This window comes from Micrasema longulum, unplaced genomic scaffold (genome assembly GCF_059751315.1).
Source record: "Micrasema longulum isolate JH-2025_06_02 unplaced genomic scaffold, ASM5975131v1 h1tg002035l, whole genome shotgun sequence".
In the NCBI taxonomy this organism is placed as follows: domain Eukaryota; kingdom Metazoa; phylum Arthropoda; class Insecta; order Trichoptera; family Brachycentridae; genus Micrasema; species Micrasema longulum.
In genome coordinates this window covers 16181-78139 of record NW_028279203.1, presented here as the reverse complement: position 1 = coordinate 78139, position 61959 = coordinate 16181, and the positions used below count along the sequence as shown (strand labels likewise).

Genomic DNA, 61959 nt, shown 5'->3' with positions numbered 1-61959 from the left:
TGCGCGAGCGGAGTGGATTTTACTCTGCTTCAGTTAGCGCAAAAATGCGCAGGCGGAAGGTTGTATGTTGGTTTGTTGCAATTTTTTAGAAGTTACTAATGAATGAACATTGAACACATCTCGGATCTCTACGATCAACAAATTAATATTCAAAAATATTTTTTGTAGTTACTAAAAATACTAGTTAACTTAAGCAGAGCTGATTTTATTATTTAAAAATACAAGTACCTATGGTTTAGAAATCAAATTTTTAGGGAAGCGTTGATTCCATCCAATCAATGAACGGACCGCTCATTCATTGCGACCAGTGTAGATGTATTGTGACGGTAGACTCATTTATGTACAGATAGAGGCAATGAACTATTCTACGTGTGATGGAGTCTGGAATTTCAATTGTAATCAAAATTACAAGGAATTTCCAGCAGTACCTTAATAAAAATCCAGCTACGGCTATGCCATAGGATGTAATGACTATGAATTTTAACTTCCAAAAGCACTTTAAAATGCTTACACCTGATATTATAGTCTTCACCTTACAGGAAGGAGACATAGTGTGGTACACCGATAGCTCCAAGAAGAATGGACAAGCGGTTGCGAGAATAATACACTACACCGAGCTGATCATAGTGCAGAGCAAAGGTGATGATAATAATATTCAGCGATTTTCCGACAGAGCACAGTTGCCGTAAGTCTGCACAAGAATTTTATTGCGCTTCAGCTGCAGACTTTAAAAAAAAAGTAATGCATTATAATTGCCCACAAATACTCTATTTTTCGCACAAAATTCAACATATTTAACGCTATGAAAAAATATGATGTTTACACTTCGGCGGAATAACATATACTGTCATTTCAAGCCTAATGGTGGAGCTTCACAATGAAGTTGGGTATTATCCTTGGCTCTACCCGACCTTTCTCGTTGACCGTTTCTCCAGGGTATGCTTGGCTACAAGAGTTTAGAGACCAGAAGGAATGTGTATTTGACTACACATTTTTATCGATTGTTACGCAGTGTGATAGATAATTCTGAGATTATGATGAGCTTGGTTTGTATGTTCCTGATAATTATCTAAGAGCGTCAGCATAGATTGTTTCATATTCCGATATACAGGACCAACCTGCCTATGGTTATGCCTGTTGGAAGGGCTACCGCTATGCTGAACAATATCGCTCTGGATATTGATCTGTTCCATGTATCCGAAGGGGTTTTCCGGAGCAGAATTCTCCTACTACTTTGACATGAGTCTCTTTCATGTATCTTTTTCTTTTTTATAGTATGTACGTATTGAATATATGTTTGTAATATGTGTGTTATATTTAAAATAAATTAATTGAAATAAATTGCCCGATGTAAAAAGGCTAAGATAACATAATCTTTTAGAAAACAGCAAGAACTTATTCAAGTCCCTGATATACCCTTATAATACTTAACATTTAACATAAATGTCATAGTTGAAAATTTCCATATCAAATAAAAGCATAGTTGAAATATAGGATTCAAACTGACATAACTCTGAAGCCATCTATAAAAAATCAAATTTAGAGTTTAGAGAATTAATAAAGACAAGATAAATAATTAAATAAAAATTACTTTAATCGTTTGACATCGCTAATGGGCATCCCAAATTGCACATCTACTTGGAATATTTCCCCCAGGTCTCCAGAGAGAACCAGTTTCCGCAGTTCTACATAAGCCGGGAAGAAGCGAGACCAAACTGCTTCCATGAGAAACAGTTTTTTACTCCTTGCCAAGTCCACCAACTGCTTAACTTGTTTGTAGTTCAAGCAAAGCGGTTTCTCACAAAGCACGTGCTTTCCATTCTGCAGCATCAGTTCCGACACTTCCAAATGTTGAGGGTTTAAATTTCCAATATAGACAATATCTAAAAAATATGAAAAAAATAAAATAAAAAAGTGCCTAAATAATCATAATTTTTCTGAATTCGCATCCCGATCATTCAATTCAATTCAATTCATTTATTTATATAAAACATATACATTACAAACATACATTCAATGCGTACGTGTAAAAGAGAAAAAAATATGTGAAAGAGACTTATGTCAAAGTAGTAGGAGAATCCTGCTCCGGAAAACCCCTTTGGATACATGGAACAGATCAATATTCAGATCATGATCCATCATCCCTCTTTCCACACCCAGTAATGCATAAGGCACTGCATCGGTAGACCAAATGTTGTATAATTCCATCGATGATAATCTACAGTATTTATTCACGAAAATTTCAATGTGCTTAAAACAGAAAGATGTAGACCCACCAATGTTGGGATCCTCCGCTAATGCTTGATATCCCGCATAGGCGGCCGGTATCCCGTGGGTGTTGGCAAACTGCCTGGCTCTCTGCAAGTCCTGAGCTGCCACAGCCTCCACTCGGTGCTCGCCAGCTGGGAGTGTTCCCAGGGCCGTGGTGAAGTCATGGGAGATCTTCCCCGCACTCACTATACCCCAGCGGAGGGTCATCTTGGAACTTAAATCACTCCTGATTGAAAAAGAAAATATAAAAAGTAATAACTCTTGTGTGGCTAAGATGTCATATTAGTTTACATAGAATACAAGACTAAATATATCTCTTATTTTTTTAATAATAAAGTCCTATTTTATACTATTATATTTATAAATTATGGAAGTTAGATTATTAAGCACTATATATTAATATGTGTCATTGAGATATGGAGTCATTGAGAGTTAAATATTTAAAAAATATTTTAGCCAATTTATTTTGCATGGAATGTGCATAAGAATCCCATAAAATTTTCTAACAAAAAGCATTTAAAATATTTTTATTTTTGGAATGAAAAATGTTTAATATTACGACGAAAAGAAAAAGAAAAATTCTAATATTTATAAAAACTTGCATGTTGCGTTCTACAATGTAGTGTTATTGTTAATTAGTTTTTTTTATGATATTATGGGAGCTCTCTGTTTACTGACAATAATAATATAAAATTATGATGAAAAATTAATTTTCCAAAATTAATGTGATTTCCGAATGAAGAATACAGCTTGTTGAACTGTGTGTGTATTTGACAATCATCTATGAGATTAACTCCAAACGATATTGAATTAAAATATGTTCAATCTGTATTTTTCATAGATACCCGATTTCCTCCCGCTTTACCAATATTCATAAAAATATAACCTCCGTATGAAAATTAACTTACTTAAATCTAGTCACTTTAACATACAATTCAGAACAAGAGAATGCATTTAGTTATCTGTTGTATATATATATTATTTATGAATATATAGAGTAATAGAGCAAAAAACAAAACACATTATCTGCATATGTTTTGAAAACACGTCACTTGAAATACAAACATAACATATTATCTTATCACCTCCTCGACCTTTAGTGGTATTATTGAGAATTTATCTATAAAAACTACATCCCGGCATACCTGTTAACTATAAACGTGTCAGGTATAATAGACTAAAAATCGCTTCCTGGAAAAAAATAAATTATCTCTCTCGTCACTTACCCACTAATCACTCACACATGTAGATTAGTTTCCTTAGGCAGGGCAAATGACACATAAAAATTAATGACAATAAAATTTTATTCATTTTATGATGCATAACCATCTCAACATATTGTGAAGTGTTAACAATGAGCTAATAACCAACATATACGAGTATAGATTTAAAAAAATAAATTTAAGTAAATTTTAACCAGTACTGCACCAGTAACGATAAATAGCTATGGTGAGTCTGAAGTGGTGTACCTGTATACATAAATATGTTCATTCTTCGCCATGGCAGTACCTTTGCATGTACCTTAAATTTGCAACAAAGCTATGGAGGAGAAAATTAGGTTAAAAATATTGAATCTCGGAAACAGAACACGGTTTATCACCGGTGCAAGATGAGGGAAAAATGGGAATGCCGATTCTCAAACGACAATCGGAATACGGGGAAATTTGGTATTCTCACTAGTTTGTTTGATGAGAACTAGTGATATTGAAAATTTTATATGGCGTCCCAGTTAAAGGATTAACACTGGTAAACAACAAACAAGACTGAAATTGCAATCATGACAATGTCCGTCAACGACAGGGAATACTCTGTTCCTGATACTTTTTACAATGTTACTATCAGTACTGGATAAATTATGAATAGGAATACGAACCAGAAGATAACATTTTTCAGTATATATATTCAAAGATGGCATATATACATCATATGGGAATTCAAAGGAGAGCTGTGGGACTGCCTGGCAGCTAGACCAAACTACGGGTGTAGTGAAAACAAATTAAGATTATATGTACTGGTGTTGTGACTCAACCTACCTATGAAGAAGCGCTAATCATCGATTTAACTGACAAACCTAGGGCTAACATTTCGCATTCTCTCATAATCGGTACAGTGCCACTGATGAACGAAGATAAAACTATAGAGGCAATTTCATAATCTTCAATCTTCATGGTCGTTGATGAATGATCCGCATCCGCAACCTAAAACAATTTTGATAGGACTCTTCGCAAAAGAGACTGATTCAAAGCAGGAGGATTACAGTCGGATTGGCACACGAACCTCAACCTTATGAATTCGATTTTGGGTATACAGATAAAAAGTTATTCAAAGAAATCCCAGAGTCACACTGGAGATATAAGAATCGTCAATTCGTGGATAGAGAAGGATGAGTCACAATGAGAGTTTCTATATTCAAACATAATTTAAGCACCTATTAGAAAACGCTAGATAGAAAACCAAACGAAGTTTAATAGTTGTTTTTTTATTTTTATGTATCGTATTATCAGTGCTGATTATTTAAAAGTTTCATGATTGTGAAATTGCTCCGCTTGAGATGTCACCAGTTCTCTTCGGCGAGTTGTCCCGATTGATGAGTAGGCTTCCCCGGTAACCGGAAATCTATCACAACACTCTTTTCATTGGTTGATTTCGGAGAATTAGTGATATCGTTCGAAATAGTTAATTTTTATTCATACATTTTTGAGAAACTTCGCCATATAATTAAATGTTCTAATTTTTACCGCATGTAAGAAAACATTTTTTTATATCTAATTTCTCATAGCACTGAGCTTCCTCATTCGGAAGAATGATTAAGTAACAAAACCAACAGACCCTTTCTGTAAAGACATCGGTCGAGTTGGACAAGGTGGGGAAATAGACCAAGCGCCAGTTCCAGAAATGAGACCTCACATAAAGCAAGAAATTTATGAAAGATAAAATGTGCATAAAATAAAACAAGCAATAAATAAGTATGTATTTTTATTAAAACTATACAAATGACAATAAATTAGTTTCATGAATAATTTATTTCAGGAAAGTAACGCGGGTCTAATTAATCAATATATTACTCTGCTGTGAAAGGATTCTTACATGGATGACTTTGAAAATTTTGCTTCAAAACTTTTGAATTCATCATCGCAACAATCTTCGCAAAACTCATCAGTCTCCATCTATCTTGGATAGACGCAGCAACTGATCTTGGACTGGGAGTTGATTTCTTTGATGGCATCGTGTGCATTGTTCAGCAGCATTCTTTCACATCTCTTTCTGTATGCCGGAGCGAGCATTGATGCATCCAAGTGTCATTCAACAACAAAGTAATAATAAGTGACACTAAAAATAAGGCTAAAAAAATTATCCTAAATGCTATTAAATATTTGTATGTAAAAAAATAGTGCTTAAAAAAATTACCTAATTATTTTTCAAAAAAATTACCTTATTATTAAAAAAAATAAATTAATTGTATTTATTTTGGATAAAGATTTACATGCTTGAACTTTTCTTCGATCTTCCTTCCTTGTGTTCGTTTACCAGCATTAAGTTCATATTGCAATTCTCGACTTGAGTACCTTAGGCTCCTTGTTTTGCTGTAAGTTGTAGCTTACTTCGTGATTAATAATCCAAGAATGATTTTTGTCCGTACAGGCGTCTCTATAAGGGGCTGCGAATTATTTGGGCCTCACACTTTTCCAGAAAGCTTATTATGAAAATTTTAAAGGACAATACTAATAAATATTCATGTTTTTTGTTGATATTTCTTGATAAGACTCCATAGTTAGTGATTTTGATAAAATTATAAATAAAGTTATCAATGAGACTTCTTGGTTTAGTTTGACTTTTTCATTATTTTGACCAAAGAGCGCTTTCGCTTTTGAAGATGATGGTTTTTCGGTCTTGAAGATGCCTACTTAGGCGAAAGCGCTCCCTGGTCAAAATAATAAAAAAGCAAAACTAAACCTAGAAGTTTCATTAATAACTTAATTTATAATTTTATCAAAATCATTAATACTGATAAATATCTCTATACTATAATACATTTCATAAAAAGTGTGTGAAATAGATAATATTACAGAAGTCAAATTGTCTTACCTTTTGTCATTACATAATGTAAATTGTGGAAATTAATGAAAAGGTCTACAAATTAAATGATTTTTATTTTTCAGAATAAATTTGACAGATTGTAGTAAAAGGACAAATTGTGACTATTATATCACACAAATTTCATTCAAGTCCCCACTATAGAGGTAATATATATATATATATATATCATTGGTCCTCACTGATATTATACCTCTCATTGCATGTCTCAGTGTGGTCCCAGTTCACATAATTAAATATGATTTCATATGGTTAAATTTTATTATATTCACGTATTTCAATTATTATACTCACAAATTTTTAAGCCAGACTCGAAGTTTTCAGGTCACGATTTTTTTTATTTAAAATTTAGGTTTTGAACTAAAATTGTAAAAGGTGCGATGCCGATTTAGAATCGTTCAGGAATCGTTTAAGTTTAAAATTTAGAATGTTTTTCAAACTTCAAACAAACTCAAACGGTACAAAAATTCAAATAAACCAGAGATTAATGAATGGGAATGAAAATTGGAAATGGAATAATACGGTCAATATTATGGCGCGAATTTGGAATGACGCAATTCACGTGATAAAATGACCATAGACTAAACATATACTGTAAAAAATAGAATGACAAGACCGATGAGCTTAGATATTTTATGTGTGCGGCTACAACTTACAGCTACGTATTATGTTTCTCACGTTGCATGGACGCACTATCCCCATTACTCGTAGGGGAGGTGATGGTGGACGCCGCGGACAAGACAATTCATCAACTTACGTTTTACTATAACATTATTAATCTCTTACGTCAACTCCAAATCACAAAAAAAAAACATAATACACTAGTATGTTTTTTTAGATATATAATATAGTTACACGTAATATTTTTTTGAACATTCATACATTTATTAATTTGGGAATGGGTGTAGTAATTATTTATTAATTAATAGTCTCTAGCAGTTGCTGTTATTATTTAATGAAAAATATTTTTTATGTCAGCTGATGTTATGTAAGTTTGCGTCATACTGGAACTATTGAATTTTTTATAACTCTAAGCTGGCGTCCTTGCCCCTTTGGATCCATGATAATTTTTGTTTATTCCACAAATCTCTCGTTTTTTGTAGACGTAACCCTACCTCCCCCTCCTTAGTAACTTCCTTTAGTTAGGGTGCAAATGTGCTAGTGAGAGTAAATGTTGATCGGGCCTGTAAAAATAACCTTTTAAACAGGTGAGTGGGTCCAACGGGGCTAGGATGCCATTTACTCAATTTTTTGTTTTGTGATATATCCATGATGGACAAGCAATTTGCCCTTCCAAGCAGTACCAGGGCTCGTACTCTAGACCGAGAAGATGAAATAGAACAGTGGCTTCTTGAAGAACTCGATGATAATTATCCTACATCATCACCAGTGGCTGAACGACAATAAGTCCTGGACCTCAATAATGCAAAAAAATGTTTCGTGTGTCCTTTTGGCTAGCGTGCAAAGACAATTCATTCATGTTTTAAGTGTGAAATTCCTATTTGCAACACACGCACTGTCAGCATATACAAAATCTGCTTAAAATAGTTTTTTTAAAAAAGTGTATTTTACCCATTGTTATTTCTATGTTCTTTTATTGTTTTTTTCTTTTCATTAGAAACATCCTTTCTCGTGTAAAAATATGTGATCAATTTAAGAAAAAGGAATTGTATTAAGTTTCTTCAGTCAAATAAATAAACTTATTTTTACATTTTTTCATTTTGCCAATATTGTTGTTTAAGACTGATATAAGTAAAGATGTACTTTTGTAATTTAAAGATAATTTATTTAAAAATTAACAGAATATAAGCCCTGTAGTTATAAACAAAAACCTAAATTAAAATCGAATTTAAGATATTTGAAATTAAAAAAAAAAAAAAACGGGGCTCGGACGCCAGTAACGTATTTTTTTATCATGACGCCAGTGAAATAAGTATAGATCTGATCTCAAATATTATTAGTACCGTTGAATGTAGTGTACGGTGCCAGCTAATATAAATCTAATCATACTTCTAGTGCACTGTCATTTCATGTAGGTACATAATATAATATATTATGTAAGTACTTCTCCAGGTACCTAGATAGGTACTTAAAAATGTTTTCATATCCCCATATGAGTTGATGGTGTATTTTTTTTTGTGTATAGCATTCAAACAAAAAGAGAAATGCTGGACCTTATTGAAAGAGTTGCAGCGTTCAAATGGTTTTGGATTAGTTATATTGCGCGCTGCTTTGACTACAGATAAATGAAACGCCTCCTGTGCTAACACTCTCGAATCACTACCATAAAATCTTGGACAACCCCAGCTCCACTGGAGAGACAATATTGTGAAGCATGCGGGAACATTTTTTTTTTTTTTTTTTTTTATATAGGAGTTGCTTTATTATTTACCTTGCTTATAATATACAAGGTTTATATTTCAAAAGTGGATTTTTCTGCAATTAAATTTCTTTAAATTGATCTAAACTGTTGGGATCAGGTGGGATATACTAATGTGGGCCAATCAGGAACTTCTCAGCATTTGCTTATGTGGAGAGGAAACCACTCAAAACTCTTCAGGAGAAGCCGGCCTGTTGGCAGTAGTCAACAGGCCTTCCGTTCCACTAGAGGAGTGTTCGGCATTTTCTTCCCTACTTTGGTTTATTTTACCAATAGCCTGCACTATATTGATCATGTATAATACTACCTCTCGTGTGAGTTCTTTATTACCTATCACCGATGGGATGTCGCATAGATCTTCACCCAAGCTTCTGCAGCGCGCCTCCAGCTGTTGTCTTTGAAAGCTGAAAAGGGGCAATGCATCAACAGGTGAGGGACATCTTGAGGAGTTTCATCGTCGCATGGGCAGCTGTCGATTTCGGAGATCTTGAAGCGATGCAGGTAGCTCATAAACCCACCGTGACCCGTAAGCATCTGGGTGAGCTCGTAGCCAGCATTCTGCTTTCTCCTGAAATCAAAGGCATGGAAAATGGTAGGGAAAAACATTTTAGTTATACTTCCGGTAGGTTCACTTAAATAACGATCGTTCCAGACTTGAAGGGTTCTGCTTCTTATTTTCCTTTTGGCAAAACTGAGCGGGAAATCGGCAAAATCGGGGGCTGTCTTCTTGAGTGTAGCTTCCCGAGCCTTTTCGTCAGCCTTTTCGTTGCCAAGGATTCCGCAGTGTCCCCGTATCCAGCCGATGTACACGTCCTGGTGTCTGCATCGAAGCTTCTGGATATCTGTTCTAATGTCCATTACAATAGGGTTGACCGAATTTCGGTCAGTTATTGCATGGACGCCAGATTTGCAATCTGTCAGGATCGTTATTTTCTTCCATCTGTTTGGTGGTTTCTTCAAAACATAGACCAGGGCTTCTCTGATCGCAAAGAGTTCCGCCTGAAACACGGAGCAGAAATCGCCGAGTTTCAACTTTCTCGACGGCAGCTCTCTGACGCCATCGTAAGGTACAAACGCTGCACCCACTTTGCCGTCCAAGAGACTGCCATCTGTGTAGATCCTCAACTCTTCCTGCGCCGTCCCAGGCAGAACCTGATCATCATAGCCGTGATCTATCGGATAGCGCTCCGCCGGATGAGGAAGTGAGAAATAGTCTCCCACTCCCTGGTAAAATCTGTCCTGTGGCAAGTCTTGCAAAGTGAGGCTCTTCTTCACCTCATATGCTTCTGCAAGCTCACTGATTCTCAAATCGAGTGGCATGAATCCACTTAAAACCTGTGCTGATACCAAGGAGATTGTTCTGTATCCCTTGCATGACCTGATGGCTATTTGTCGTTGGATGGAGTTCAATTTCTTCCGATTGACTTTCCTGTTGACCGCGTCCACCCACACGCTTGAGGCGTACGTAATCAGAGGCTCTACAGCGCCTACGTATATTTGCTGCATAACCTCCGGCGATGCACCCCATGTGGGTTTGGCGGCTCTCACGAGTTTGTTTGTAATACCTGCGGCTTTTTTACAAACACCGTCAACGTGTTTGGACCAATTTAGGTTGCGATCTATGGTAAGACCCAAAACCTTAAAGTGGTCCACATAGTTCAACTGGACTCCGTTCATATGAATGGTTGGCTGGCGGTCCTTTCTTCTGGTTATAAACATCACGTTGGTTTTGTCTTCAGCGAATTGGAGTTTAGCTTTTGAGCCCCATGTTGTGATAATCTTCAGCGCATTGTCTGTCATCCTCTCAAGTTCTGTTGTATTGTCTGCCACGGCTGTCAAGAGAAGGTCGTCCGCAAATGCCTTCAGTTCGACTCCCGCACCCAAGTCTTTCTGGAGTACATCATCTAAGATGTAATTCCAGAAGCTCGGTCCACAGGAGGATCCCTGAACGCATCCTTTGGTCGTTACCTTTTCGAGAGTGGCATCGAAGTGTGACAATACAACTTTCCTTTGTTGATGATAGCTCTTCACCAACATGAACAAGTTTCGAGGGCACTTCTTATTGCTCAGTTGGCACATTAAAAATGGCCACCAAGCGTTATCAAAGGCTCCTCTTATGTCGAGCGAGATCGCTATGATCATTTTCTTGTCATGCAGTGCAGTCCTGATTACCTTAACTGATGCGTTAAGAGCGTCTTCTGTTGATTTCTGGGGTGTAAATCCGTATTGTTTCTGACTCAACTTACCTTTGCGATGAAAATGCCAGTTGATCCGATTGATCATCAGCTTTTCTAGTACTTTGCCAAATACCGAGATAAGTCCGATCGGTCTGTAGGACTTGATGTCTTGAAGGTCATCCTTTCCCGGTTTGGGTATGACAATGACCTTCGCTATTTTCCATTGAGATGGAAAGTGGCTCACTCTGAGACATGCATTATACATACCCAGTACCAGAGACCTGTTCACATTGAAGAAGTGAAGGCAGATGTCCGCGGTGAAATGGTCTTCACCGGGCGCCTTTTCTGGATTAATATTTGATATTATATCCTCAATCTCCTCTGCCGTAAATATCGGGTCGCTTTCTGTATAAGGTATGATTTCTGCTATCCGCCTGATGTCGATTTGCTCACTAGTCTCTTGTTGTGTATTGTCGTCCGGAAAGAACCTCTCCAATAGACGTCTAGCGCTTTCCTCAGCCGAAGCCAAGTATTCGCTGCCATCCTTAAGCGTCGCTAATGGAGTAGTCTTTTTCCGGTTGACCAGCACTCTGTGAATTGCAGACCAGGCGGTTTCTCTGTTTTGAGAGCCGCAGTAATTCTTCCAGGATTCCGTTTTTGCTTTTTCAATGGCGATTTTGTAGGCTTGTTTAGCCTCGAGGTACTCAGGAAGTGTCTTGGTCTCTCTACGGAGAGAACTTGAGTTCTGAAGCCTGTGCCTGCATTTCCTAGCATCTTTCTTTAGTTTATCGAGCTCAGTGTTCCACCAAGGACAGGGTTGCCTTTTGAAGGGTTTCCTGATTGGTATACTTGCTTTGCACGATTCGTCTAAAATTTCCATCAACAAAATGATTTTCTTCTCCAAATCCAGCGAGTTACTTACTTCGGAGAAAGAAATCTGTGATATTTTACGTTCCTTTAATTTACGTCGAACTTCTTTCGAAAATTTCTCCCAGTTGGCCTTTTTGTTGTTATAAATGGCCGTTTTGGTTTCCGTAGGGTTCCATATTCTGGCTGAAATTTCGAAGTATATAGGATTGTGATCACTAAGATGGTTATTGTTAGACTCCACTCTCCATCTGTCGACGGTGTCTATCAGACTTGAAGAGCAGAATGTTATGTCAATAACGCTCTTGAGGTGGAGGTGACCGCGAAAGGCCTCGAAAGTGGGCCGATTACCTTCATTCAAGGTGTGCAAATTAAGTTCAGACAAGAAATCTGCAACTTTTTCGCCCTTTCGGTCCGTTCTTGCGCTTCCCCACCACACATTTTTGGCGTTAAGATCACCTCCTATGAGAATGGGAACATCTCCCAGGAGCCTGAGTTTGTCTAGTGCGGGAGCAACATCCGAGGTTGGTTCCACGTACATGGATCCGATTACCATGGGTCCGGCGTCAGTTGTTATTTGAACCAGCGTTGTATTAGAGTCACTGTATTTACTCAACAGAATTCCATTTAAATTGGGTTTGCAGATTATAACCGCTGCTTTACAGACATGCTGCGATGATGTTACCGATTGATAGACGGTAATTCCCGATGCATTAATTTTGCCTGTGTTGCCCGTGTAAGGCTCCTGAAGCAGCAGTATATCCGCCCCCCGTCTGTTGGCCAGTGCTTCTTCTTGTGCCGCTTTGCAGCGGCCCAGGTTCCATTGTATAACTTTAGTCGCGCCGGCGATGTGTGAATGGATCCCGGTTGTGGTTGTCAGAATGGAGCTAGCCATAATTGACTCTCTCCATAGTTCTCATCATCATTTTGATTCGATAGGGACATTCCCTATCGTTGGCCCTGTGCTTAGATGCCTCGGTTTTACCCTTAGCCATCTTGATGCAGTTCCAGCATCGATAATCGGTTTCTTTGTCCTTCTTGGTGCAGGTTATAGATTTGTGGTCTCCTGCACAATGCAAGCAACGGTCTTTATTTTCCAGGCATCTTGCCACAGAATGACCAAAGCCCATGCATTTGTAGCATTGCATTAAGGGGCAGCTGTCTTCGACCTGCACCCTCTGATAACCGATGCTGATTCGGCCTTGGCTGATCATGGCTTCTCTCACCTCCTTGCTCACAAGTAGGACGGCATTTCTCAAACGCCTACTGTTCTTGTTGCGGAATGACCTTTGCAACTTTAAAGCGTCTTTGTTTTCCCCCGCGGCCTCGAAGATCGAGTCATTCTGCTGGAGAATGTATTCGATCAGGTCTTCATCGTGGGTTTCTTTTTCAATGCCTTTCAGCAGGACTGTCGGCATTAACCTTTTGCCCTCCTTGGCGACCAGGTTTCCCTTGGTCAACCTTGGGAGAGCAGCCCTTATAGTTTCGGCATCATTGGACGTTGGGAGCTTAATGATAACCTTGTTATCCTTAGCTGGAATCATGGCACTTACTCCGACCTTCAAGACGGATGGTCTGACATCCTGTCTCAATGAAGCCATGATGTCAGAGCTCGTCTTGGATTTGTCCGAAGAACTGATGATGACAGCATGGGAGGATCCTGATGCTGCCATGGAAGCATAGCTTTTCGGACTGGCTGAAGATGGAGCATTGGCGAAGACACTTCTCTGCATCAGAGCGATTTTTTCTTTCAAATAAGTCGTCTCTTGCTGCTGGGATTTTCTGGACATCGCGGAGGCCAAATCGATGATGTCTGTAAACAGATTCATCAGGCCTTCGCGGGTCTCTTTTGTAATATTCCCTTTCAAAGGGTCCACCATGCGCAAGCCTTTGGTCGAAAGGGTTATCATGTTCAAAGACATGGCGTCGAGAGGCATGTCTTCTGACTTACTTTCTTGGCTTATTTTCTGGCTCGAAGTGGGCGGGGGGGTCCTCTGGGAAGCGATTAGCGAAGTCGAAGGGGTTGGTACCTTTGACCTTGGTGCTGTTTGGGACGTTGTCCCAGAACAAGAGGGAGTCGGCTCCTTTGTATCGGCTGTCTTCGGGATTGCCTCTTTTGCCTTGGCTTGGGTCTGGCGAGTCGATTTCTTCAGTTGCTGCAGCTTCTTGGGTTGCTCGGGCTTTTTTTCCATGACGGGATTTCCTTTCTTCGGCTGGTCCTTCTTGATCTTCAGTTCCGGGCTGCTTTTCGAATGCGGGAACATTTGAATGCAAATAGCTCAAGACTGTTTGGTGTGGAGGAGGATGGAAGAGGCCTTGATTCAGGAATAGATGAAAACAGTGAAGAAGAAGCATGTAGTATTAAAATAAGTAATTTAATGAATATAGGAAAAACTTCATAATCGCTATTTGTCTTTTTTTTAATAAAAAAAACCAATAAACATTTTTGCCATCCAGTAGGAATCTGCGATCCGCGGCATGCATCAATTTTTCTGATTCCCTACAACAAACTTCATGAAAGAGCGAAATCAACACTTTCGTAAATTTGACAACACTCCCGCATTTCCATAAATCTGGCAAAAAATATAGATCTTTATGCCATTGTAATAGCATTGTCTCGAAGCTAGAACAGTGTTGACTCCTTTTCTTAGTAGCAGATCCCTATATTGCTATACTTTATTTTTTGGTTGTGGTTGACGGTTGGGTATTTGTTTCTATTTATGTGTCTAATCGCTAGTATTCTCAATAAATAAGCAATATAATAATAAGTACTCTGAATTCTTTGAAGACCAAGTCATTTTGATGGCCAAATGTTTAAAAAAAAAATACTCTGATTAAAGATTTTTGTGCAATTGTTACCGGTTTAAAGATAGATTTAGTAGACGCTCCCTAACCAATTAAAATAAGAAGTCAGCACAGAATTTGCCACTGCATGGTATAAGTGTTTTAGCTCCAGGACTTTGAATATGTTTCTGAGTGGAATGAAAAAATATATTAAGCATGTATGAGTGGGATATGTAAACAAACGATACAAAAGATTTATCGAAGTATCTAAATAATAATATTGATAAACGTCCTACTTTGTTATAATATATGACAAACATTATAATAACCTCAGAAATATTATTCGTTGAATGAATTTATGATAAACATTTTTTTCTCTCTATTTCATTATTTATTCCTGGGATCAGAAATTTAGTTTTCATTATTTGAATTTTTATGTGATTTATGCTCTGAATATAATTTTTTCGTGACGAAGGACAAAAAAACTATTTTAATATTATGTTTCTAGTCGTTCGTGATTGAAACATTTTTTAGTTAATATTTTTACAACCACGTGGCGCTAGTGTTTCTTCTGAACATGGAGTGTTTTGTGTTTGTCAGTGGGTTTGTGGTGTAAAAAAATTGGAAAGCTGTCAATCTTAAATGGTAAGAATGTTATCAACTCATCAGTCAGATACTTTATCATACCTAAGTTTATATTTATTCATTTACCGAGCAATTCCAGTTCATTTTTATCGTTTTTACAAACTTTACATCGATTTCATTTCCGTTATGTTGACCGCCATCGCCCAGTCACAGATACGCCTTTTTATGCTTAATCTTATCAAATTGCTTTTAAAATTACAGGTTGATGCGAGATATTGACAAATGTCTGCACTTTAGATTCTTGACAATTCTGCACGTATTTCAATCTCTACAAATATTTTTTAATGCTGTTTAAATTCGTGAATAACCTCAAACTTTGTAACCAAAATTTGTAACCGCTTTCGGGACTGATTGACAGACCGCTTGACGTATGATTTCATTTTCGTGCTGTCGGGAGTCCAGTCGGTTCAGCGCGGTGTCGTAGAATCTGTGTGGTGAATTCCTGTTACAGTTTATTGCCAAATATAAAAAATTAACGATCATTGTCTGGTCAAGTGAACTTTAATATAAAATATGTGACATCTGTAGCACATTTGCCGGTACGGTGACAAGATATTTGTCGTTTTTAATGATTCGATCAACCAGAATCTTGTGTTGTGGGTCCTCTTGACAGTCTTGACCCGGCGTATTCGTGGATGTTGTGTTGTTATGTGAATAGTGATGTTTCTAATATTCGACCAAGAGTGATTTATATATAACATACGTTAAAATTGATCAGTGCATCAGGGGCAATCGGGGCACCGAAGATATTGGAAACAGAATATCCGTGTATATGCCTGACCGGAGTTCGAATTGGTGAGGATAACAACAAAATACGGAAATGTAATAATATTTTTACTGTGTTTCTATCATTGCGATTCCGGTCCGTGTCTGGGCGGATGGTGGATGAAGATTACGGTTATGTGTGTAAAACAGGACCAGTAGCTCAATCATAAATAACTATCGACGTGCTAATAAGCGACGCGATAACAATTTCTCACCATGGTTGTTTATCGTATTCGCGATCACAATGGAACATCCGTGAACACCTAATATTAAATGTCAAAATATCTACGTTTCGCGACGTATAATCCTGCTGCGCAATCACATATTTGAATTTCACCGGTGTACATACGGAAAATATTCCAAAACTGCTATCTTTATTTATTTATTTATTATTTATCATGCTATTTATTGCATTTAGCCGGCGGTTGGCAAGCCAAATGTCAAAAAAGCAGTCGCCATAGTAATTCAATTTTCACTTTTTGTATTATATACTCCTTACTATTTTGCAAATGCAATATATTGAATTATTTTTTTATAGTAAACGCTGATTTTTCGCCAATGAACTGTATTTATTTACGCGGAAAACAAAAAACAAACCAACACGAGCGTTGACTTAGAGATTACACACGCGTTGACTTATGACTGCGATAACATGCATGTTCATTGTTGTTTATTGTGATCGCTCAAATGCTTAGCATGTTTTTAAGCACGTCTATAGTTATTTGTTAGATTGATTGGGCCACAGAATCCTGAACGAGTGTTTTTGACTCGATGACTACTCGGGAAAAATCCTGTCTCGTAGTGTAGTGATTTGCGCGTTCGCCTACCATACTTCGATTTCAATTCGGGGTTCGATTCCTCGACATAAAATATATATTTAAAGGTGGTTTTGATCTGGATTTTCAATTATTCTTCCTAGACTAGAACCTGTAACGTTACCTCCATGTAACAGATGATCAATATTTGCTGCATTTTATATACGAATATAGTGCCGTATGCACCACTTGGTGCGGATAGGGACACGATGGTGATGTTTATTGCAATTTTCAGTAATTGAAATTGGATATTTTTTTATTGTCAAAGTAATACTCTTTTATATCTGTCAATTTTTTTAATGTTATTTTATTACATTTGATGTAGTGCATAAATTTAGACTGTATTTTTCCACATGACCTTTATGCGTGGTTAACGCGTTGGGGGTCTGTGCATTTGGTACCGGGCTCGAATCCCGGATCCCGACTGAGTTTATTACCACGCACGTTTCCATTTATTTTCCGCTATAGTAAATATGCACTTAATGTAACCCCGAACTGGTGCTTGAACCGTACGAATGATTACCTCCGATTAGTGAACGCATCGATGTGAAATGTTTTTCAGATTTCGGTGTTTTAAGCACCATTAGGTTGCTTTCAGGAAGATGAGTGATTCTTTTTTACCATCCCTTGCTACCACTTTTCCATAAGTAGTGTAGCGGTTGGTGCATTCGCCTACCATTCATGAAGTCCCGGCTTCGATTTCTGGCAGTTTTAATGGTAATTTGGCACTGCAATATTCCACTGACCCGTGGACCGGTACCTGCAGCGTAAGATTGATAAATAATCTTACCTTCCATGTAACAAAAGTTATCTAGATAGGCTGCGATTGGAGTGCCAATACGGTGCCCTATGCACCAAGAACGAAAACGCACAATCGCGAAATCTCGTTTCCCGAACGTTCAACGTGACTCCCGCGGTTTACCCTTTAAGGCAGTGGTCCCCAACCTTTTTGTCGCCGCGGACCGGTCAACGTTTTATAATTTTACCGCGGCCCACTGGGGAATTTAAAATTGTGGTACATAAGTCATAGTGACAAATAATGGTAGAGAACACAAGGATTGTGGGAAAAATGACGAAAAAATATATAATTACAATGAAAGATTATTAAGTTTCAGATATTTTGTTAATTTTCTTTTGGATTCATGGGTATTTTAAATATTTTTAAGGTTCAACAGAAGGTTGAAAATACTTTTTTTCCAAGATAGAGAAAAGAATTTTGAGAATGATTGAATGGTTTAATATCGGGATTTTAATGTTATTCTTATATCTTGCAGATATATTAACTTGAAAGTTATTTATCTACTTTAAACGTTTTGATGTTGAAGTTGTATGTGTTTTGATTCGATGCTAAATAAATAATAATCCTGAGTTTGCTTCATTGAAACGAGATGGTTCCATCTGCGGGTAATAGGAGATTGTGACACCCGAAGTGTCTTGTATTTTATTTTATTTTTTTGTTTTGTTTTGGTTGCTGTCAGTCAGCACTGCAGAAAACCCCGCTTCACATAGATAGGATGTCGGAAATGGCAATAGGGATTAATTTTCAGTCATTACATCGCTATGATAAATTTTATAGGTATGTTCGATTTTTCAAAAGTAATTTTGATTTTTAAGCTGGGCCTTGTGCGGCCCGGGGCTTCGGGACCACTGCTTTAAGGTACAGAGTTAGGCAGGTACGCTGATTTTCAAATATTTACGATAACGAGACGAATCAACAAACTGTTTCTGTGATATGTTTTTATTTGTCCAAATATTTGTAGATAAGGACTGGATTCAATCCCCAGGGAGTTAAATCCAGTCCTTGTCAACAAAACAAAATGAACTAATGGCTAGTGTTGTGGACTCACGGATCGGAGGTCCGATGTTCGACCCCCACTCTGCGTCAACTTGATTTCCATTTTCTAATAGCGAGTTATTTACAACTCGTTGACAATGGCCACCGGAATTGAAATATTTGGATAAATTATAAAAACGCTGGTATTTCTTTTCCTTAAAAAAAAAAAACTAAACAAATGTCAAGCGTAACTTACGAAATCCAAGTGAATCAACAACTATGATATTTATTTATTAATGTTTTATTTAAGACTTGAAATTTCTTCTAAAATATCAAACTGTAAATAATCTATATTTTCTGGGCGTCATGGACTTTTGAAAGAAAATGAGGAACTTAGCCCTACGGGAAATTAGATGGAAAAAATGTTTTCCTACGCGGTGCAAAAATTAGAGCATTAAATTATACGGCAAAGTATCTTGAAAATGAAAGAAAAAATATTTTAATAAAAACGAACTACTTTGAACATCACTAGTTCATATGAATCAACCAATGATAAGAGAGTTGTGGGAGATTTCCGGTTTACTTACCGTCAACGGACCAATCGGCAGAACTGACCGAGAAGCGGAAGAGAACTTGAGGCGTCACACGCGGAATAATTTCAGAAAAACAAAACTTTATTAAATCACAAAATAAATAAATAAAAAAATTGGCTTAGTTTAATAGTCTTTTAATAATTTTTGTTTTTGAAAAACCATTGAACTTCCTCATTCGAGGAAATTGTAATTTTCCCGATCACCAATGATTAGTATTTACGGTCAGGGTCTGCAACACTTTTTTGCAATGGACTATAACATGTAATTATTAGTTATAACAGACTACGCACGCGTGCTTTATAAATTTGTCAATTTCGATTATTATATTCGAGGGTTGGTTTGAATTATTCTGTGTCCGGGCAAATGAAGAATACAGTTCTGTGTGTGAAATACAACCAGAATCCCATACGAACGTGTCCGACTCGATGGCTACTCTCGGGTAAATATTCCGAAAAAGGAGAGCGAGTGGAGATAACGTGCGCCTGGTGTTGGCGCGATCGCTTACCATGCTCGAGGTTCCGAGTTCGATTCCCGGCAGGGTGGATGTGAAATATTTGCAGTAGAATATTTGTGCCTGACGACAGTCGCCGTTGATTGTAAAGCAAAATATTCACAAGATATTTCAATTTTTCATACAAATCGTTGGGGTTGTAGAACAACGACGGATGTGCGAAAAATTGGACATTGACTTTCTTTTATAATATTTCATTTGCTTTGATTGTTGCTTCTTTTCTTGCAGAATCATAGCATAAACTACAAATATTATAATATATTTTTAATTTTTATAATAATTAAATAAAAAATATAATTATACCTTTTTATTTTTCTTAAAAACAAAACGAAAACTTACTCTGAACCGATTTCACACACGCAATAGGCTGCTCGCGTACATGGTAATAGAATAAAACAACGTGTAAAAGTGTGGCTGCTATTCGTATCGAAGCGCCTACTGTCGTCTGATGTCGGCCGAACCGGGGAATCACACGCCGGCACCAACTGACGCAATTGCAAATCGGTGTAAATCGAACCGGCGCAAAACGACGTTTACCTGTAAAGTCTTTTTATTCCAAGTTTTTAAAAAAAAATATGTATAAAACTAACCAAACCATTTGAGTATCAAATTACTTATAAACTTTGGTACTTATTAATTTGGGACATTAAGTTTTAAGAAAAAAAATAAAACGCTCTCACGTAAAGTTGGAGAAAATCAAATGCGTTGTTGTTCTACGATGTACACAATTTTATTCAGAAAATTTGTTTTTACTTTATAGACAATTGAAATAACTTTGTTAACTTCCTATTGTAATCGCGTGCCCGAAGCGTAAGACTGATCACCTTACATATTAATTAACAAAAATGATATAATCATAAAAATACGTATATAGTAAATAATAAAAAATTCACTCCACTCCTATTTATAATTTTCACTAGTGACCGGGTTTCGTCATGAGTCGTGACACTCGTCACCGACATTGTCAACGATGTAAATTATAATTATAATGCAGTTTCACTAGGAAATCTCGGTAGAAAACTCGATCTAATATAAATGATAAAGATACGCTGAGATTGGAGTACCAATGCTGTGCCTTATGCACCACTATGCAGATTGGGAAATAATGACGGTAATTTGTATTCTTTTTGAAAATATTCGTAATATAATCGATTTTGTTTACTCTTCCACCTAGTAGTAGTAAAAATAGCGGTAGGTAATGTAAAGCATTATAGTTTCCCGCAAAGTTAAGGTTGCGCATCGTTCACTTTCCTCCAAACGCACGTTGCGCTGTGAGCTGTAATGTCGTGTAATGTCCACGAGCACGCGATCCTACCCCCTAGCGCATACCGCTTGCAGGCTTATTCTGTCACAGTTTCGTTTCGTAAGTTCGTTCGCCATATATCCATTGCATTCTAACGCAATCGAAACCACATTTCGCTCTCGTTTCCTCTCATACGAAACGAATTAGTTACAGCATAAGGCCACTGACCGGCGGAGAAGTATTTCTCCGTACTGCCATCCTGTCTCATGGCGCAGTTGGCTAATTTATAAAGCCACCCATCGAGCTCCACATTTGTCCAAAATGAGAAATGTTGTTTTTTGTTCAGTTTCTGGCACATATGTTTCTTCGTATAACTGTTGTAATTGGCTAAGGCCGTATATATAATAAATAAGCTTCTATCCGAACGTGCACGAGAAACACACTTTTCATATTCTTACACGAAAACAAAATGATCAGTAGAGCGTGAACTGGGGAACGCAAGAAATACTCCAATGAAAATGCATGCGCTTTATGCTAATAATTAGATAAAACTACGTGGTGAACAAACAGTTCTTAGTTTCTGAAATCAGTTTTTTGTCCAATTTAACGATCCGAATGTAAAAGAAATGTCGTATAAACCTAAATAATTTTAATGTCCCCTTTCGCGTGACAAGAAATAAATATTTATTCTACTTGCCAGTATGTAGCGCTAACGATGCACAACACTCTTTCCTCTATCATTCATGTTCAAATTGTAATTCAGTTTTTCATCTATTGAAGTATTTAAGTGCCCCTTAATTTATTTAATAATAAATTAGTACTCTTCTATCTGGCTGCGATACACTCCCACTTGATTTTTAGTGATGCAAACGCCTGAATACAAAAAACACACCCTCTTACATATACTGGGAGTTCTTTAAAACCTGTCGCATCCGAAACCACGATGATCAGTATGAGCAAGAAGACCCATTGGCACATTAAAATAAATTTTTGAATTAATAAAATTTACAAAAATTAAATATTAAAAAAAACAAATGGTTGCTTACTTCTGCAGGGGAGAAACGAGGGGGGGGGGAGTCTTATATACTGTCAACCGCGCGCGGCGTCCCCCTTGCTTCTCCCCCGCAGAGGTACGCAACCATTTGTTTTTTTAAATATTTTCTTTAAAAAAAAATTGTTCATTCTAAATATTGTTTTAAATATGCTAATATGTCTTCTTGCCCATACTGATCATCGTGCTTTCGGATGTGACAGGGTTTAAAGAACACCCTGTATATATACGCACGCACACGTTTAAGAATGTACCATAATTGAATTTCTTTGATTATTATTTAGAAACTTCGTCGTTGTTCTGTTTCAACTTTATTTATGTAATTTAATAATTTTCGACTGTATGTTTCTATAAAATAAATAAATAAAACCTCAACCATCCTCACTAAATGTTTCGCGAATTTCGCCAGTTACCAGCTACACGGAAATGTAATACAATAAATATATTGGCATAGTTTTCCAGTTCTCCGTGCCGGATACGAGCTCACTCTCGCTACATTAGTCGGCGATGAATAACTTATTACCTCAAATCCACGCAATATGTAGTTCCCAGTGTATACGAGGTGTGTTCAGAAATTAACGGGAAATTTTTATTTTCCCGGGTTTGGAGAGTCCGATTGTCATTTTTTAAATGTTGGTATCCATGCCCCTGAAGTGTGCTCAAATTTTCAGCTATGTTCATTGTTTACTTTGTCTCTGGCCGCCGCCAAGGTTAGTAGACGTGTTCGGCGTGCTCGGCGATTTTCGTCTTGGCTATCCAGAATGCCTCCACTGGGACGATTGAGCCTTAGCTTCGACGTTATATCCGTAAACCCATGTTTCGTCATCTGTTATAACACGTTTCGGTAATTCTGCATCGTCGTTGACTTTATTTAGTGACTCCTGAGCAACTTCCATTCGGCGCTGTTTTTGTACGAAATAAAAAAAAATTGGAACAAATTTTGCTGCCACGGGTTTCATACCAAAAATATTCGAAAAAATTTCATGGCATGAGCCAGTCGATATGGCAACGTCATCAGCGACTTCTCTGATTGTGATTCAGCGATCTTTCATAACCATGTCATTCACTTTTTCCATGTTTTCAGCGGTTGTTGATGTGCTGGAGCGTTCGGGCCGTTCTTCATCTTCAACGTCTTCACGGCCATCTTGGAAACGCTTATACCACTAAACTCTTGTTTTACTCATAGCTGACTCACCACAGGCCTTTTTTTTAAACATTTCACACATTTTGTTACACTTTATTTATTTTTTTACCCAAAATTTGGGATAAATTCTTTGATCCATATTTTTTAAGGCTGTAGTCTGGTAAACCGATCGCAAAATGAAGAAATCATACGATTTTGCCATTTTAAAACGAATGTTTATTTTTAATCGCGCAATAATAAAATAACAAAAAAACATAAACTAGATAAGAACAATAATTTTTAAAGGTATTTATGTTAAAAAATATACTTAAAAGTTTTATGTAACTAATATATAATTACTTTTAGACCGGCAAATTACGCCATTTCAAATTTAGACTTAACTTAGGTATCTGGGATCTTAATAAAGACTAATTATCGAACTAAAATTTGTTTTAATATTTTGAAGGTAGTAAATTGAACATAAAAGTGGCCGAAGCAGAATTTAGATTTTTTGTTTTTGAAAAGAAATATAAAATAATTGAAATATTTTAGTTGAAACCTTTTTTTATAGAATGGTATTTTCTCTTTTTTTTGTAAAGATAATTCTGGTTGTAATATTTCATTTAAAACAACATCTTATTTACGTTTTATGAACTTCAGACCTGCGCTTATTTAAAACGAAGTATTACCGAATGTATAATTTTACCTAGAAATAAAGGAAAATGTCACAAAAATGTATGTGATTTAAAATGCTTATATTTTTTTTCAAAAACAAAAAATCAAAATTCTGCTTCGGCCACTTTTATGCTCAATTTACTATCTACAAATTTTATTTCGATACTTAGTATTTATTGAGATCCCAGATACCTAAGTTAAGTCTAAATTTGAAATGGCGTAATCTGCCGGTCTAAAAGTAATTATATGTTAGTTACATAAAACTTTTAAGTATATTTTTTAACATAAATACCTTTAAAAATTATTGTTTTTATCTAGTTTATGTTTTTTTGTTATTTTATTATTGCGCGATTAAAAATAAACATTCGTTTTAAAATGGCAAAATCGTATGATTTCTTCATTTTGCGATCGGTTTACCAGACTACAGCCTTAACAAACGAAAATCGCCGAGCTCATAAAAACACGTCTAACCTTAGCGGCTGCCACAGACAAAGTAAAAAAAATATGGTGTTTATCTAGTTTATGTTTTTTTATTAATGCGTGATTGAAAAAAAACATTCGTTTTAAAATGGTAAAATCGTATGATTTCCTCATTTTGCGTTCGTTTTACCAGACTACAGCCTTAACAAACGAAAATCGCCGAGCTCATAAAAACACGTCTAACCTTAGCGGCTGCCACAGACAAAGTAAATAACAAATACAGCTGAAAATTTAAGCATACTTCGGAGCATGTATACTAACACAATTATCCCGTTATTTTCTGAACACACTCGTAGGCTGGTGTCAGTGTCGGTGTCGGTGTCGGTGTGTCGCGGATAGCCCCTGAAATCCCTACTCCATTAGCGTCACCTTTAGCTTTATGGGACCATTCCTATTGCACGAGGTGTGGGAACATTTATTATCCACTCTCTTCCGTTATTACACTTCTGCTTCTAAACTTGGCGTCAGGTGTGACGTCAGGTGTGACGTTCCTCTCACTAGTTGTTTAATACATTCATAGGTACTAGCGTATTCTAATTTAAATTGTACCCATCAGCTAGTCCATGTTAATAACAATTATGCCAAGGAGCTATTATTTGCAGAGAACAATGTTGGTTTGTTTCTCTACAAGTAAATCGTTAATAAATCTGAATAACGTTCAATGTTAACGGCGTAATATACATATTATATGGGTAGGTCGCATTATTTGGCGATACATATTATAAACATCCAGATTCTTCTCTTAACGACGACTTACTTTTCTTTATTTCCTTTGTTATCTTTTTGTTTTCTATCAACATCGCTCTTGCATAATATTATCTTCATAACGATGAGATATCAATTATTCCCTCTTCCGAAACACCTGTCTTCTGCGGCCTCCATTCTCGGCGCATTACGTTCGCGGTTACACTATGGTAGGTTTAGATAGTAGACGGTGAGTTGTTAGCACGTTTCCAGTATAGTAATGTGGATACCCCGAGAGTTATTACCCCAGAGGTACAGTTAGTTACCTTTGATGTCCCCCGGACACGAATTCTCACGACGCTCGGCCTTTTACTGTCTCCGAGAAATACGACCTTCGTGAATTGTAATGTACCGAATGTTCGTTGTACATTACAGCGCCGGCCATGCCATGGTGTGTTGGCAGTACGCGTCAGAATGAAATATTTTTTCGGAAGGGGTAGCTATTTATAATTCTCCCAAACATTTTCACTACCGTCGACCGTATCTAGGTCGACACGCTGCAAGAGCTGAACCATGATGGATCTAATGCAGTCAGCCTCGCAGTTTATGGTGTTCCCGGGAGAATATACTAAATTAGTGGAAGGGCCCCGATCACATTGGGAAGTTGTCTTCGACAGTCTATAAAGAAAAACCGATAATTGCGTACGAAAATGAGTATAATATTTGCATGAACATTTAAAGTATATTCGTGGGTAAAGTATATTGAACATGTTTATAAGAAAAAAATGTATGCGTATTCTGCTTTTTATACAGAAATCTTAATTTTACTTTGTAGATAAAATTAAAGATAAATGATAACTTCCAATTGTAATCGGGGCCCCGGGGTGGTATTCCAAACGCTCTCGCGGCCGTATTCAAAGAAAAAATATGCATTGACTGCTCAATAATAAGTTGCTGCAGTAGTAAGTTAGTCGAGTGTCATGATGAAAAGTAAACAATAAATAACCAAATAAATAAAGCGCTGTTTTCACGTATCATAATAATAATTAAATAAATGTTAGTAATGGATAAGGTCGCGAAATAATAATGTGCTGTTCCTTAACCAGCACAGCACAAACTATGGCTTGCATGCACCGATGTCTCGATTGTGTCGCACTGTAAACTCGTGAAAAGATCTGGACTTTTTTGGTGTAATACTTTCTAGATTTAAACAATTATTTCATTTTTGTACTCGTTTTTTAAATTTTTAAAAATAAAAATGTTTTGAGTATGTTCAAGTGCTTGCAGACGCAGACTGACTGGATATTCTCCCTAGGGAGTTGGTCATGTTTAAATGTGTTGCAACAGAGAGGAAAAACACTTTTGAGAAGGGAATATGGGAGTCTTTTAATAGTTCTTTTATTTTTTTAATTTTTTTTTATTGATTTGACACTTTATATACATATACAATATATATAATATTGCCTTAAGGCAATTTCTTCCTACCTACCCAAACCGTTCAGTTTAAGAAAATTATAAATACATGGACATATTGAAACTTACAATTTTATACAAAAATTAAAAACAAATATTAACAAAATAAAAATATATAAAAAAATAAATTAACGCTATACTATGAAGAGAGGAGAGGGGATGGGAAGGAAATAAGAAGGATAAAGGAACAATTTAAATATTTAGATAGTGACATTTCAATCTTGACTTAAATGTAAATAAAGAAGGGGCGTCTCTAACATTAGTGGGTAGGTTATTCCACAATCGAGCGGCTACTACTGTGAAAGAGGAGGCAAGAAAATTAGAGCGATGACAGGGTATTAAAAGTGCTCTCTCGTTACTAGAACGAAGAGATAGTCCGTGTTGTGAAATAGGTTGGATGAGCTCTCTCAGATAAACGGGCGAAGTGGGATTATTTTAGTCATTGGCTGTTTTGAGTGACCATTTTACGCACTGTGTAACATTCCCTTCTCTCTGTTGCAACAAATATAAATAAAAATAAAGTTGTCTTTATTTATTTTTTATCAATATTATATTATTGTCTCCTTGAGTATTATATCGCCGTCCACCAGCTCCTAAATTGTCAGGGGTGCTCGCTATCAATGTTCGCTGTCACAGAGAGGAATGCTAGATTGTGAAATGGTTTTAAATAAATAATATTAAAATTAAAACGAATCATACATTAGTAAGTGCTTTGAGACACGGGAAATAAATGACTATGTATGCACAAGATTTGCAACATTTCGAATTTACAAATTGTATTTGCATGAATTTAGTAGGTGTCATGCTTGAATATATATTCTGGCTTTCCTGAACATTTTCCTTTAAAATACTTAGTGGGTTATAAGATAACAGCCGTTTTAATAATCTTCTTAGTTTATGTTTTACTAATTTCTTTTATCTTCTTCAACTTAACATAGAAAGAAAAAGGAATATGTAAAATTAAACCAAGAATTAATGTAAATCATGTGGTGGGATTTGCATGTTAGTGTAATTGATAGGAACTTTGTATCAAAATTATCAACTCGATTATAAATGAACTACGGAGTTTTATCAAGAGATATCCACATAAAACATAATTATCAGTAAAATACTGTTCCTTTTTGTTAACAAATAGTAGAGCTTTTATTCAATAGAAAATTGAACCAAATTATAATTTGTATTAAATATATAGTATGTATTAAAATTAAAAATAATGATGCATGAAATGTTTTTAAATTTCTAAGTATTTCGTAATTAGAAGCCTTATCGCACATTGCTTTATTTCGTAATTTCGTGTTTTTGTACGATAAATTTTGATAAAAATTGTATTATTTATGTATTTACGCAATCTCTTTTCGTCTCTGTTTCAAGCATGATTTTTCGGGTGCAATATATTTATAAAAAAAATAATAAAACTAACATTAACCCTGACCTAAGTGATTAATATACAAGAGTTGATAGTTCTGAAGTATACTACGGTTTACGCAATTAACCAATAGTTTTGTCAAAGTTTAAATATCCAATATTTTTCTATTTTTTGGAATAGCTTAAACATAGAATATTTTGACAACAGCAGATAGGCATTTAACTAAGAGATATTATACGATTTTTATGTAGGATTTTTTTATTACATGACGCTCACGTGGGAGTACGCATGGCTGCTTCTCGTCAAAGGAATTCCTAAGACTCGACAGTCCAACATTTTTGAAGTCCATTGTCTTAATTCACTTCTTATGTACCAAATGAATACCGTGTCAGTGACATCCCGTGTGACTAGTTTTTGAAGAATATGTTTATTTAATAAACATGTAAAATAGAGCAATAAAATCAGTTTACGTAAATATAATTGATTTACAAGACTAAAGTTGTAATTATCTTTACTCACTTCCCGTCTCTTGACATACTGCTATAATTCCGTGGTATAGAGCCCAGGCGTGTTCACTCTGCTAGAAAAGCTTTTTGGTTACGGTCGATGCGTTAACCCTTAAAATGTCGAAACTATTCTTTCATCCTATGGGCCTTACTCATAAAATTGGTATTAAGTTACGCCTAGGCATCAGGGCGAACCGTGTATAGAAGCGATTATGCGCAGCTTACCATTATATTTGACTAAACATAATAATGTTTCATTGTAACTTTATTTACAGAAAAACAAATAAGTAATTAACATTTGTTTTAAATCATTTCCACCGTTTGTATTTTATCCTAATATAAATATAAATTTTAATAAAGCGCGCCCAGCGCCTGCGGTGAGCTAAGAAACTAGCCGATTATTCCAGCCTATTTATCATACAAATAAGTATACTATATTTTGAATGTATTAACCCCAGTGCGGGTTTTTTCTCCTAGATTAAACTCGCAGATTACACAAATTATTTGAAGATTCTTGATTTGGAAAAGAGTATTTCAAACATTGTTTCTTAAGGACTATTTTTCTTTTAGATGGTACTTTTGACATAAGACCATAATAACTTTCATGTGTCATAATGCAGGACATGTAGCACTCCACGCGGCCGTTTTTAGCACTATTAATTACTAGAACAATGCGGCCAGTTGACATTTCGATTGAATACCTAATATCGTCTGAATTCATAGTGGTATTTTTTATTTATTTTTAAATGAATTATATATTAAAGTAATGGATAATATATCTATATAATATAATATATTACGAAGTTACATCGTTTGAGTTGATTTCATAGATGAGAGTTGTTGTATCACACAGAACAACAGAAAAATATCAATTTATAATATTATATTACTTACATATACCTATGTAGGTACAAATATATGATATTCTTTTATAGCTTACCTGTAAATAAAATCACCATTCGCCGCTGCTAGGCATAGTGGTAAAATACGGATGATAATATCATCCTTTCGGTTCAATAAGGATGGTATTCCCATCCCTATTTTACCACTATGCCTAGGCGTAACTTTATACCAGATTTACAAGTAAGGACCAAGACTAGGTATCGATATACACTTGGGCAACTCCATCACCAACTTGTTAATATTTTACAATGTATTTTCGTCACATTGTACTTTATTAATTTTAATTGTACATACTTGGAATAAATAAAATGAGGAACTCCTACATCTAAAGACTTCCCTAGAAACAGAGACTTATGATGATCGCCATTCCACGAATCGATGCGAAAGGCCCATCATTCGTAATCTATATTGGCAACTCATTGAACATTTTAAGTCCTTTATGGTACAGATTGTTCTGAGTCGCCTGGATTCTGGGTGTCTGAAATTCACCTCCCCTTGTACGATAGCAATGAATGTTGTTCGTTTTGATTAGTTTTACACCGTGAGTAATATTGCGCATCATTACTCTTTACAGGATCATTAGTGAAAACAATGGCTGATATTCTTGATTACCGCGGAATATTGCTTTTTGGTTGGTAAGAAGATATTATAGCAATACGCCCGCTAAAGTGCATTTATTTTGTACAAGAATACCTAAGTATATATATTTTTTCTCTCTACAACAGGCCTTGAGGCCCAATTAAAGTGACGAATTACGGCACAGTTCACCCAGGCTTGAGAAAAATCACTTTTTTTTGTGTTCTCGCCGGGAATCGAACCAAGAATCTTTCGTGTGCGAGTCAAGTGTCTTGACCACTACACCACCGAGGCCGCCATATTTATTTGCAATTTTACACTAATGTCACATTTTTCACTGATAAATTTATTCGGATAGATATGTATGTTTCTTTTCCAAAAATCCTTGCTATTTTACTTTTGTTTTTCCCATACTAATATTTTTATGGTTAGATTGTGCATATTCTTCTTGTTTCAACATATTCGTAGAATATTACCTAAATGATGTTTACTGTTTGCTCAATACAGCAATAGCTACCGCATTACAATTATTTTCCAAACAATTGCTTTAATTTCAATCAATCACTACTCGTTTTTTCCTAAATCAGTTAAAATGGTTTTTTTTTTAATGATGAATTTTCTTCGTGTTGTCATAGTGGTCTTTTAAGGGTTAATTAAATCAACCGTGAGAATTTATCAAATAATGTTCATAATAAAGGTATAATGTTTTGTAAACAAAGAAGAAATACGCCTTCGTTACGTCGGAATATAAATTGGAATGTTTTTTAATTTGTATAAATAACAATAAATTCTCAGTAAAATTCATAACGTTTCATTATTTGTTACCCCCATATTTTTGTAAGTACAAGTCTAGATATAAATATAAACATCCGAACTAATTTTTAATGCGAATATTTATTTGTTTATTTGACAATTGTAGTCTGCTTTACTTTACGGGCTGTTTAACCCAGCACGTAATGCAGGCTGTAAGTATAAGTTAGAAGTTAATGAATAGAAAGCAGATAGCTGCTAAACTGCCGACAACTGCGTACAGAAAAATAAATCCATATTATCCGCAGAAGCCGTATTCACCAAACGAATTGCCCCATCAATGGGTGAATTCAGACTTGCATTTGTACGGCTTCTGGTGTGGAAAACAGTGCACAATAAAAATATCTTGCTCTAGTATAATTATTGGGAACATACAATCTGATCTCTTTCAGTATATTTGGATTATACAGGATGTTCTTTAAACCCTGTCACATCCGAAACCACGATGATCAGTTTGAGCAAGAAGACATATTGGCACTGTAACGGACGGTTAAATATGATAATGAAATGCAATAATATAGTTAGGGCCCCGGTATCTGTAGGCTAAATGTTGGACCCACAATAAAGAGACACGGCCAACACCTACCCCTTGCTACAGGATTGTGGAATACAGTCCAAACTGTTACTTGTACAGTACAGGCACATTAAAATATTTTTTTAGAACGAATAAAATTTAAAAAAATAAAATATCAAAAAAAGCAAATGGTTGCTTACGTCTGCAGGGGTGAAACGAGAAAGGGAAAGGGGGAAGTCTGGTACTGCGCCGCGCTCCCCTCTTGTTTTTTGCAACCATTTGTTTTTTAAAATATTTTATTTAAAAAAAATTCTTTGTCCTAAATATTTTTTTAATATGCTAATATGTCTTCTTGCCCATACTGATCATTGTGGTTTCGGATGTGACAGGGTTTAAAGAACATCCCGTATATACTTCCAGAAATCAGCTTATAGAAATGTTTCCCAAGAAAAAATTGAGAGACGAGATTCGAGGGTGTGCTCAATATGCATTCAAGTTACTAAAAAAGTGCATTTGTTATTGTCATTTCTCCACCACACGACATTGTATTTATGCCCCGTTTACGCAATCCTTCTAAATGTTTATTTTCACAAACAAGGACACTGACTTGTCCTAAAATCCATAACTGTGAATTAAAATTAGCGTAATACGTCGTTGGAGAGATATAAGCCTCGATGATGGTGTACCATCAGAAAGACTGTACAGCACGAGAATAGCGTGCCACTGGCGCGGCGGTGCGCCTCTACCCCACTCTTACCGCACACATCTTTTTTTTGAATCCCATTTTTTACGTTTGTAAATTTAATTATCATTTGCTTTATTTATAATCATCACTCAGTTTAAATAAAGAGTACCGAGCGTACCCAATTAATTAATTTAAACATCATTATCGTAAATCTGATATTTTTCCCTCACTCCGATTCCTCACTTTCTTTATCGTATAATAATTATAAAATACATAATTATGCTAAGGTATGCTCGTGGCTATGTGTACTACTATACACTCATTCGTTATTTAAATTATTATACTCGTATATATATATGAATTTACTCATCGGGTGATTAGTAATTTAATAAATGAAATAATCGAATGAATTCATTGAATGAATAATTCAGTCCCGGTATTGCTTAGATATATAGAGATGGGCGTTTCGGTTATTGTGGCTTAGGAAAAAACAGATTTCCCGAGATCTGTGGTAATTGATTCTTCAAATTTCAAATAATACATTCAATCATTTCGTCTGTTCGTTTATTTATTAATTAATTTATTGATTCATTCGTTCATTCAGTCATTCATTCATTCAATTACTAATTCATTCGAATGCATTACTGCATTCGGGCTTTTAATGATTTTAGTAATCGAATGCATTCGATTATTTTTATTTGTATCCTTTAACACAAAGGTAAATAGATAATGTAATTTAATTTTCATATATTTTTTTTTTTTACACTTATTTATTCATATTTTTAAAATTTTTCATTGGTTTCGAGGTAACTACTTATTTTTTAAATTTTAAAACAAATAAAAAGTATTTTTTTTGCTCTTTAGCGTAGTTATCAACTCGTTCAATTGTGCAAATGCTTCTAAGAATGAACATTTCTCACGCACTGATTCCCTCTGTTTGTGACAGAAATATCCCCAATTTACATACTCGTACATTTCGAGAACAAGGAACGGCGTTATATATGAGTTACGACCTACGACCCCCCACCCTCCTCCGATCGATATCTCTCGGTTTTCCACGTAATAAGCGGAATATTTTATTTGTCTTAAAATTAGTTCCTGCCACAACATTTTTTATGATAATATATCGATAAATATATTAACATCTTAACAGAGACGAAGCAAATGACTCTTGAAAGATATCTTAATCGAGATTAAAGAATTGTTGGAAATATAGAAATCTAGGCGTTAACAGGGTTTATGACCCGTCATTGGTTGGTTTAAGTGATAATTTTACACACTGTGTAACGTTCACCATTCTGCCTAATTATTGTGATTTCCACATCTACGTAATTTTCAGCAGATGTATGTACAAAATATAAATATCTAGTCAAAGCAGGCGTCTTTTCACATTACTATTCTATTAATTTTCTACTATTTTCGACTAATCTTTTGAATTTATTTATTTATTCAAAATTACACTCGTTTCATGAACTTATTAAGGATTTTTAAGCTGTGCCCGTGTTAATCCATAATAATTAACAACAATAAAAAATACATAGTAAAATAAATAAAATTAACACCATCCAATAGAATAACGATTCAGAATAATAAAATATAAATCATAAAGAATAAAACAATAAATAATAACATCCACACAAAGAAGATTAGATAACATAAAAAAAGTAATCATATTAATATATAAATTATACAAATTTAGTTACAAACGTAATATTAATTATTATAATAATTATATTGCAAATGCATATTTATTCACATTCCCCAGTAATGCCTTCATCTCGGTGGAGATATATATTTTTAAAAGTTGTTTGCTCCGTCTCTGTTAGGATATTGGTATCTTTAACAAACAAACCGTCAAACTATTTCCCCGTAGGCACCATAGAACGTCATATCACTCTGTCTTTGTATACAGACCTCGCTTTCTCTACATTCATACATCTTCTCATGCCCTCGCGCCGATTAATCTGACTTTTGATAAGTATGGAAATCTTCAAGTGTTTGTTGGATTTGGTCATGCTATGTCTTTCAGGGTCTTTCCCGAAGAAGAATATTAGATTAGATTAGATTCTTTAGATAAAGGGTAAAATTCTAGTATAAGCCTACAAACTACATTTTAAAAATATTTTCAATATGCTGATATATTTAAATGACTTTTATCTCATTGATTTAATCTCTACTCTCTACAGTTTTTTTGTATAAGTAATTTTGTATTTGAAAAAGTAAATTATTTCTTTATTTACTATATATTCGGCCTAAGCCAATTACAACAGTTACATGACGAAACATATGCACAAGAAACTCAACAAAAAGAACGTAGAACTGTGTAGCAATGACAAACAAGGGCAATAAAATAATGATATACAATATATAGAATCGGGTTGTGGTCCCGTGGCTAGTGTCTCGGACTCACGGATCAAAGATCGGTGGTTCGAATCCCACCCTACCCCAACTTGATTTCCATTTTCTAATAGTGAGTTATTTACAACTCGTTGAAAATGGCTCTCAAAATTAAATATTTGCGTAAAGTATAAGAACGCAAATATTTATTTTCTTTAAAAAAATATTCATAAACACGATCAACATATAAGACTTCAAGCTAACCCATGCCAATCCATATTTACCCCACTCCACCATTTACGAATCGACTAAGAATTGTTTATTTCTTTTACGCAATGGGAAACGTTAATAAAAATATATCTATTTGATTAATGGAAAAAATTGTATTTAGTTGTAATATTGTAATATTGTATTTTTATTTGTTATTAATAAAAAATAAAAAAAAATACACATTCTGGAAATTGGGGCATAAAAACAAAAGTGGCTCTATATATAAATAAATAAATATTATCACTTCGCCGTTTACAAATATGTATATACAGGCTGTTCTTTAAACCCCGTCACATCCGAAACCACGACGATCAGTTAGGCAAGAAGACATATTAGCATATTTTAAAAAATGGGACAAGGAGGGAGGCGTGGCCATGTGGTTGACGGTGTATCAAACTCCCCCCTCCCCTCTCCTCGCTACGCCCTTGCAGAAGTAAGCAATCATTTGTTTTTTAAATATTTTTTTTTGTAAATTTTATTCGTTCTCAAAATTTATTTTAATGTGCCAATATGTCTTCTTGCTCATACTGATCATCGTGGTTTCGGAGGTGACAGGGTTTAAAGAACCCCTGTATACTTATGTACCAATTTCAAAAATAATTAAATAAATAAATAGTGTAAATTTTGTATTTATTTATGCTTATTTTTGAACTGTTATTCTCGTACACACTTATGGAAGAATTCTAAAAATAATACCTTATACCTACTTGCTAACATTGAATTAATCTGTGATTATTTGACGCATGCATATTATTGATATTTCAAGCGTACAATATACCTTTACCGAAATGAGAGTTTACTTTTTTATTGAAAAACGGAATGACGATTCCACCAATCTCCAGAGGCCTCGGTTCGGGAATGTATCCAGCTGGCATATATTCCCACTAAAGGTATTTCTTGAAGGAATTCGCTCGCGGGCGGTTATGAAATTCTCGTGGAATATAAATAGGCGCAGACAGTATGTACAAATGCTGTACTTTGTTTACTGCTCTGCGCGGTGTATGTAAGCTGAGTAGGCTCCAGGGCCCCGATTACAATGGGAAGTTAACATTTTATTTATTTATTGTGGATAACTTATATAGCGCCATTTTTGTAATAAAATACCTCAAGGGCGCTTTACATGGTGATTCTATTGTTAAGTTAATTTAATTGAAGCTTTAAATTTGTAATTTAATTAAAATAATTTATTTTGTTGTCACGTGCTACGGATTTATTCAAATGATTTAGAGAACAAGTGGGTTTTAAGTTTTTTCCGAAACATCACTTCACTTTCACAGCCTCGCACCTCTGCTGGGAGAGCATTCCATGCCATAGGGCCTGCGACCGCAAATGCGCGCTCACCAAATTTAGTGCGCTGTTTGCGTAGAGGTATAATAACTTTTCCTCTCGCCGTAGACGTAGCTGATCTAAGCGTGAGACGCCTGTCAGCTAGTTCATCTGGAATGCATAGTTCCCTTAGATATTCCGGAGCCGAGTTGTGCAGTGACTTATACATAAGCCAACAGAGTTTGTATTCGACCCTCTGTGGAAAACGTAGCCAGTGTAGTTCCCGAAGTAGTGGAGTGATATGACTGAACTTAGAGATTCCGAAAATAAGTCTCGCTGCGGCATTCAATACAGATTGTAGGCGAGTCATTTTGTTCATTGGTAGACCTGCATAGATACCATTACAATAATCGACTCTAGACACTACAAACGCATTTATTAATTGACGGGCGGCATCAACCGGCAAATTTTTGCGTATGCATTTAATTTGTCTCAGCTGGTAGAAGCATGAACTTATCGTTCTACTAATTTGAGCGTCAAGAGATAGGTCAGAATTGAGTAAAACTCCCAGTAGTTTAACGGTGGGTAAAACGGCACTCCCTACATTGGGTAGAGCCGTATCCTGGATCAAATTCTGTCGTCTGGCTGAAGCCACCCACAGTTGTTCAGTTTTTGATGGGTTTAATGTTAGTCTGTTTTCAGCCATCCAGTTTCCTATTTTCTTGATGCATCCATCAATTAAATTGACAAGCACACTTCTCTCGCCTGGTTTGCAATAAAAATAAATCTGCGTATCATCTGCATAGCAGTGCGACCACAATCCACATTCTTTGATAATGTTCTCTATATCTTTAGTGTAAAGGAGATAGAGAAGTGGTCCGAGTACTGACCCTTGAGGCAATCCTGTAGACACCCGAAAGTTGGTTGAGCTTTTACCCTGGAACACGACTGCATATTCTCTTTTATTAAGATATGAACTGAACCACATATGTGCCTGATCACGGATACCATAAGTTTTCTCCAGACGTTCAAGCAAAATATTATGGTCTACAGTATCAAATGCAGCACTCATGTCCAGAAGAGCCATCAACACCAGATTACCAGAGTCCACCGACGTTATAATGTCAGACAGTACTCTTATCACTCCCGTCTCCGTGGAATGAAAACGTCGGTATGCCGATTGCCTTACCGAAAATAAAGAATTCCGCTCGATATAGTTAACGAGCCTGTGAGAAACTATTTTTTCTAGTATTTTTGATATGATGGGAAGATTTGAAATAGGGCGAAAACTGGAAAGATCTTCCACATCTAGTTGGGAATTTTTTAAAAGTGGAGTTACATTTGCTTTTTTTATGGCTCTCGGAACAATGCTGCGCTCCATGGATGTATTAAATAAATCTGTTAAAAATGGAGCTAATACGTTGATGCATTTTTTCAAAAGCCATGTTGGCATCGGATCTAATATACATTGTTTGTTGGGTAATGCCGCAACAATTTTTAACCTCATTTATAGACGTTGGTTCAAATTTACTGAATTTTTCTTCAGCATTTATCTTCAGTTTTATCTACAAAGTAAAATTAAGTTTTCCGTATGAAAAGCGGAATATGCATAATTTTTTTCTTCTAAACATGTTCAATTATAGGTAGCTGACGAAGATGCTTTAAATGTTCATGCAAAAATACTCATTTTTGTTCACAAATATCGGTTTTTCTCTATAGACAGTCGAAGATAACTCTGTTAACTTCCTATTGTAATCGAGGCCCAGGGCCGCGATTATGATGGAAAGCTAAGGACGTCATACCTTCATAATGACGGTATAGTTGAAGATAAATTCGCTCTAGCGTTTACGAAGATACACTACCGACCCCCCCCCCTTCAAGTTTTGGGTAGGTACATCGATATTTAACAAGGGGAAGCGTACGTCGCGGTACACATATTTATTTATTTTATTTTATTCAGAAAAACACCCCACCTTCAAGTTTTGGGTAGGTACATCGATATTTAACAAGGGGAAGCGTACGTCGCGGTACACATATTTATTTATTTTATTTTATTCAGAAAAACATACACTCATACAAAATAAGTATTAAAAACAACAATTTTTTAACATAAAAAGACCAATTAAGTTTTCACAAATATAAACATTAAATGTGACAAAAAAATAAATAAGAATTTTAAGTGAGAAAAGAATAATTGTTGACATTTGCGTTTTCCATGGAGGTAATTAATTAAAATAAATAAAAATACCGAATGTACACTCCGAGCCATCCACGCACACACATGAACGCACATATAAAACATACACAAACATATACATTACATGCGGCACATATACATAGCATAGACCACTCAAGATGCACATTCAGCAACTATCCCAAATAATCGACCCCATGATGAAATTTTCTGTACAAATGCAACGTGCAGTTAAAAATGTCTACATCAATATCTACGCACTAAACTGACTTAGCTTCATTATGACGTCATAGTTGAAGATAAACTATCCCGAGCGATTGCGAAGATACACTATCGACCCCCCACCATCAAGTTTTGATGTAAGTACGTCGGTTTTTACCGACGCGACGGGTCTAGTACCCGTCGATACGCATATCTACGCATTATAAGGGATATAAAATTTGTTCCACCGAGCAATTTTTTAATTTCTAGATTATACTTTGATAAGATAGCTCGTGTAGTTTCGAAACCGGTCGGTAATCAAATAAATAATTAGTAGTTAAAAAGTAAATGCTTTTTGTTTTATTAATTTGGATTATACAATGAATAACCACATAGTTAGTGATTCAGATATAAATTTTATGAATCTAAACTTGTTTTTATCACAGGCCATAAGCACATTATTGTGTATTGGACACAATTGTCATATTTATTTATTTGTATAAAAAATATTATTTATTAAAATTACATTTGTATGCATATTCACCAAAATATTATGGCTTTTTAGGCTGTGCCCGTTTTAGGCCGTGCCTGTTTTAGGCCGTAATAATGAACAGCAACAAAATATAAAGTAAATGAAATTAATTAAAAATTACGTAATATGAAATATATATTTTTTTAAAACGGATTAAATACGAGAAATAACATTTAATACTGTGATAATAATAATGATATAATTTGATACAATATGAAAAATAATTGACAATTTATTAAAAAAAAAAAACATTTAAATCATCATCATCACAAATACACACAAACACACGCTTTTACATATACTCGTATATAAATATCGCACGCACACATTTAAACATGTACCATTTAATAATATGTATGATTTTTATTTAGAAACTTCGCTGGTCTGTCTTTAAACCTTATCTTTATTATGTAATTTAATAATTGTTGACTGTATGTTTCTTTAAAATTAATAATAAAATAAAATAAATTATACCCATCAAGTAACAAACATAAATCGTATACAAAATAGTAATGTTATTAAAATTAATAAAATATGTATATTATTATATTTGGATTATTTATATAGCGCTATTTTTGTAAAAATCACCTCAAGGTCTTGTATGTATATGTAATAGAATACTACAAAAACATAATTGTTATAATAATTTGAATATTGTTTTTCCCTGCTTTCGTGAATATGGGGAAATTTTTAAATATTTTTTATTGTGATCTTACCGGTGCGTGAGGCAATCGTCTAATGACAGCACAATCCAGGTATTCGACATGATATTATTGATGCTGACGACGTTTGTTGTTCGTCGGCTTTATGTCACGGAACTTCGCGGATGTCCTTGGCAATGGCATCGTGTTATTTTTACTTGGCAACCACAACAGCGACTCTCCGTTCTTCTGTCTTTTCTTCATTAGTACCTCTACCTATCTGTACTATTGGTATATCTATCTGCCAGGGGCGAATCGTCGAAGTAAGCAATTATGCACAGCTTACCATTATATTTGACTTTTAATAATAATAATTTATATTAACCATGTTTATGGAAAAATAAATAAAGTAATTGTTATTTATTATAAATCACCGTTTATATCTTTCTACAAAAAAATATCTATGAAGTGCGCCTGAACTTACTGAACGATGAAACTAGCCGATTACCTCAGCTTATTCTTCCATACAAAAAAGTACACTGTATTTTTCGTCTTTAACCCAAGTCGGCTTTTTTAGTACTAAAACAAACTTTCAGATTACAAATATTTTTAGAAGATTCACTATTTAGAAAATAGTATTTCGAACATTATTTCCGAAGGACTATTTTTCTTTGATGGCATACCGTCGACATATTATGTATCACATAGGACAGGTGGCGTTCGCAGTGGCCGTTTTAGGCATCATTCATTTTAAAAGAAATCGGCTAGTGCTCAAGTGTTGACAGTATACTGTCAATGACAGATCATAATGGAAATATCTGCGGAATGTCATTGTGGTATTTGTTAATAAACTTTTGTACAAGTATTGTATTAAAATAGTGTAGAATAAAGCTACGTTTATCGCGTGGTTACTAATAATTGTTGTTTGAGTTGATTTTCACTGAACCACAAAAAAATAGTAATTTATAATTACATTACTTGCATGTTATGTAAGTACTTATATGTAGTACAAATTAATGAACATTTTTAATAGATTACCTATAAAATAGATCACGGCTCGCCACTGTATCTGCATCTACACTCTACACATGCCGACCTCGCTTCGTTTGTATTTATTACCGTTTACTGATGTCTTGCCAACGTTTAATAACATTGACTGTACGGTAGGTCGAGGATTGCTGGCCAGCCCTAATATTACTACAGGAATCGCTTCATTCTTATTGCGTACAAAAAATACTAGCGCAGTTACCAACGTTTTAATTTCTAAATATTATTAAATCTATGTCCACCGGTTTCGAGACATACTCGTCTCTTCGTCGGGACTCGCATTAAACCAACATGCAAAACCCACTATACACATTCGTTGGATGTTTACGTTGAAAGAATATCGATAAATTTTGATATTCGTGTTAAAGAACACGAGGTGTCTTCACGATAACAATTTCTCCGAATTTCCAAATTACCTAATCAATTTTAATCGTGACTTTTATAAAGATACGGGAGTTCAAATTTTACATACAATACAATGCTTCACCATTCAATTCACAAACAAAAGAATAAAAACCAATTACACGTGCGAAATCGACAATAATGCATTACAAAATAATAGATCTTGGCATCATACTTGATTCCAGACTGAAATACGATCATCATATTGACGATATAACAAAAAAGGCTTCCAAACTTTCGAATTCATTCTACGAATATCAAAACCATTCAAAAGCCCACTTGTTGCAATTACTCTTTATAAATCCCGGGTCAGGAGTATATTAGAGTTTAATTCTATAATATGGTCTCCCATTTACGATATCCATAAAAAGCGAATTGAATCCGTGCAACGCAAATTTCTTAGAACAATTACCTATCGAAACAATTTAATCAAAACTTTAGATAATTACTTTGATAGACTAGAATATTTTCATATTTTTAGCTTGGAATTCAGGAGAACTTCGGTTTCATTAATAGTTTTACATCAAATTTTATCCGCTAAGATGGACGCTCAAGATATTTTATCTCAAATCACAACTTCAATCGCCCCACTCGTACTAACACTTTATTTGCTGAGGGAAATTACTAATAATAATTTTCATTTAGAACATTTTTGCGACCTTAAGCATAACCCAAAACACTTAATTAAGACATTGAATTGAATTGACCAAACCGTACTAGTTTTATTTCCGTTTTTGCAGCAGTTTTATACACCATTTGACGTTTAATCATCAGTATGGCCATTATGTGAATCAAAGTCTCGTCACTTTAAAAGATCAAAATTCTTCAAATTAATCACTCTAGGGGTAGAAAAGATCTAGAATACAACCCCCGATCATCTTAACACTTGTGTGGCTGTGATGTCACACTAGTCGACATAATAAGGTATTATCACGTTTTTTTATTTTGCAAAAAAAATAGAGAAAAAAATTACGATGCCAACTGTACAGTTTTTTTTTTATGTCTACGCGTTTATTTTTCAGAGCGGCTTAAAAATGTATAATTTGAATTGGCGCCAAAACGACCATTCGGATGCCGAATGGGCTTGTGACGTCACGCGTTACGAATCAGACTGACCGTTCAAACAAATTTATACGAATTTGTATAGCCTACGTGTTGTTTTTGTTGTAATCAGTTGTTTTTGTTGTAATCAGTTGTTTTACACTGTTTTAACTAATTAACGCGCATAAAATGTCTTTAGTTATAAGATACAAGTACTGTTTAGTTTCGATGTGCACTAACACTACGGTGAAGACGCCAAGTAAAGCTTTTTTCGCCTACCTTATTTATTTGTGAAATTTATTGCATTTACAAAATGGCAACTGACCTTGAGATGCTGGACAGTCTTCACACTTGCAGGAATCTATTATTTCCTATACTTCATCGCAAATCAACGTCACCGAGTACGCTTTGGTTCCAACTTTATGTTCTGGGGTGACTTGATCTTTTACCATTCAAATATCACCCGTCCGTTTTACTTGAATGTAACCTATGGCATTGTCTCCGTAATTTTTCCAAGCTGATATATTGATAAGTAAATCACATTTAATTAAAAAAAAGGTATTAACACGCACTCGAGCAACAGAGATGTTTACAAGCAATGGTGATTATGTTGTGTCAAAGTCACGTTACTTCCCTTTTGCATTAAATGTACGCGAAATAATATATTTTTAGTACATGCAAATAATACAACTATTTAAATGAACACATTCTGGAAGCAAACATTATATATTTCCTTACCTTGCGGCCTTTACATTTCTATACTCGGAACTTAAAAAGTTTGTATTGGATGAGAAAAAAATACCCATCATGATTATATCTATTTTAAGCAAGTTATCGGATTTTTCTTGTAAAAAACCAATATCAGTCTTAGTGCTATAGATGTTTATAAATAAAAACAAAAAAAACCTAAGTAAAAGATGAAATTTAACCATAAAAAACAAATAAAAAGCCGCCATCCGCCCGCGTTGGAGGTATCTCAGTATAGGATTTGAGTGAACGTAGGATCCATAAGTCACGCGTGACGTCATCAACCCTTTTGGCCAGTTACGGGCCGTTTTATTTATATCAAACTTTAAATAGGAAATTATAAATGAAAGCAGTCGTTTCAGATTTTTATAGTAATATGCTCGCAATCGTAAAAAATATTATTTAAATACTGAATACATTTAAAATCATATCCCCAGTTTATGAAAATACCGTATTGGACAACATACTTGATATATCTCTCTCATTTTTTTTAATGATGAACTCGTATTTTTTGTAATCATCAAATGGACACTTTCACTCCGGATTTAGAAAGTAAAATTTGTATATCTCTGCTGGATGTAAATACAAAAAATATTTATCTTTGCTACGCGAAGAATGAATGTCCGCTAATTCAGCAACACGTCTGCAAGAGAGAGAATGAAAATAGAAGTCATAACAAGGAAGACAGAGACGCTGTTCTGTGGCGCGTGTTGTGTAAAACAGATTCAGTCGGTTGATGACAGTGACAGGGACGCACGCGCGTAATATGTGCGGCGTATTTATGATTTTATTTGTCTATAACAGGGCTAAATTATATATTGATTTGCATAAATTATGGAAAAGGAATTATTTAACAGTATTTATCCATGTTTTTTTGTCATGTCTGAATTTCAGAATATTCCGTCTTTTACTAGTGGTAACACGATGTTACATCACCGTGCGCAATGAGATTATTTACCACAGTCTTACGTTACGGGTATTACGATAAAAATATAATAAGTTTGTTAAGCTTTACAACATAAATGAAAATCTGTCCTCGCGTCAAAATTCCTTTAAAATGAAAGTTTTCAACTTTATTTCTCAAAAATAATGTATTTTCCTAAATTAATTTTTTGGTAAATATCCTGATTATCATTAGATTCCACCTGTGTTTAATGAAAAAATACTTAATTGTGGAGATTTTCTAGGCAGTTGCTTGTCCCTATTTAAAATATTAAGTTCTTGTAAACTCGCTGGCCTCGTTTTGGCCGTCGAAACCCTTAAAAATTTCGAAAGTTGTAGTAAAATATTCATCAAAGAAAGCCTTTTGAACGTTTTTGGGGGAGTTTAGCAGGAAATTATAGGCTTTAGAACCCTTTGTTACGCCTAATTTTTGTGCCGGTAGAAACATACTTGGCTAAACACAGTTTTGTTCGTACACGATGGATTTGTTGCTATCTCCCTTTTTACCAGTCGCAAGCAGATCTCTTGCTAGAATCTAGCTTTTGTGCCCGAGCGAAGATGAAAAAATATTATAATTAATGTGTTATTGAACTGTGTACTAACTGACGTAATTTTTAAATAAAATAAATATCAACAATGTTTTGATTAAGTCCAAATGTTCGTAGACAGGCTGGATTTCCTCCCTATGGAGTTATTTAGGTCTTAATTTGTTGCAACATAGAGAGAAAATATTTCATGTCAGAAATCTGTCTTGGATTTTTTTCTTGCAACTGGCGTGAATCGAATCTGCGACGCCAATTTCACAATCAACCGTCTTACCAACTGCGCCGTGTTCAAACGTATTTAAAAATAAAACGTAATACCCGTTTGTATCCCCGAATAAAATCTTTATTTATGAAAAGAAAATATAGACCATACCTTCTAACTACAAAAAAATAAATTAGTGAGATACGCTTTTTGTAAATTCGTTAATTTGAATGAAATTTCCTTTTTTTTTTGTATATTTGGAATAAGAGATTATATGTACTCGTAGAGAATCATAAGAACGAATAAACTATAAATAGAAAAATAATGTGATTTGCTATTTTCAAAGCGAGGTCTTTCGATGAACGAAAGCAAATAAAAAGTGACGGTATTTGAAAGGGGATGTGAGGTTACTGACTGCATAATAAATGTGAACAACGAATATCTCGAACAAGTAGAAGAATTTTTGTATCTGGGAAGCATGTTTTCAAGAGATGGAAGAGTAAAAAAAGATGTCGAAAGGAGAGTGAATGCGGGCAACAAAATAAACGGCGCACTAAGCACAGTAATTGCTAATAAAAATATGCCAATCGAAGCTAAACTGGCAGTGCATAACGGAGTTTTAGTCCCAACACTTATGTATGGAAGTGAAACACGGAACTGGCACAGGAAGGATGAAAGCCGAGTAAACGTGGTTGAAATGCAATCTTTTAGGCGAATGTGTGGGAAATCAATGCATGACAGGGTTACGAATGATGAAATCAGGCGAGAGTGTAAATCGGAGTCAAGTATAATTGATAAGATTAAGAAAGGGTCTCTGAGATGGTTCGGTCATGTAAAACGAATGGACGACGAAAGAATGGTAAAACAAGTATACATGGCGAAAATGAACGGCAACGTGAGACGAGGACGACCGAGGAAGATGTGGGATGATTAGATAAACCAAAATCTTAAATCTGGTCATGTTAAAGCAGACAGAACCGAAGGGCATGTATGACAAGATGTATGAATGTGGAAGAAGCTAGGAATGTATGCCAGGATAGACGTGTGTGGCGGTCCGTTCTCTCTGCCTACCCCTGGGAAATGGCGTCTTTAATTTTGGGTGAGTCCCTAACGTGTTCAGTGTTCACGACGGGACCTTAACAACGCCAACGGCGTAGGTAGCTGGATCCATGTACGTTCGTCGTAGGTATTATGTACAAATGTACATGCGGAGAACATACAGTGATGGCCACTCTTCATTTCACACCTATTGGGCATCACGTCCCGCAGAGAGGGCTAAAAATATCGGCAATCCATTGTTCAGTGGAGCGAGTCACTCGCGCTGACTGCTCGCTACCTCCACGGCGGAACCTTCAGTGGACATTTTAAAACAATTATGAATAGTTATTGCAATTCATTACATACATTAGTAATCGAAATTTATTAGCTTCAGCGAAATGCTATTGCTTCGCTGTATTGCTATTTTCCTACATTCTCCAGTATCTTTCAGGATTTTTCGGAATACTGATTTTCTTTTGGGATTGATTGGCTTAAATCTAGTTTTCTTTGTTGGTAGATGTCCGAAACGGGGTGTCTTTTAAATAAGCAAAATAACGTGAAAATGTTGCTCCGTACGAACCGTAACAGAACGGCCGGTGGAGGGGTGGTGACGGCTCATGTTCTCCCGATTGGACCTGTTTCTCCCGGTTTACCGACGAGTTAATGAACGAACATACCCTATCGCCGTCAGAATTGGGAAAGTTAGATCAAGGGTGACAGACAAATTAATTCTATATACTGAGGTGTACCGGCGGTGATAGGGGCGGGATATTGAAGGCAACAAAATTTAATGTAAATTCTAAAAAACGTGATTTTTTTGTAAAAAAAGAATATTGAAAAAAATCAAATATTTATTCATTCCTACAAATAAATATATACAAAAAATAAAAATAACCTATCCGTAAATCTACGAGGCCAAAAGCCCTGTGTTGAGTTGGAATACAAAACAATTAAAAGTGGTAGTAAAAAATAATTGTTCAATAAAGGCAGGATTTTTTCAGTTGTATGAAAGTTTTTCAGTTCGCGGTCCTATCTGGGCCCTGATCACAATGGGAAGTTAACAGAGTTATCTTCGACTGTCTACAAAGAAAAACCTATATTTGTGTACGAAAATGAGTATAATAAAATACATAAAACATCATTGTTTTTAACCACTAATTTTTATTTTTTTTCCCCCGTCCGGTTTCAAAGCAAACAAGCTTCTTCGTCAATGTTTACGTAACTAATTACACACATTAGTTATGTAAAGCTCGACGAAGAAGCTTGTTTGCTTTGAAACCGGTCGGTGGTAAAAAAATAAAAATTAGTGGTTAATAATAAATTTCTTTTATTATAATGAATAACCACAAAGCTAGTGCTTCAAATATAAAATTTATAGAAAATGAGTATATTTGAATGAACATTTAAAATATCTTTGTCGGTGACCTATAATTGAACATGTTTAGAATAATAAATTGTACGCATATTCTGCTTTTCATACAGAAAACTTGATTTTTAGATAAATGTTAACTTCCCATTGTAATCGGGGCCCGGTATTTATAAGAATTTTCAATCGATGAAGATTTATTAGAGTTTTCATCATCGGTTGTTATTGCCATTATAGATTATTGCAATTGCTAATGCTAATTATGACATCACTACTGCACATCGGCCGCAGCGACTGCAGCGACCGCAATGGTTAGTACGCGCAACGTGCGGCCTCCGCTCGGACCCGGAGACCCGTCTCCGATATTATAATATCATCTAACATTCTCTGTGGCGGTATTACGGAAGCAGTATTAATGGCGGTAACTAATCGATTAGTAACTCCGTATTTCGTCAGCTTTTCACCGCGAGAATTTGCTCTCAAAAGGTCATTTCAAGTTATGTCGGTTCTCCGCAAAAAATATCTTCTTTGATCTGTTGTTACCGAAGATCCTTTAGCGTGTCATTGCCTCGATTATGATGGGAAGATACAATTTATCTACAAAGTAAAATTAAGTTTTCTGTCTGAAAAATACAATATGTTTACAACTTTTTTTCTAAACATGTTCAATTACCGGTTACCGACGAAGATACGAGTACTTTGAATTTTTATACAAATATACATCCTTTCATACATAAATATCGATATTAGTTTATACCGTCTGAGTTATATACCGATGAAGATAGCCGTTCTTAATCGCGGCCCGTGTCTTCGTTTTGTACGTTCCTCCGTATCAATCGCACGTGGCACTATATAAGTTGTCCATAATAATATAATGTTGTCGACATGTATTTTGCTCTCGTTTCCGTTACATACGAAAAAACACCGTGGCTTTGTGCTAACTCTTCAAAATTCTAACTCGATTCTAGCATATTCTATAATTCTTACTCAAAACGTTTTTATGACATATTTGTAGCATCGTGTTTTTTCTTAAATAAGAAGTACCCATGTATTTTTCTTAAATATGAAGTACGTACGAGGATTGACTGCTAAATTCGATTGAAAAAAAATTCATTCACATTATTATCGTGCCTAAAATTATAACATTTTTATGCAAACTAAAAGGTTTAATTAGTTTCTAATTGATAAAACACTTCGGTGAAAAACCGGTTGGTGGAAAATAAAAATTAGCGGTTAAAAACAAAGTTGTTTTATTTATTTTATTATTTTATGATAAAAGTCTTCTTTAGTTTAGATAAAACATATTGAAAATACAACCTTTCGCATTTGATTAATATGATCAGTTTTTGTTCATCTAAAAAAAGCCACCTCTTTTTGCATTTTTCGTCTTCCATTTATATTTCTAATGTTTTATTATTTTTATTATTTTTAATGCATATTTACGTGTATTATTTTTAGAAATGACAGAATATTAAACTTTATAAATTACTTTCCAGAATGTTCCCCCCGAAGCTGGGCCATATTGATGCTCAGATAGACTGAATGCCGTGTTCGGCGGGAGAGTTTCATCTTTGGGTGAGTTTTATTCTTCAATTAAAAAGATATGCTATTCATTTTATTATCCACATATTATGTAGAGGATTTTTGCTACGTAAAAATCCCGTTATTTACAAATAACGTATGTATAAAATATGCGTAGTGTTTCCATCATAGAGATATGTGGAATAAGCGGGCTGCGCGGATTTTATCTCTACGGTTTTCACTGCAGGAGTCATGTACAAATTTACAAACGATTATTCAATTCTGGATGTTTCATAACGCGTTTTATTTTCTGTCAATCAATCGAAGGTGAAACATAAATATTTATTCAATTAATAGTATGTTGGTATGTTTCCAACAAAACGCTCGATCGAGTATGTTAATTTGCACAGTCCTCTATCGCTTGCTATAGTGGTTAGTGCGTTTAGCTATCGAGTACGAGTTTCGGGTTTCGAATCCTTATAATCATAGTGCCTGAACTGGCGTACGAAGATTATATGTACCCATATGGCAAATTTTGTTTCCTTGGTTAAAATGATCGAAATATGGAGTTTTTCAAAGTTTCGTTTGTACATTTTTACGGATAAGGGTGCGAAAAATAAAATCTACATGATCCGTTTTACTACAAATAATGTCATAATTATCAGCATGATTGCCTATCTGCACCTAATGATGCATAAGGCACGGCATCGGTACATCTATCGCAGCGTATCTCAATATTTTTTTGCTACACGAAGGCGAGATCAGTCTATACGGTTCAGACGCCAGTCCAAGGACTTTTAAATATTATTTCGAATCTGAGTAAAAACAGCATTCTACCTCAATTAGTATTACTGTACTAGTATTTTTAGTTTTTCTCTTTTTTGGGCATACACAGTGTAAGTCACTCTCCGAGCACGAAACGAGCTAGTCTCATTTTGGAAAAATTACCGTTTTAATTTTAACATATTACAACAGACACGAAGAACATTTTACAGAAGGGAATATAGATGTCTAGGCATCCACAGGGCTTATGACCTGTCTTTAGCTGGTTTAAGTGGCCACTTTACGCACTATGTAACATTCACAATTCTGCCTATATTTAAACATCTATATTCCTTAGACTTTTCTATCTGTTAACGTTTGTGAAGTTAAAGAGCTGAAACTCTTGTTAAATTATTTCACCCACATACTAGGCAACACCTAAAAAGGTTTTTCAATTTTTATATTCTTCTTAGGCCAGGTGGATTCATCAAAATGATGAATCATTCTAATGAATTCAGAATAATGGATAATGTTACACAATGTGTAAAGTGGTCACTTAAACCAGTCAATGACAGGTGATAAGCCCTGTGGATGCTTAGACTCCTATATTCCTTTCTGAATTTCTTCATGTCTTGTAATATGTTAATATTATCCCTAGGGGGGTGAATCCAGTATATCTTCAAACATTTGGACAAACTTTAAACATTGTTACAGTTTTATTTTCGATTTACTTATTTTATATCTTGTTTCGATTACATTTATGAGCACACCCTATTTATATATGTGTTTATATTTGTTTTCCTATACTTAAAATATATTTAAATAAATGGCTATGCTTTAATTTTAATTGTATTATTTTACTCTATTTTCTTACTTTAAAAAAATATTTCTCTAAATCATTTTTATCTGTTTTTTCAAAAGTTTTTTCTTCTTAATAATATTTTTAAAAGCATCAAAAACAAAATAATATGTGTTCATTATTTTATACGTACACAGTATTATGTCTGTACTCTTTTATTTGATTATTAATTAAAACTTATGTCTGAGCACACCCGATGACAAACTATTATTGAATAGTTTATCGGGACAAAATATTGTTTTCTTTATAATGTATTATTATTGTAATAATGTGTATATTTTATTGAAAAAAGACTGAAAAAAAGATAGTTGATTATGATAGTAAACAACATGTATAATTTTATGTAAGTATATTAATTAATAAAAATATATATATTTATGTATTGCGGTGTAAAAATACCCTTTTAAATAAATATTAAATGTCAGCCTTGTCGGTGGTCGACTCCGAGTATAATGCATTAATTTATATTTTTATGTAAACATTTTTATTTTTTTTAACATTTACATTAACATTTTTTTTTGCACCACAACAGGCCAGGAGGCCTAATTACAGTGGTGAATTACATCACAAAGCACCCAGGCTTGAGAAAAATCACATTTTAATTTTTGTGATCTCACTGGGAATCGAACCCGGAACCTTCCGTGCGTGAATCAAGCGTCTTGACCACTACACCACGGAGGCCGCCACGTAAAGTGTTTAATAATCTAATGCCGAAGTATTTGATAAGTGAAATTATATTAAATACAAATGTGCACACCTACAGATTTAGAAAAAGGATAAAGCTGTCACAAAATAGCTTAATGCATGAAGGGTTAAAACTGTACGATAAGATGCATGCTAGTATGAAGAAATGAAAGAAAATTTATTGATATAAAAAAAAGATGTTATGTTAATTGTAATACTGTAGATGTACATATATAAAAATATTAATCATAAGGTATTATTTATTACACAAAACATGGAATAGTAACTAACTAAAGGAAACAAATTATACCATTATGCATTCCGTACCTCGACCGCATTTGGCAAGGTAAGCTTTACTGTGTATGTTGTAATGGGTACTTCTTCCGGTCCAGAATAAGTATATCCTTTAGTGACGGACCGAAATAAAATTTTCAGCTGAATCCGAAACGAAATTTTGGCTTCTGTTCTAGTCTCGGCCGAATTCGAAAAAAATAAGTTAAAAGTCTGTTCAAAACGCCCGAAATGCCATTTTTATTTTTAAACCTTACGAGTTCATTAAAATAAGCGTGAAGTAAAATACACGATCAAATAAAAGGCATAAATTTAATTAGTAAATTTGTTTACTTTCAGAAGTTTGGGTTCGTTGTTATGTTTTACATATGTATAAATTATAAGTAACATGAGCATTATTCTGTAACTAATTTGTTTCGTTAATTCATTCGTATCACGTGAGAGGGAACGAGAGCGAAATACGATTTTGATTGCGTTAGAGTAAGAAGGATATATGACGAACGAACAAACTTACGAAACGAAATTATGACAAAATAAGCCTGCTGTTCTTCAATGTACGACATAGGAACTTTAACTTGTTAACTATAAAGAAATTATAAATATGAATGATTTGAGAACTATTAACTATGGTAAATAAATCACAAAATCAGGCTAGTTTTTTTTTAATGATAGACAATGCAATAATAACTAATTATTTGAATGGACAACGATCCAATATCTCTAATTATTGATCCAATATAGCAATATTTTTTATATACAAAAAATCGGGAAGAATCGAAAACGAGTGCGTTAAAAATGACAACTAACAACACGCATCGGCTGAAAGTCGAAACAAATTCACGCGGCCGAGTCACGAGCCATAAGATGCACCCGAGTACAGCCGAACGTAATCCGACTCATCCCGACCGCAGGACTCGGCTGAGCTGAAGTTTGTTGTGAATGTTACACAGTGTGTAAAGTGGCCACTTAAACCAGCCAATGACAGGTCATAAGCCCTGTAAATGCCTTGACTTCCATATTCCCTTATTAATGGTATTCTCCATCCCTGTTGTAATTTGTTAATCTTAATGATCCCCGAGGGGGTGAAATCCAGTCTTTTGTCTATGAACATTTGGACAAACTCAAATATATTAATGAAACCAACTGGTCCAAGAAGTTTAAAAATTGAAAAATTGTTTTTACTATTAAATTACGAAAATGGCGCTTTATAAGTTATCCATAATTATTATTATTATTGCCTTCTCTTAGATGTTCTTCATCTCTGTTATAATATGTTAATATTTAAATATGAATTTTTTTTTTTGTAAATGTCAAACTACGCCTAGCAGCTCAATTGCGAAGCTCTTCTTAGTTGCCGTGATGCAACAATTGAAGTACGTTTTCAAAATATAATTTACGTAATTTAATATTATCTTTTCGTTCCTAAAACTCCAGTGAGTTGAGAAAACAAGTACATGGGTCGAAATTATAAGGAATTTTAGGAAAGAACCTGATTGGAAGTCACCAAAATCGAATGTTGATTGTCAACGTTAAAATACAAATTGTTTATGTATCAAAAATGAGTATCCTTTAATATTTCGTAGCATGTGCATGCTCGCTAAATGCAGTCCCGGTATAAATAACCAGTGCTTAGTATCTATGGGGACGTTTCGTGCCACCGCTTTTTTCAATATTTTACTCTATAGGTCAGGTCATGTCTATGTATTGTGTCAATGGTTAAGTGAGAGTTGTCGATGTATTATTTGTTCGCGTTGCCCAACTCATTTCGGGAAGAGTATCGCGATGCCAGCAAATAGTTCATTAAAAGCAATAACGATGCATGATTTTATTTTTACCGAGTTTTTGCGCTCAACTTAAATCTTCCAAAGGTTTATTTAGTGCACCGGTCAATGTATCATCACGTATGACCGAGAGCTCTAACCTTACATCAACTTGTACAGTTTAGAGGACATTCCTGGTCCCCGTGTAATATGATCTCTCGCCCTTCTGTCCACTCATGCTCCCCGCACCCGTCAGACCGCTAGTTGCTAGTTGTCCCGAGTGTCAAGTTTTTGCAGACACCCTCTTGTCTGATCCGTGCCATCTTTCTATCGCTAAAACAAAATGTTTCAAATGCTACTTCTCCGAGCGGATAATGTGCGATTAATCAATGTAAACTACCACGTCTGAACGCGTACGATATTTTGTAATTCTAAAACCGTTATAAACAAAAGAATGATGCAAAAGCCTAAACTCCCGAAGTGCAATGGAAAGTCTGATGATGTTTGTCTATTGTCCGGCTTCTCCCAAATGAGTTTCATGTGGTTTCTTCATAAAACTCCGAGCTCCTAAATATCGCCATAGCCAGCAATCTCGCCAAAAGTGGTATTCTGAACGAAAAGCGCGCGTAGAAAATGCGTTTTTAACGCGTATTTACGTACTAAATACACGCTAACAGAGCTATCTCTTCGCGCGCAATTCCGTTCAAAATACCAGCCCAGGGCCCCGATTACAGTGTTAAATAAATAAATGCTTCTTTTAGGTAAAATTGTCTCCCATCCTGCAACCATGCCATGTAATCTATACTTGATATTATAAATGCAAAAGTGGGTTAGTTTGTTTGTATTTCCTTCACGTCTCAACGGAGCTACCGATTTACATATTTTTTTTGCATACGGATAGCCGGAGACGTTAGAAGTAAAAAAGGATACTTATTTTTCATCAACAATGATCAATATTATTGGAAAATCAGTAGGCGTACCGCCTGTTGGGCTGCCAAAATAATTACTTTTAAATGGTTTTTTTAAATTGCCATAATTTACTTACTTCCGGTTAGTGTGGTTTGTTTTTGTTTTGTAGAAGGATTTTGGATTTGTGAACAGAATAACGATGCTGCGTCGTCATAGACTAACGAATCGTCGTATTTTTTTCATAGCGATCGTTGGAAGACCGGCAATCGATACAAGCTACTCTCTATCCCGAAAAAATATATCATTCGATCGAGAAAATCTAACGAATCGTCGTATTTTTTTCATAGCGATCGTTAGAAGACCGGCAATCGATACAAGCTACTATCTATCCCGAAAAAATGTATCATTCCATCGAGAAAATTCTTATTGTTAAACGACTAACTAATTAATTACTTAACTAATTTCTCCCCTGTGCCACGCGAGCGAAGCCACGGGTAAAAGCTAGCCAATAATAAGATTGATTTCTAATTTGCTGTTCGTATAATCTTAACTTCCGAGCTTCTTGTAAGAAGAATAATAAGGTTTTGTTTTCAGGCCACATGAACTTTTTACGCAACTTTTTTATAAGTTAAGAGTCGGTATTTCCTTTCGTTTCCCGACTTGTGAACGACTTGTGAACAAACACTCGCTTTATTCGAGTAGTCTGTACTCTATATTGGGCTCTAAACAAACTCCAAATAGCAGGAACATTTCTGTGTAACTTTTCGCTTTTTTGAAACGATGATCAGCCGCGAACAGTTATGTGCGAATAAACAGTGTTTCTAATTTTACGATCAGTTTATTATTCTAAATATGTAGATCTCCGCTAACTATACATATATACGAGTACTACATAACTCATTCTTGTAACCGTTCGCGACTTTAAATTTTAAATAAAAATTAAAAATGATTGTAAATGAGGGAGGGGATTAAAAGCAAAAACACCACTGCCCATGAACACTGTTTTCGGGAAAACCAACAAAACCAGTAGCGAATAGGCTTTTTGATCAATTTAAAATGAATAGTATTTTCACTACTGGTAATATTACTCGAGAGTTTTCCCAAAAACAGACAGTGGTGTTTTTTTATTTTAACCCCCTCATATTATATGTAAAATATTTATTAATATAAAAAACAATTTATACAGGTATATATGGTTAAATGGCGGACTCATTGCCACTGGCATTTTCTTAAAATCAAACCAAACATAAAATATCATATGGATAATAAGTGTGATGTAATTCAACACTGTAATTGGGCCTCCTGGCCTGTTGTAGTGCAAAAAAAATATTTAAAAAAGTGCACATAACACACTCAGTGTTAGCTATTTTATTAGGTCCGTCTAATACAAATACATTACTACGAATTTTGGCGACAACGCTCTTCACGCGTTCTTTCAAGTGGATGTGATTATCTAGTTGAATGCTTAAACGAGAACATTGTGAAATTGTTTTGAATATTTTGGAAATAAATTTTATATTTAAACTTAATGGGGATGCCTAGTTCCGCCTTAAATTTATGATTTTTAAGTTTTTAAATTAATTTTTTTTTGCACCACAACAGGCCTGGAGGCCCAATTACAGTGGTGAATTACGGCACATAACACCCAGGCTTGAGAAAAATTACATTGTAATTTTGGTGTTCTCATCGGGAATCGAACCCGGAACCTTCCGTGTGTGAGTCAAGCATCTTGCCCACTACACCACGGAAGCTGCCAATAATAAATATTAAAGATAGGCTTATAGAAGCGAACCAATTTGCCACTGATCGACACCTTTCACTGATATCTTTAGAAAAATATTTCAATCACCTCTGGAGTCAACAAATTAAGCTGTGTCATTCGCGAAAATAGTACAATGTGTGTAAAGCTATTTTAGGAACCTAGTTTATTTATATAAATCATAAATAGTGGAGGTCCTAAAATACTACATTGTGGTATCCCCTTTTTCGCAATTTTCGTTTATTTTTTTAAATTACGACTTTCTATTTCCTATCGTATAAGTACGACAAACCATCGCGACACAATATTACGTATGAATATCCATTATATTTTGTTTAATAGCCGTATGTGGTCAGCATTATCGAAAGCCTTACTAAGATTTAAAAAGACTTCGACGGATTTTCTGCTTTCATGTATTGAGTTTGGAAAGATAAAATGGCAGTAGTGGTTATACGTTCTTTTCTGAATCCAAATTATTGCTAAAAAAATAATTGTCATTTTCTAGAAATTCGTGTGTAACATAATTTTTTTTTCAAATATTGAGAAATTGCTTACTAATAAAATAGTTCCGATTTTTAACCATTTTTATGTACAGGAACCATAAAAGTTATTTTTTAAATAACTTGGAAATACACACGTAGAAAACGATAATTGAATTTAATTACAAATTGAGGTAGGAAGTACCTATCTCTGGGCAGTATTTAATTATTTTGATCGGTATTTTATCACATCCTACGCTTTCAGAGAAGTTCGAGGTCTAATTAATTTTGTATATTTTATCTTAAAATACCAATAAAATAAAATTTGCCTAGCATTGCAAGAGGTCTCGAGTTCGATTCCTGACTTGGTTGACGTGAAATACTGATTTAAAAGGGTGTTTTTGCACGATAATATTTCATAATCCCTGGACTGGCACCCGGAGCGTAAGACTAATCATCTTACATTCATGTAACAAATATGATCAATATACGCTGCGATTGGTCATCCAATACCGTTCCCTATGCACCATTAGATGTTGAAAGGGAATGACGATGTAAAGAAATTGTTGAATTTGTTTGCTCAGTTAATACAAAATAAAGCCTTTAGAATCATTTTGAAAAAAAACAGATATACTAGGGTAAAGTCGATGGTAAATGAAATGAAATTATTAACATATAAACAAATAATATTTTACAATACAATGATATTTGTTCATAAAATTATAAACTCTAATAAAAAAACAGAATTGCATGAACACGATCACAATACTAGAGAAAAGAACAAAATTAGACTTCCATTTAGGAAAAAGGCAGTCACAAAATTCAATTTTATTTAAAGCAATTAAAGAGTATTACGAAATGGAAAAAAATATTTGTGAAGAAAAAAACATATCAAAATTTAAAATAATGGTCAAGACATATGTGATAAACAATTTATAAATTAAATATATTTGCAATGTTATTATTAGAACACACATAACAATATGTATGATATGTGTGCCCTACTTTAAGATTTAAGATTTAGATTTAGTTTACAAATTGTTAAACAAACGTATTTTCAGAAACCTGTTGTTATTTGAAAGATTTAAAACGACGATGTTATGTGGTTTGGTGTTCATATTTTATTGGAAATTATGACATTAATAATGTGCAAGTACATAATATAATTTTTTCTTTTCGTGGTTTTCCAATCCGTTAATTTTATACTCATTTTCGATTAATTTCATTCACGGATAAAATGTTTTTTCATGCATCGCGATAATACATCTCGTGAATAAAATTGTTGACCTCGCTGGTTTGATAACATATCAATATTCCCCACTGCGCCACTGCTCCCGCTGACAGCTGATTACTGATATTCTGGTGATTAATAATTCCGCTGACGCTGACGGCCAAAGTAATGCTGGGCAAGAGCGTCGATCCATATATTCGGGATGGTATTTTCTCGTTTACTGAAAAGAACTATGCTAATATTTGCCATCTTGACGCCAATACGGAACTCATGGATCGTCTGGAGCGTTTGCAGAATCAATGCATCCGCTTTATTTTCAATCTCAAAAAGTATGACCATGTATCACCTCTTCGCTCCGAACTCAAGTGGCCTTATTTTTATCAGCGCATAAACTTTCAATCTCTCTCTCTTCTTTAATAATATTCTTCACAATCATTGCGCTCCAAAATATCTTGTTGAGAATATCATTTACCTTTTTGATCATGGTCTTTCGCTTCGCTCTTCTCAGGAGAGAACACTTTTTATTCCTCGACATATCACATCATTTTTCAGCTATTCCTTTTCCGTCCAAGCCGCTAGACTTTGGAATGAACTATCTCTTCATATAAAAAATGCACCTTCTCTAGCCACCTTCAAGAAACGCCTGAAACATTTGTTATATATTCCCAGAATCCTGAACTTCTTGAGTTTTTACTGCTTTTTTTTTCTCAAATGTAATTTTTTTTATCCCTTTTCTTTCCTTGGTTCCTCTTCTCACTCCTTCCAAACTCATCTGATCCTACTTTTCCTCATCATTGAAAAAGTATAACATAATGTAATGTATAAAAGTAATACATAAATGTTAATATGTGCAAGCCTTATCTCCCAATTAAAAATACAGCGGTTATTTTTAATGAATGTTATTTTTTTTTTAATATTTTATTTTGACATGTATGTTTCTTTTGATGTATATTTTTGTTTTTTTTAGTACAAAATTTTGACCAATCTCTTCTTTTGACCAGTCTGTTTTTTGGTTGGCTGGAAGATAAGTCCGCCAAAGTACTTTTTTTTAAACTTTAAGTTTTAAATAAATAAACTATGTATAGTTCGTCGACCGAATCATTAAAAATGTGTGTATCTAATAATAAGACTCGCTAAGATTACGAGAACGTGGATTACTACAAATTAACTGAATTTATCGGATGTTTTGATCCGGGTGTTCGGCGTTCTAATAGGCTAACACTGTGTTTGCTGAACAAATTAAGGCTCTAGGAAATCGAATGCGAGAATTTTATTCGACATGTGTGTCGAGAAATGGCATTCCTCTTAATTTAGCCAATATTGTCTTTCTTTAGAATTGAGTAACACTTGTTAACACATTACGCGTTGCCACCGGCAGAATGTCGGCACTACAGTGTACAGTGTCGAGTGTTCTGAGCAGGAGGCGTGTGACGTGGCGCAGGCGGCACGCGGTAGTCAGTAGTCGGGTGACCCTCGGCTCATCTCGCCTCGTATTACCAACGAGGACGAGGACGAGGACAGCGCCCTTGGGGTGTTTTTTTTATATAAAAATGACGCTTTATAAATCATCTCGAATGATAACCTCTTCCTGCGTCCATTGATCCTCTAAATAGCTAGGTCGCAACACCCCTCACCCTGAATACGACATTCTCAGTGAAAGTCTTCGCTCATGATAATCGTTCGTATTTTTTGTGACTGCTTCGAATTAAGCTTGCACTCGACCCTATTTAATTACCGAGTGCATCGAATTGGCTATTGTGTATTCGGTGGTAACCCGAGTTATCAGTGCGCACACTAGTGAAATGTTCACCCAGAATTATTCCGTCTCTTATTATCTTGACACAGATTCATCAATGCCACACAATTCACACTACACATCTCGCACTCGTTCCATTCACGATTGGATTCTCGAGTGAATTTATTTGTAGTGGGTTACTTGTCATATTAATTCACGTATTTTGAAAATATATTCTATTCGGAGAAAACTATTCGTGTATTATAGCAAAGTATAATTATATTTCGCGATAGTAATTTATTTATTTATTTAAACGCATTGTAGGCTTTTACATGTTTTACATATATAAATATAAAAAAAAACAGACATGAATTTTACACAAAAGAAAAAAATTTAAATGATGTAATAAGAATAAGAAAATAAAAAAATATCAAAACTAATCTTACATATTAGTAAAAAATATACTAGTTTACATGCAGTACATTCATATATTCCAGTTGAGAGAACAGGAGTTCATTTTTTCCCATCAGTTATATTAAAAGAATCTTAAAATTGGAAGAAGTAAGAAAAATAATAATTAAGAATACAGATATAAGTTAATAACAGGTATACAATTTAAAACAACACAGTATTATTTAGGTATTAAAATTTGAAGATAATAAATCGGTACACTGCCTTTTAAAATTCAAAAGTGTTATATCAAATATATCCATATCATTTGCGTATTCATTTGCAAATGCATGAATTCTCCTTATAGGCGAGTGTCCACTGTAGTTTGTTGTAGATACATTTATATAGAAGAGTTTTTTAAGTCGAGTAATCCGGCCGGGCACTAGCAAGTTCATTAGTTTTAACAGTTCGGAACAGTCAAACATTGAATGTAATATTTTAAATAAAAATAACAAATTATTTGATTTACTTGTAGTTCCCAATGTTTGTAAATTTTAATATTTATTTTAGTATGTATAATTAATATGTTCAACTGAAATACCTAATTTAAAATGAACGAAACGTAAACATTTATGTTTAACTCTTTCGGTAGTGTTTATATATACTTTATAATATGGTGACCATATAACTTTATAATATGGCATTAAAGTTGACTACGTACTAAAGCAACATATAAAATTTTCATTACATAGACTGAGTCAAAATCTCTAATCGTTCGCAACATCCGAGTATTTTCGTGCTTTTATTAGTTATGCTCTGTATTTGTTTGATGCAGTTTAATTTTTTATCAAATATAATACCAAGATCAGTCACTCGCTCTAAATGCATAGAATTTATAGAGTAGTTGAAAGCAATTGGGTTCTTATTTAGTAAATAACTGATAACCAATTGCGGATGCAGTAGATAGTCGATACCGCAATTTGTCTGTCAAAATGTCTACTTCATTTCTTAGCTGAAGAAAATTACGTAGAACTTAACGATGTTTTATTGGTTTAGTCAAATTTAATAGGTAGTTGGTGCGGAATGAGTCACGTGATTAGCTGAGTGGGTAAATAATAAAGGTCCACACGTGGAACCTAGCGCGTGGGGGGCAGCTTGTGCCGTAGTCTGTAGTACATTATGCTCTGTACACTGTACAATGGTAGCAGTAGCAGGACTAAGACGAATAACTAGAACAGTAATTTGGATTAACCCGACAATCAAGAATTGTAAATTGTCTTCCTACGCGCCATTGAATGCACCTAATAGCTTGTTTCTCTAAATACTTGAACTGGTCTCCAGTATTCACTTTCTACATCCTACTTTTGTAGCAGCACCGGCGCTAGACTTTAGTTCCTTTTGCGGTAAAGCAACTTGATTTAAATCTAAAAACATCCGCTGTATTTCATTGCTGTATACCGTCACCCGGTCGAAGTGTATGTACATATATTCCTTACTATCTTGCAATTTAACTCTTTATATGACACCTAGAACAAAGTGGTATATACATATACAGCCAAAATCGAGATATTTATTTTTTAATATATCGTATTTAATAAGTTTTGTCACAAGAGTATCACAATAACACACTCACGCACTGGTAGATCAGTATAGCTTTTTCGAATGCAATAGGTTTTATTTTATCTTGTAAAATAACATATTTTATTATGTTAACAAGACGTAAATCTACACAAAATATGATTGTGTTTTCTTTACAAATTGTCTTTTATAGGAGCTAGGACTATCCAAAAAGCCCCAAAAGCGCCTAGCTTAATCTGCCGTCCTCGGATGTAGGGTATACAAATATGATAACTATTGTTGATGTTTTACCATCGGCTGACAACACAGAGTTGTTCTTCCTTTCGTAAGACCGAGATATTTTGTCGTGATCGTAGAACAGCGACGAATGCATGAAAAATGCGACATTGACTTTATTTTATATATGGGCCACGATTATAAACGCTATCTTCATCGGTCCATATCGAGACGGTATAAAGTAAAATAGATATTTATGTACGATAATGTGTATATTTGTATGAAAATTCAAAGTATCTTCGTCGGTAATCTGTAATTGAACATGTTTAGAATTTAAAAAAATATATATTGTACTTTTCGTACAGAAAACATAATTTTACTTTGTAGATAAAATTGAAGATACATTTTAACATCCCATTAGAATACGGGCCCTGATCTTGAAAAGTTTATATAAATATATCAATGCTTTATATTCCAGGTTTGAGAAAATAAGTATATACTTATAACCCAATTATCAAACTTGTCAAGTTGTGACATAAAGGGCCCTACTCATAAACTCGGCATAAAGTGCACCTAAGTATAGTGATATAATTCGGATGGGAATACCATCCTTATTCTACCACTATAATGAGAATGGTATTCCCATCTGAATTATACTACTATACTTAGGTGTAACTTTATGCCAAGTTTATGAGTAAGGCCCAAAGAGTAAAAGAAATTTAAACCGCTCTCACGTAAAGTTGAAGAAAATCACATGCGCCGTTGTTCTACGATCATGACGATTTATTTGTACATAAAGTTTGCGTACGAAGTCAAGTACGCAAGTACGCTAGTGCGCTACATTCCACAGTTGTAGGCGTGCATATTCAGCCACTCACTACTCAGTGGCCAGTCAAGTAGTAGTACTGGTTACTCGCTACTCGGCAGTATCCAGTAGAATGAAGTATGAATCAAATCCCGAACTGGTTGGTATTCACGCAGCTCTAACTTTCTCACAACTGCAGTGTTCTAACTCAAAAAAAGGATTCGGATCATTATTAAAGCAGGTGAAAAATACTCTTGTTTCATTCGCATTCCCCAACATTAGCCATTTCTTAAAAACAAGACAGTTAACGATGGACTTGCGTTGCACAGTGAACTTTTACTCACACCTTTTTGTTAATTTATTTGATTCCACCTCCATTTACCCACCAAAATTACAAAGCGGTCAGTTTATATTTATTACTGGTATCCCTAAGTACATATATT

The 61959-nt window shown here is 34.8% G+C and overlaps 1 protein-coding gene and 1 long non-coding RNA gene across 5 annotated transcripts; one reads left to right on the top strand and one right to left on the bottom strand.

The window, feature by feature from the left end:
* Positions 1 to 1553: 1553 nt before the first annotated feature.
* On the bottom strand, positions 1554 to 6944 carry LOC148273221 (trans-1,2-dihydrobenzene-1,2-diol dehydrogenase-like). Of its 3 annotated transcripts, none has more exons than XM_088238994.1 (3): positions 6661 to 6944; positions 2277 to 2497; positions 1554 to 1883 (listed from the first exon to the last, which is right to left on the bottom strand). In XM_088238994.1, exons 2-3 carry the CDS (start codon positions 2476 to 2478, stop codon positions 1588 to 1590), a joined length of 498 nt encoding a protein of 165 aa, XP_088095120.1. In that variant the 5' UTR covers positions 2479 to 2497; positions 6661 to 6944; the 3' UTR covers positions 1554 to 1587. The 3 variants fall into 3 exon arrangements, with proteins under 3 accessions (XP_088095120.1, XP_088095119.1, XP_088095121.1); XM_088238993.1 differs by lacking the exon at positions 6661 to 6944 and adding an exon at positions 3180 to 3333; XM_088238995.1 differs by lacking the exon at positions 6661 to 6944 and adding an exon at positions 3117 to 3139.
* Positions 6945 to 15122: 8178 nt separating this feature from the next.
* LOC148273220 (uncharacterized) lies at positions 15123 to 48117 on the top strand. Of its 2 annotated transcripts, none has more exons than XR_015824634.1 (3): positions 15123 to 15219; positions 15421 to 16014; positions 48034 to 48117. It is a non-coding gene; the product is annotated as an uncharacterized LOC148273220 (long non-coding RNA). The 2 variants fall into 2 exon arrangements; XR_015824635.1 differs by having other exon boundaries at positions 15141 to 15219; positions 15421 to 16041.
* The last annotated feature ends 13842 nt before the right edge of the window (positions 48118 to 61959 follow it).

What these genes read in the sequence shown, in the direction of transcription:
- LOC148273221 (XM_088238994.1), bottom strand. Translation starts at nt 2,478, where the DNA reads ATGACCCTCCGCTGGGGTATAGTGAGTGCGGGGAAGATCTCCCATGAC. An exon ending in AGCGGAGGATCCCAACATTG is followed by an intron (nt 1,884 to 2,276) that starts GTGGGTCTACAT and finishes CATATTTTTTAG; the next exon opens with ATATTGTCTATATTGGAAAT.